The sequence below is a fragment of the Brachyhypopomus gauderio genome, chromosome 3 (assembly GCF_052324685.1).
Source record: "Brachyhypopomus gauderio isolate BG-103 chromosome 3, BGAUD_0.2, whole genome shotgun sequence".
NCBI lineage: Eukaryota > Metazoa > Chordata > Actinopteri > Gymnotiformes > Hypopomidae > Brachyhypopomus > Brachyhypopomus gauderio.
This window is the reverse complement of record NC_135213.1, coordinates 9,699,659-9,769,795: the sequence shown is the minus strand read 5'-3', so window position 1 is coordinate 9,769,795 and position 70,137 is coordinate 9,699,659. Positions and strand designations below refer to the sequence as shown.

General features: G+C 44.3%; 4 protein-coding genes, 1 long non-coding RNA gene and 1 other non-coding gene across 10 annotated transcripts; 5 read left to right on the top strand and 1 right to left on the bottom strand.

Annotated features, from left to right (window-relative positions):
• Positions 1 to 5,958: 5,958 nt before the first annotated feature.
• On the top strand, positions 5,959 to 7,376 carry LOC143509717 (uncharacterized). Its single transcript, XR_013129748.1, has 2 exons — positions 5,959 to 5,999; positions 7,041 to 7,376. It is a non-coding gene; the product is annotated as an uncharacterized LOC143509717 (long non-coding RNA).
• Positions 7,377 to 21,212: 13,836 nt separating this feature from the next.
• Positions 21,213 to 26,754, top strand: LOC143510238 (uncharacterized). Of its 5 annotated transcripts, none has more exons than XM_076999366.1 (17): positions 21,267 to 21,321; positions 21,483 to 21,568; positions 22,020 to 22,196; positions 22,494 to 22,569; positions 23,277 to 23,433; positions 23,530 to 23,575; positions 23,672 to 23,730; positions 23,969 to 24,004; positions 24,096 to 24,148; positions 24,357 to 24,489; positions 24,775 to 24,986; positions 25,112 to 25,157; positions 25,364 to 25,429; positions 25,575 to 25,634; positions 25,715 to 25,800; positions 26,309 to 26,403; positions 26,486 to 26,754. In XM_076999366.1, the coding sequence occupies exons 2-17, from the start codon at positions 21,532 to 21,534 to the stop codon at positions 26,518 to 26,520; spliced, it is 1,374 nt and encodes a 457-aa protein (XP_076855481.1). In that variant the 5' UTR covers positions 21,267 to 21,321; positions 21,483 to 21,531; the 3' UTR covers positions 26,521 to 26,754. The 5 variants fall into 5 exon arrangements, with proteins under 5 accessions (XP_076855484.1, XP_076855480.1, XP_076855485.1 ...); XM_076999367.1 differs by having other exon boundaries at positions 21,303 to 21,321; positions 21,509 to 21,568; XM_076999365.1 differs by having other exon boundaries at positions 21,215 to 21,568.
• Positions 26,755 to 27,077: 323 nt separating this feature from the next.
• On the top strand, positions 27,078 to 40,247 carry unk (unk zinc finger). Its single transcript, XM_076999364.1, has 15 exons — positions 27,078 to 27,329; positions 27,913 to 28,122; positions 28,723 to 28,899; positions 29,087 to 29,217; positions 29,350 to 29,485; positions 29,671 to 29,788; positions 33,021 to 33,105; positions 33,325 to 33,536; positions 33,828 to 33,893; positions 35,372 to 35,540; positions 35,934 to 36,032; positions 36,308 to 36,493; positions 36,655 to 36,839; positions 37,206 to 37,466; positions 37,565 to 40,247. Exons 1-15 carry the CDS (start codon positions 27,181 to 27,183, stop codon positions 37,697 to 37,699), a joined length of 2,319 nt encoding a protein of 772 aa, XP_076855479.1. The 5' UTR covers positions 27,078 to 27,180; the 3' UTR covers positions 37,700 to 40,247.
• A 10-nt stretch (positions 40,248 to 40,257) lies between these two features.
• unc13d (unc-13 homolog D (C. elegans)) lies at positions 40,258 to 52,772 on the bottom strand. Its single transcript, XM_076999362.1, has 34 exons — positions 52,405 to 52,772; positions 51,578 to 51,622; positions 51,290 to 51,340; positions 50,942 to 50,995; positions 50,741 to 50,848; positions 50,501 to 50,560; positions 50,345 to 50,411; positions 49,951 to 50,131; positions 49,176 to 49,220; positions 48,988 to 49,059; positions 48,804 to 48,873; positions 48,622 to 48,726; positions 48,414 to 48,506; positions 47,951 to 48,051; positions 47,617 to 47,734; positions 47,016 to 47,137; positions 46,720 to 46,810; positions 46,505 to 46,561; positions 46,322 to 46,419; positions 46,183 to 46,234; positions 45,911 to 46,041; positions 45,390 to 45,510; positions 45,066 to 45,218; positions 44,211 to 44,306; positions 43,875 to 44,081; positions 43,384 to 43,458; positions 43,210 to 43,289; positions 42,925 to 43,030; positions 42,222 to 42,293; positions 41,986 to 42,069; positions 41,672 to 41,792; positions 41,418 to 41,541; positions 40,857 to 41,059; positions 40,258 to 40,610 (listed from the first exon to the last, which is right to left on the bottom strand). Exons 1-34 carry the CDS (start codon positions 52,459 to 52,461, stop codon positions 40,468 to 40,470), a joined length of 3,363 nt encoding a protein of 1,120 aa, XP_076855477.1. The 5' UTR covers positions 52,462 to 52,772; the 3' UTR covers positions 40,258 to 40,467.
• A 1,054-nt stretch (positions 52,773 to 53,826) lies between these two features.
• trnag-ccc (transfer RNA glycine (anticodon CCC)) lies at positions 53,827 to 53,897 on the top strand. Its single transcript has one exon. It is a non-coding gene; the product is annotated as a tRNA-Gly (tRNA).
• Positions 53,898 to 54,092: 195 nt separating this feature from the next.
• fbxw10 (F-box and WD repeat domain containing 10) lies at positions 54,093 to 65,306 on the top strand. Its single transcript, XM_076999363.1, has 12 exons — positions 54,093 to 54,714; positions 55,422 to 55,610; positions 56,673 to 56,800; positions 59,056 to 59,172; positions 59,336 to 59,445; positions 59,813 to 60,016; positions 60,382 to 60,503; positions 60,720 to 60,874; positions 62,310 to 62,452; positions 62,639 to 62,797; positions 63,120 to 63,379; positions 63,775 to 65,306. Exons 1-12 carry the CDS (start codon positions 54,183 to 54,185, stop codon positions 64,629 to 64,631), a joined length of 2,976 nt encoding a protein of 991 aa, XP_076855478.1. The 5' UTR covers positions 54,093 to 54,182; the 3' UTR covers positions 64,632 to 65,306.
• Positions 65,307 to 70,137: the final 4,831 nt, after the last annotated feature.

Genomic DNA, 70,137 nt, shown 5'->3' with positions numbered 1-70,137 from the left:
AACCTCCAAAGGAGCTTCAGTACCATCGGGCAACTCTTGTATGCCCTGTAAGGCACACCATACGGGCCAGGAGCTGACGCAGATCTTGCTTTGTCCACCACCTGCCTAATCTCTATCCACCTTGGTGGTGTTGTATCGAACTGAGATTCAGGCTCAGCAGGGCGGGGTACATATCCTGCTGAACCAAGAGGGATATTCCTCTCAGGATCACCTAGCTGGCTTTTCAACTAGGTGATCCTGAGAGGAATACCCCTCTTGGTTCACCAGGATATGTACCCCGCCCTGCTGAGCCTGAATCTTAGTTCGATACAACAGTCTTTCCTGGATGACAACTGCCCTGTTCGCGGTGGTCACTGGTAATCCAGCAAAACTAGTTGGAAGCACAGGTAAGGTCTACCTGCATGGCGTTTCCGCCTGAAGCACCTCCGACGGTGCCAACGGGGTAACTGCAGGGTCATCAGCCGGGAGCCACCCTTCATTGATGTTTCGCTACATTAATCCCGGAACATCTCACGGTGGTGGAGCAACGGCAGGGATGTCTCCCTGCCGCCCCCTGCAGCCACCCCCATGACCTGTCCTTCCTACGTAACCACAACCAAAAGCTGGCTTTTTCCGCCTCTTCTGCCAGGTCCCTAGATGCCCTCTTCAGCCTTGTTCCAGCCACTCCAACTTTCCTGAGGAGGCACTGGATGGATGTTCCAACAAAACCCCTGCAGCCAACCTCCACAGGGTAGATGGTTATAAACCATCTGGCCTCCCGGCACTTGGCTACCAGCTCGGTGTATTTGGTCCTTTCAAAGGCAGTCTCCATAGAAAAATACTTCCATTCGCCGCATGTCAAGGACTTCTGCCAGCTTCCGATGAACTGATAGCACCAGACTTTGAGCTTCCCTGGGAGGTGACACTTATCAATTCTCTCCAGCACATCCGTTAGCTGCTACATAATGGTGGCAGGCATATGAGTATCAGACAACTCAGCTGTATACAGCCTTCCCAGGCTTCGGACTGGTTGTTCAGCCAAGAGTGCAATTTTTTTTCCATCCACTGAGAAAGAGATGAGGTCATTCCTGGCTCCCTTCCGAATCGACAGACTGCGGGACTTTGAAGGTTTGGTCCTCATTCTCACCCATCTGAGGAGTTCTTCAAACCTCCTTAGGAGTCTGGCAGTACATGTTGCTGTTTGCAGTAGGCTTGTTACATCATCCATGTAACTCCACAGGGCTGGTAGTCGTCCTGCCTGTGTTCTTATTCCTCGCCCCATTGTCCTACTGCCAATCAGAATCACCTCGAAGGCGATCGTAAAGATGATGGGAGAGATTGCACAGCCCATTGCAATGCCTTTTTCAAGCTGTTGCCAGCTGGTTGTATTGGCCTGTGTGGCGTAGCAAACTTGCAAGCTCTTAAAATAGTTGGATACCAGCTTCTGGAAGCAGGTTGGGATGTAGAAAAACTCCAAAGCAAAAGTGATGAGCTGATGGGGGACCGAACCTTACGCACTTTCCAGATCCAGCCAGACATTTATATTTACATTTATGGCATTTGGCAGATGCCCTTATCCAGAGCGACTTACTTTATTATCTCATTTTTATAAAAGTGAGCAATTGAGGGTTAGAGTCTTGCTCAGGGGCACCTCAGTCATGGCCTCAGGTCTGGGAATGGAACCTGCGACCCTCCGGTCACAAGACCAGTTCCCTAACTGCCCGGCCATGAATGCCCACAGACAACATGCAGATCTGACTTCTCACGCTTGGCTGACTGAATCTGGTTCCAAATCATGGTTGAATGCTCCACACAGCCTGGGAATCCTGGAATGCTGGCCTTTGGCAGCTGGTGTCAATGTAGTTGTTTTCTAGGAGATAGCTGGTCACTCTCTTCGCCACTACTGAGAAGAAAATCTTCCCTTCCACATTCAATAAGGAAATTCCTCTGAACTGGTTGATCTTACAGGAATCCAGTTCTTTTGGGATGAAGATTGTTATTGCCTTGGTCCACTCAGATGGGATGGCTTGAGTGTTCCAGGCGGCTCTCATCAACCTCCAAAGGAGCTTCAGTACCATCGGGCAACTCTTGTATGCCCTGTAAGGCACACCATACGGGCCAGGAGCTGACGCAGATCTTGCTTTGTCCACCACCTGCCTAATCTCTATCCACCTTGGTGGTGTTGTATCGAACTGAGATTCAGGCTCAGCAGGGCGGGGTACATATCCTGCTGAACCAAGAGGGATATTCCTCTCAGGATCACCTAGCTGGCTTTTCAACTAGGTGATCCTGAGAGGAATACCCCTCTTGGTTCACCAGGATATGTACCCCGCCCTGCTGAGCCTGAATCTTAGTTCGATACAACAGTCTTTCCTGGATGACAACTGCCCTGTTCGCGGTGGTCACTGGTAATCCAGCAAAACTAGTTGGAAGCACAGGTAAGGTCTACCTGCATGGCGTGTCCGCCTGAAGCACCTCCGACGGTGCCAACGGGGTAACTGCAGGGTCATCAGCCGGGAGCCACCCTTCATTGATGTTTCGCTACATTAATCCCGGAACATCTCACGGTGGTGGAGCAACGGCAGGGATGTCTCCCTGCCGCCCCCTGCAGCCACCCCCATGACCTGTCCTTCCTACGTAACCACAACCAAAAGCTGGCTTTTTCCGCCTCTTCTGCCAGGTCCCTAGATGCCCTCTTCAGCCTTGTTCCAGCCACTCCAACTTTCCTGAGGAGGCACTGGATGGATGTTCCAACAAAACCCCTGCAGCCAACCTCCACAGGGTAGATGGTTATAAACCATCTGGCCTCCCGGCACTTGGCTACCAGCTCGGTGTATTTGGTCCTTTCAAAGGCAGTCTCCATAGAAAAATACTTCCATTCGCCGCATGTCAAGGACTTCTGCCAGCTTCCGATGAACTGATAGCACCAGACTTTGAGCTTCCCTGGGAGGTGACACTTATCAATTCTCTCCAGCACATCCGTTAGCTGCTACATAATGGCGGCAGGCATATGAGTATCAGACAACTCAGCTGTATACAGCCTTCCCAGGCTTCGGACTGGTTGTTCAGCCAAGAGTGCAATTTTTTTTCCATCCACTGAGAAAGAGATGAGGTCATTCCTGGCTCCCTTCCGAATCGACAGACTGCGGGACTTTGAAGGTTTGGTCCTCATTCTCACCCATCTGAGGAGTTCTTCAAACCTCCTTAGGAGTCTGGCAGTACATGTCGCTGTTTGCAGTAGGCTTGTTACATCATCCATGTAACTCCACAGGGCTGGTAGTCGTCCTGCCTGTGTTCTTATTCCTCGCCCCATTGTCCTACTGCCAATCAGAATCACCTCGAAGGCGATCGTAAAGATGATGGGAGAGATTGCACAGCCCATTGCAATGCCTTTTTCAAGCTGTTGCCAGCTGGTTGTATTGGCCTGTGTGGCGTAGCAAACTTGCAAGCTCTTAAAATAGTTGGATACCAGCTTCTGGATGCAGATCCTTACCTGTAATTTACAGCCTACATCAACCAACAGCTTCCAATCTCTTGCATCAGCCCACTTACCACCAACTTTTGAAGACTGTGCCGGCCCCTTGCTATGCTGCCCCTCACACACATTACTCTATTGGAACTAGCAACTGGCATGCCATTAACTTCCAATTGCTTCTTATCCAGTGCACCTGCCAATGATTTAAGTACCTGATTATGCCTCCATGTGTAACGTCCCTGTGACAAACTCATCTTACATGCCAACAGGATGTGCTTCAATGTACCACTGCCTGCACATAGCTTACAACTTGGATCCTCACTTAACCACTGCCCAAGGTTTTGTGGAGTTGGAAGCACATCATAGGTAGCTCCCACAATAAATTTTATACGGCTTGCATCCAATGCCCATAACTCTCGCCAGGTGATTTTCCTCTTCTCCACACTTTCCCATTTCATCCACTGTCCCTGCTTACTCTGTCCTGCAGCTTTTGCCCGTCTTACTTCCTCCTCCTGCTCTTGAATAAAACCAGTCACCATTCGCCTTCTCTCAGGTGATGTGGCCTTGCTGAATGCCCTCTATGTATCACCTGACCTTAGTCCTGCCCTCCCATTTTGCACCTGCCCTACAACATCTCTATGCTCCAATGCCCTCTTTGCTGCCTGATTTGCCTCCTGGGAATTCCACTTTCTTCCTGTATGTCACTGGTGCCACTGCTCGGCCTACCTTGGCACATTTAAACTCCTCAACTTAGCTTGTTAGTGGTAGTTCTAGCACTCCTCTCCCAAACCATGCCACACTACTAAGACAATGTGGAACCCCAAGCCATTTTCTTACAGCCTTATTAACAATCCTATCTAGCCTCTCAACTTCAGTCCTCGGAATATCATACTCTGTCAGTGGCCACCTTAGATGAGGCAACAATCCAAACTGCAAACACCACAACTTTAATTTACCTGGCAAAAAGGACTTAACTGCTTTAGCCCACTTGCCATCTGATCCAGGAGAGTTAGATAGTCTAACCGACTGCTTAGAGAATACCTACAGATCACCTCTAGATACAGTAGCTCCACTCAAATATAAAAAGGCTAGATCCAAAAAGCTCACTCCATGGTACACTGACCAAACTAGAACCTTGAAACAATTATCACGTAAATTAGAGCAGAAATGGCGATCTACTAAGTTGGAAGTATTCCACTGTGCCTGGAAGGATAGCATTGTTGAATACAAACGGGCACTCACTAAAGCATGCTCAGCATACTTAGCCTCACTGATAGAGAAAAATAAAAACAATCCTAGTTTTCTTTTCAATACTATTTCTAAACTTACAAAAAATCAAGCAGGCGCAGAACCTCAGATTCCAGTAAACCTCACTAGTAATGCATTTATAGATTTCTTTGAAAATAAAATAGAAAATATTAGACAAAATATAAAAACTTTTATTAGCAATACAACTGGTATGTCATCTGGTTTGGTTGATATTGATTTAAATTGCATACTGGGAGAAAAAACTTGACGCTTTTCATCCACTCCCACAATCAGAATTAGAGAAAATAATTTCTTCCTTAAATTGTACTAACTGCACACTAGACTCGGTTCCCTCAAAGTTATTAAAAGAGGTATTACCAGCCGTTACTGAACCTCTTCTAACTATAGTTAAGTCATCCATTACAATAGGTCACATGCCCAAATCATGTAAATTAGCAGTTATTAAACCTCTGATCAAGAAACCAAATCTTGATCCGACTGTGCTATCTAATTATAGACCCATTTCAAACACATTATTTATATCTATCTAATATCATAGAAAAAGCTGTTGCCCAGCATTTATGCCTATATCTGCATAGGAATCACATATTTGAAAAGTTCCAATCCGGTTTTAGGGCCCCATCACAGTACTGAAACAGTATTGTGAAAGTAACAAATGATCTCCTCCTTGCTTCAAATCAAGGCTATGTATCACTGTTAGTGCTTCTTGATCTTAGTGCAGCTTTCGACACAATTGATCATAGGATCTTGCTAAAGCGGTTAGAATGCTGGGTTGGAGTCTCAGGCACAGCCCTTTCATGGTTTTACTCTTATTTAACAAATCGCTATCAGTTTGTAGAGCTCAATAATATTCCATCCAAACGTACAAAAGTTAAATATGGGGTCCCGCAAGGCTCCATTTTAGGAACACTATTATTTACATTATATATGCTACCATTGGGCACAGTTATAAACAAACATGGTGTCAATTTTCACTGCTATGCAGATGACACTCAACTTTACGGGTCTGTCTCAAAACCTAGTGAGCTCTCTACATAGACAGCATTTTACGTCATAGGATGCGCGTTCCCGAGAAGTAGGCTGTCTCAATTCTTAGATACCTTAAAATGCTGTCTACTAAGATATCTTAATCTGATCCTGTAATAAGTCAGCATTAGACCCGTCCTCAGCCGGTAAGGCAATCCCATGATGCAACGCGGGGCAGCACGGCGCAGAAAAACTTTTTTCATCATGGCGGACGGAAGAAGGACGGCCAGCGGCGAAGTCATTTTCAAATGTAAGTTATTTAAGTTTTATAGCGTAAGTGTGGTATTTTATGGGTTTTCTTGGCATAACAGAACACAAATTAGCGATTTATTGGGTTAGTCGGTGGCCTTTTTCCAGTTTTTTATATATCGATGCGTTAGCATTTATGCTAGCGGGTTTTGAAGCGTCAGAGCACTGTTTTAGATGGGCTGATGCGAACAGCTGATGCTAACAGCCCATCTAAAAGCGTTTTTTATCAGTCACTGTAATATTTTATTAGTTATCTTAGTTATTCCTTTCTTGTATAGTTTGTTAGCCCTGCTGGGTTAATAAGACATGTATGTGGGCTTTTTAACGTGATAGCCAGTGTTCAGATATACAAATGATTTCCACTCTTTTAGGGACCAGATCAGCAATCGAAGCCTTTATAAAGGCTAGAATAGAAAGAGAGAGGCTCTTCACCGGGCAGAAAAACTCTGCTCTCTCAGCTTGGAAGTAGGAGCTTATTTTAGCCAAACTAGTTAGTTATTAAACGATAATATATTCTTATTCTGTTCCATCTTAAATGATGCAGCTGTTACACTTTGATACACTAAACTAGCTAGCTAACTGGTTCTGATTACAATAATAAAATGATAGGTTTGTGGCAAATAAGTTGATAGAAAACCTGCTTTAGAAAACTAAATAGTTAATATGTAACTAATGCATTGTCAGTTACAGTATAAGCTAATATTAAGCTAATAATTGCTTAATATTCATGCATTTAGACATCTTTCTAAACTATTTAAAATTAGGTAGATATTGCAAAATGTTTGATTACACTCGAAGCGTTTGTGTAGAACACTGAGGTTAAAATGTTGTATTTTCCTGAATTATAAAGCATCTTAATGCTGGCAGTGCAAATGTATAACATTAATGAAAACAAAACTGATTTATTTGTTACTGGTTTAATAAAATCACTGGACACCAGCAATGTTGGCACAAAGTTGCTCCCGTAATTGGTGGCCACTGACAGCTGTAATGTCGTCATCTTCCTGCATATCAGCTTCATCTTCATCTGCTTCCTCCTCAGGCTGAACAACATCTCCTGCTCCCATGCAGATGTTGTGCAGAGTGACACCGGCAGGGGCTTTGATTCGCACATGGCACCCATCTATTGCACCAACTACAGAGTGGAAAGCTCCATGGTTTCCCAGCCTCACAAAGCCATCAGAGATGCTCTGCAGTTCTTCTGGTTTTGGGTGCCGGATAACTTTCAGAAGGATTCGCCGCATTTCATTGGCCACTCTGTGAATTACATGGTGCACTGTAGAACGGGGCATAGAAAAATCACGGGATACAATGCGGTATGATGTGCCACAGGCCAACCAAAAAAGAAACCAACACTTCGATGGCTCCCCCCCAACCATGGGTGCTCTCATGGTTGATGAGTTGTAAAAGCACTTTCAGGGATTCACGGTTCAGGCAAAAGTCAGGCTTGGTGTCTTGGGTGTTTTGGCTTGCTCATTAGGGTTCTGGACCCATAGTATTGTTAACCTTTTAAATCCTGTAAAGCGCTTTGTGACGTGTGTTGTGAAAAGCGCTATACAAATAAACTTTGATTTGATTTGGGTGTCGTCCAGTAATATTCTCAGAAGTGGTACACTTGTGTTCAGAGCACAGTATCTTGTAGGTCTTTCTCCCTGCAAGAAATGGAAAAATAACTTTTGTGTGTGTGTGTGTGAAGTTATTTTCCGAAACAGAAAAGTGATTTACTTCGTGTTTAAAGAATATCACTTATCTGTTTTGTAAATAAACTGTTCACGCAGGTTCTAATTTGATCGATCTATTTATTTATTTATTTAAAATGAATTGTCTACATATGTATATTTGTATCACTTTGCATAAAATAAAATGTATAAAATGCGTATTTGCAGATGAGTTTTATCCTTTAAAAACATACCTTTTATGCTTAAAAGACAGCATTATAATAGGGGGGGATTAATTGTTGAAATCAAGTACAGGAGGAAAGTTTTTACCTCCGAGAAAATCTGAGCAGATCTTACCTGTTCAAGGACAGAAATCAGCGTTCGTCTTCTTAAATTTCGGCGTCTGGCTGCAGCACGTCGGCTTTCACGTCTCCGTCGCTCTTCCTCCAGCGCAAAAACAATTAAAATTGCAATAAAAACTGCAACAGGTTCGTCCATAATGCCGGTATAGCGATTACCCGAGGTGTTTACCGCAGTTGAGGTGAGTAAATAGCGGGCGCGTGCTGTGGGCGGGGCCAAGTCGTGACGCAGTCGCTGTCTAACTAGAGCGTCCCAATAATGTGCCTTATGAGGCTGGATGGCGGTTAGAACGTTGTCTAGTTAGACAGCTCTCTACATAGTCAATGCCTACGTAGAGAGCTCACTAGGTTTTGAGACAGACCCAACATAACAGCCTAACCTGATGACAAACTCAGTTTAGGAAAAATTGAGGCCTGTGTAAGAGATATTAAATGCTGGATGTCTCTAAACTTCCTCCAAATTAATGAGGACAAAGCAGAAGTTCTCCTGGGCCCTAAGGCCTCAAGACAGAAAATTCCAGATCTAATGCTTAATCTTGCAGACTACCCCATTACACCTGGCACAGTAGCCAAAAACCTAGGTCGGAGTCGAGCATGACGCCTATCATTTGATAAATACATAGATAATACTACTAGGATAGCTTTTCTACATCTCCGCAACATTGCCAAGTTAAGAAATGCATTATCACAGGATGATGCAGAAAAATTGATGCACGCCTTTGTTAGCTCCAGATTAGATTACTGTAACTCACTACTGTCATGATGTTCAAATAGGAATCTAAATAAACTTAAAATAGTTCAAAATGCCGCAGCCAGAGTTCTGACCAGAACTAGAAAATTTCAGCATATCAGACTAGTCCTATTAGACCTGCATTGGCTCCCAGTTAAATTCTGTATTGATTTTAAAATTCTTTTATTATCTTATAAAGCACTGCACGGGCTTGCTCCTGAATACCTCCAGGAACTTGTTTCCTATTGCCTATGTGCAACTACACTAAATAATATTTTACCCTCCACATTAAGCAAGCTTATGGGACGAAACTGCTCTATGGCTACAGAATCCTTCTCTTTCGGAATAACACCACCTGCCCTGTAATTCTTAGTATCGTGACAATCCTACATGAGAGAACGTGAAGACGTTAAGATTGGGCGTTTTGAAAATAAACCATTAAATAATGTGATAAAAAAGCAAATAATTTTGAGTATATGTATAAATATTTAACTTAAGTTTAACGTGCTGGGAAATATTGAAATGGACCTTGAAAGTGAAGTACAAGTGCTTGAATTCCACCTTGTTAAGGTGTATGAACCTTGCAAACATGACTTTGTTCATTGCACTGCGGCAGGTGCACAACCTCGCGAATCGACAGCGTGCAAGGCCACCGTGATTACGTCATTTTCACCAAGCGTCAAGTATATTAATAAACCAGGCTTTAGCGCCCTTCGTTGAAATGTTCCGAAAGCACTGCTTGCCAACCGTCTTGTTCATGTCCTTCGGTTTTCCATCTGTATCTGCTTCGAATCCAAAGTATTTCCACACAGCACTTCCGCTGCTTTCCTTGCTTATTAAGACGGGCTGTGAACACACTGCGTTTGCTTTAGCTGCCATTTTAGCATTACAAACTGTTCTGTGCATTACGGAAGCTTGGGTGGGTCAAACGAAAGCGCATTTTATGTAAAAAGAATTGATACTTGGAGAAACGAGTATTGTACCATTTCAGAATGTTCAGTATAGATACATATCGATATATTGATTTTTTTGACAACACTCCTCTCATGTTTCGTCCTGGAATTACAAGAGGCTCGTATTTGTTAACGTAATACAAGATAACTGTTCAGTCAGATAGCCATTTGTTGTGAAATGAAGTTACAATTTCAAGCATTTTCAAGTACTTTAGTCTAAATTCCAGCACTTTTCAAACTTGAAACAAAAAGCAACATTAAGGGGTGTTTCTTTATACTACCACATATCGTTTTGGACAACACTGCAAAGAATGTGACGCGGCCGGTATAAATGGCTCTGCCGTTCGCACACGGTCACGCGTGGTGTGCGGAGTCGCGTGCTTTGGTCACTCGCGAAAGTATAAACCTAGCTTAACACAACGAATCTGGCCAAACACCTGAAGGACCGGCATGCAGATTTGTACAAAGAATTCCAAAAGGTTGGTGATTATTCCCATTTGTAGTATTACTACAGCAAATGTTTGTCATATTCTTGGTTTAAGAGCCGTAAGTGCGACAGCATACAGGGAGAAGAGGAAAATAAATTTAAAAAATAAAAGAATGATCGTACTACAATGGATCAATCACCTATGAATACTGAATACTCTAATACTGAGGTTTTAACTTTAAGTCTAAGTAAAGTTACTTAAAGTTGTTTAAAGAATACTTAAAATACACTTCTGTGCATTACGGCAGCTTGGGTGGGTCAAACGAAAGCACATTTTATGTAAAAAAATAAAATAAAAATAAATAAATAAAAAGATACTTAGAGAAACGAGTAATATACTGTTTTAGAATGGTCAGTACCAATAGTTTCTATTATCATCTATTCTGAATCAATAAACTCAACCTAGAAAACTACGTTAGAACAATGATATGAGATATTTACCCAAACTGATTCGGCAGTGTACCATCACCAGATGAAATGGTCATGTCAGTCAGTAGAGGTCCAGCAGGCACGTATTCCTCAAATCTCATGTAGCTTGGTTTGTTCCCCAAGTGGCCAATGAACACAGGGCCACTATCTCTACTTGAGGGAGACATCACCTGTTCCTTCGAGCTGCAGCCAGAGAGTGTCCTTGCTGTTTATGTTAGGTGAGGACACGTGCGCACGTACAACCACGTTGAATTCGGCGGTACGCGAACGAAGAAGGGTAATGCTGCAGGCCGGAGCCCCAGTGGGCGTGGGTAAAGGGCGGAGCATGTGTCAATCATTTCCGAATGCAGCCAATCAGATACTAGACTTTCGTTGTCAATCAATTTTTATTAAGCCAATTATCAGCCAGAGTTAGCTGTCAATCATTTTTTACTGCAGCCAATCATCTTAACAGATCTGCCAAAAGAAGGCGGAAACTGCACGGAGAAGCTCTTTAAACAGAAGTATATGCCATTCTTGCACAAAAGTAGCTGAATAAAACCATTAGAAGAGCCATGACTTGACATTTTTAAATCAAAGTTTAAAATACTTCTCACTTATTTTTCTGAAACGGCTTTAATGTTTTTTTCTCCCTTTATTGCACCATTTACATCATATAAGTGTAAATTGTTAGCGGAGGGGAGGACACAAATTAAGTATTATATCGCGATCGATCGCCATGTATAAGCGCCTCCACCGAGCAGAGCGTTGAGGAGCGATTTCGATTGGAGGATCGTGCTCTATTTTTTATTATTAATTTTTTGCTGATGCTGGTCCAGCGTGTCGCGTGCCACTGATTATGCCTCAGCGTGCCAACGGTGGCCCGCGTGCCATAGGTTGCCGACCCCTGCTGTAGAGCCTTTGAATATTAAAACCATTGTAGAAATTAAGCTCAGCAAGTAAAGTAAAAGAAGGACGCGATCACACAGTCTCATTGAAAATGTAGGAGTTAATGAATAAAGTGCACCAATGCAAAACCCGTGACATAATCCAAATAAAGTTTGAAGACCAGTATTGTTTTGCACCGTTGGCACGCCGAGGCATAATCAGTGGCACGCGACACGCTGGACCAGCATCAGCAAAAAATTAATAATAAAAAATAGAGCACGATCCTCCAATCGAAATCGCTCCTCAACGCTCTGCTCGGTGGAGGCGCTTATACATGGCGATCGATCGCGATATAATACTTAATTTGTGTCCTCCCCTCCGCTAACAATTTACACTTATATGATGTAAATGGTGCAATAAAGGGAGAAAAAAACATTAAAGCCGTTTCAGAAAAATAAGTGAGAAGTATTTTAAACTTTGATTTAAAAATGTCTAAAGTCATGGCTCTTCTAATGTTTTTTATTCAGCTACTTTTGTGCAAGAATGGCATATATTTCTGTTTAAAGAGCTTCTCCGTGCAGTTTCCGCCTTCTTTTGGCAGATCTGTTAAGATGATTGGCTGCAGTAAAAAATGATTGACCGCTAATTCTGGCTGATAATTGGCTTAATAAAAATTGATTGACAACGAAAGTCTAGTATCTGATTGGCTGCATTCAAAAATGATTGACACATGCTCCGCCCTTTACCCACGCCCACCGGGGCTCCGGCCTGCAGCATTACATATATGTGGCGCGAACGCGCATACACCGCGGAGGCTGAACTAAACCCAAACGCCAAAACGCTCGCGGGAGAATAGAAAAGGAAAACGTCTTCGTGAAAGGCAGCACGAAAGAAAAAAAAAAAAAAAAAAAAAAAACAGAAGAAAGACCAAAAACAAAGACGCGGAATATACTCAACGCGAGGAACAGTAGCCTGCAAAACACAGCGCGCAAAATAAAAACGGAGAAAGCAACGTGGGGTAAGTAGTCTATCCAAAAACACAGCGCGCAAAAATAAAGAACGCGGAATGACCTCAATGCGAAAAAAGGAAATAAACAAAACGGTAACAAAAACCGCCGGGGAAAGGACCGGCTACCCAAAACTGGAAGGCAAAACAAAGAACTTCCCAAAAACGATAAGAGAAGGATCAGAGAAAATACAGCGGGGGGGGGGGGTGAATTTGAGATGGACCCAAAAGGGCGCAGAAGCGTAAACACTTGAAAAACACAGCTCGAGAAAGAGAGAGGCAAAAGACAACGGGAGAATACCAAGATAAACGTTACCGGCTGGCTGCTCGAGAAAGAACAAACAACTCAGCGAAGATGAGAAGTCAACGGCCTCCCTAAGTAGGGAGCGAATCAGCTGATTCTCATCTTCGCTGATCACGTCTGTTAGATGTAGACCTTGAGCGCCCTGTAGTGGTCATAGGCGGGGCAGTGCTGGGGCCTGCCCTGACAGTTCATGGACGTTCCTGAGGAGTTCCAGGTTCTTGAAGAAGTCTGAGCTCTTTTTGACTCAGACTTGCAGATCTCGAGACTGTCTTGAAATCTTGCATGTCTTCCATGTCTAGACTCCTTCCGTTTGAGTTTTGTGTAACCACAGCACACCAGCCACATTAAAAATGTTGAGGCGAGAGAACACTTTTCTTGAGGCTTTCGTCTTCAAAATACGCAGTTCAAATGAACAGTTAACGCCGGTCAGAAGTTTATATAAGGAGCGCGTTGTCATGACTACATAAACACAACGCTATATCTGTGACGTAATATCTGCCGTCATAGACCTGCGTAGCTAGTGCTATTTAGTCATGGCATACATTTCTTCATCATGACACCTTATATTAAAGATGAGGTGTTTCTTTTAGTGATCTATTAACTAAATAGCCAGTAAATCATTTCACGAGTGAATTAAGGAAAATGCTAATGGAAACCACTGGGTAAAATTAAAATGCGCTTAAACTAAGATGTGTTATCATTATAGCTTGCTACATCCATAGCGAAATTCTGTTCAAAACGCTACTGCATGTTCTCGTTTCGCAAACGGCGTCGATAACAAAACAGTAAACTAACCTGGCTAACTAGGTTCGAGCTGTGTTAATTGGTCTAGGTAACTACATTTTACAATAACGTTAATAGTACAGTGTCATGGTTACTTTTCAAGTCAAAATGCTTGTAAATACATGGTTTCGGAAGTCCCTGCTCTAAGTGAAACGGCAAACCCCTGACTTTTCCGACTAGCTAAGTTAGCAGCTAAAACGCTTAATTTCCATGACAGACTTTGTTAACAGGCTGCATCTAAACCGTCGTGGGACACTCAAGTAATCCCAACAACGCAAAGTGGGAAACACGTGAAAATATCGCTAACTGGATAACATTTTGATACATGGAAATTACGAACAAAAATTCCTGATATTTCAGTGCTGTTGTAATAGGGCCCCTCCTCAAGTTCACTAAGCATAGGCTACCGTTAATAATCCTGAAATCCAATGAAATGTCTGTAGGTTACATGTCAGGGGTTCTCAACTGGTCTCAGCCCGGGACCCACATTTTCTCACTGTAATTAAGTCGCGACCCAGTTTTATACAGTACAAATGTTATAACAGATTAAAAGGGTAAACAACTGGTGGTTACCAAGGCAACAAGATTGGTTCGCATGCTGGGCTCCAGACAGAAAAATTACTCAAGGAGCCAGTAGGTCCTAAAAGGAAAAAATCAGGCGACAATAACTTTTTCTAGGCGCCATAATAATATACAAACAGATAAGCATTGCAACACTCACATCAGGCTAGCTGTCATTTAGGATCTGTCGTCCAACATGCCTGATGTCTCTCTTGTAACTGTGGTCAAGTTGGTTTCATGTTCGCATATTCGGAATTAGACATGTTATTTTAAATGTACTACTATCTCCGTCTATAAATTACCGTAACATGGACGAAAGTGGCGGTCGTAGAGCACCGCACACTGTTTTTCTGCAAAAATGTTAACAGTTTTTTAAACGATCCTTCATAAGATAAAAATAAGTTGTATAGCTACATATTAAGTGCACCCTAAACATCTACAAATTCTTGAATGGCTCTTTGTGGTGGTCAGTTTTTTTTTCAATAGCTTTTAAACAGTCCATCATAAAACCATAAAATAAGGTCTATTACACAAAGTGCATCCTAAATAACAATGTATAGTTATTTTGTTAACAAATAAAGATGACATTTTTTTTCAAATATTTCAATAGCTTTTAAAATATAAGAGCACAAAACAAGTTATATTAGCCTACATTAAGTACAAATGTGCCCCGCGAGAGTAAAAAGCCTAATTGTCCAAAAGAAAGTCAAACGTGCAGAGACTAAAAACTACATTTGCCACAATTATGTTATCCGCGAAGTGACGGTGATGTGTTTACATATCGATGCGATTTTGGACGAGTGTTTCAAGAAAGATGGGAAAGCGAATACATGTTTGTGCTTCAAACCGGCATGTCTTTTGTGCTATTATGAAGCGGTGGCGGTTGTCAAAAAGTAGATTCTACGTCGACATTTTGAGACCAAACACGGAGCTAAGTATGCCTAAATTAGGCATCAAGAAAAACAACAAATTGCCAAAGAATTAAAAGGCAAACTGCGATCGCAACAGAATATGTTCACAACCACAAACAATGCAGCAGTAATTGTGGCTGAATAAATCGCAAAATAATCAGAAAGAGCGTTTTTGAAGCAAAATTGCTATTTTTCAGTTATTTGATATTTCAGGTTTTGAACAAAGTAAATGTGATATCTTTGATGTTATTTTTCTTTATTCACTTGGATAGTTTGATCGTTGATTGATGGAGTAATGTGGGTTTCATAACATAACAAATTAAAAGGATTTATTTTATAATAACAGCGCAACAAGCAAACTTTTTCTACATCTATGCAAATATATATGTAACTTGCATAAGTAATAAAATCAGAGTTATTTAACATAAAGAAGTAGTTACATTTATAAGTTACATATGGCCATCTGTGGGCAATAATTATGCTGATATGGCCCACGGAGAAAATGAGTTTGACACCCCTGTGATAGACTGACAGCCCCACAACAGGACATTGAACCTCCAGATTCCTGCTGCAGGTTTTCAGTGCTCAGGAGAGGGCTGTCACACTTTCAGCTCACACACATAGTCATCTTTTACTGAATGTTTACCCTGCAGCAAATACACTGCCTACACTACTTGAGCTACTACACTACAGTCCTGGTTTCAAACTAAGATGGTCAACTAATAGTCAGCCCACATATGAGAATTCAGGTCTCAGAATATGAATATGAAGGATATGGTGTACATCAAGAGCATTGAGGGGAGGTGTTTAACAAGGTGACAACAGGACGCCCCCTCACGTCTAGGGCCTCCTGTGCTACACATTGGCTTTCTGAGGTTTATCCACTGCTAATCAGATTCCTGGAAACACAGAACAGGAGGAGATCTCAGTAGTGGTTATGGAGTCTGGAGACAGAAGGCACAAGCTGAGTGGCCCTGCAGAAGTGTACTAGTGTATGAGCCCTGAGGGGGTGGCAACCTTACTCCATATTATTATCAGGACGCATGGAAATCACTCTGACACTGGCCCCAGGGCAGTGGTAATAGTACACTTTTAGAGCATCTCAATAAATTAGCATTTATTAGCATTATTATTTATTAGTTAAATTGTTTCAGTAATTCAATACAAAAAGTGAAACACATATATTACATAGATTCATGACAAACAGAATTATCTACTGCAAGTGTTTATTTATATTAATGTTGATGATTATGGCTTACAGCCAATGAAAATCCAAAACCTAAAAAGTTCTTACAAGTATATACAGTAAATGGACTCAATACTTGGTCTGATCTCCTTTTGCACAAGTTACTGCATCAATGCAACGTGGCATGGAGGCGATCAGACTGTGGCACTGCTAAGGTGTAATGGAAGCCCAAGTTGCTTTGATTGCAGCCTTCAGCTCATCTGCATTGTTGGATCTGGTATCTCTCATCTTCCTCTTGACAATATCCCATAGATTCTCTATGGGGTTCAGGTCAGGCCAGTTTGCAGGCCAGTCAAGCACAGTGATACTGTGGTTATTTTCATCTTCAAAAAGCATGTCGGCAGAGGGAAGCGCTGTGCTTGATCACTGTGCTTGAATTATTGAAATAGGTTAACTTTTTGATGATTTTCTAATTTATTGAGATGCACCTATAAGTCATTATTCTGATTGTAAGGTTTTACTTAAAACTGCAGTATTAACATCTTGTATTAACAGACCCATTTACTCCAAACCCAAACATGTAAACCCAAACCCTTACATGAAAGGTTTTTTTAGTATAATGTACTTGTAGCCTTTTGTAGAGTATTGATTAAACAGGTAATCATTTTGATTGCTTCTGCTGTGTTTACCAAGCCTTAACAGAAGCTCCTTCATCTGCACGTGGGCAGACCATTCAGCACGAGGACAGCCTGACCCTCACCTGATGAACCGAATCAAGTTGTGATATAAAAGACACGAATGCATGCCCTGCCCGGCGATGGGGCGCCGTCTCAAAGACCCCCTGTAGAGCTCAGCCTCTCTGCTAAAGTGGGTCAGACGAGCGTTAACACAGACCCCGTCTCTATCCCCTCCCGCCGCACGACCTGCAAAATCTCCTGTGAAAAATGACCTTCTAAAGAGGTCACTCTGTCCAGAGCACAATCACTTTTTGTGCTGTGTTCCTTGCAATCCACTGATCAAAAGCCGCAAATTTAAAATGTTGCTATGCCCTGGAGCAAATGCACTGCAACCTGTGTTTTCAGCATTTCTGGGACATGCTGACTCACACATGCCTCTGTATGTGAGCGCAGCTGATCTGGGCATGAACAAGAATGAGCTGCACTTCAGTTTCAGTGTGGGCTATCGGCTAATAATGTTCTTCACTATATACCCAAGATAAGCACATACATCATACTATCTGGGAATAATATCGTTATAGGGCATAATAAAAATTCACTAAAGTGAGTTAGTCATGAATTTGGTCAGATATGTGCTGAGAGTGATATTGGCCTAAGTATTGAAAACATTAGTTTGACAAGTATTCTTCTCTTAAATAGTGCAACCACATGCTAGCTTATAATATGGCATAAATAATACCAATACCAATAATAGCTGATACCAACTACCGGTGGCTTTTTTGGCACAGAAAGCCAGGTGAAACACAAGAAACTCTGGGCAGTGTCTGACTCGTTGGTGAAACTACACACAATCCAGCAGTTTCAATGAATCCAAACACAAACACGCATTATTCTACCACGTGTTGACGTAGACCTGTGTAAATCTGTCTTTTTGATGTTCTTAGCTCTGGGCCAACACGATTGTGCCTCATGGCTCATTGATAGAACAGTGTTGAACGTGCGCACAGCACTTGTTTATATGACGAGCCGGCCCCAATGCTCACCAAAGACTGCTAGGAGATGTACTCAGATTAAAAACATGATACAATAATAATGTCATTCCAAAATGCAACTTGTTGGCTTTCAGAAACACTAAAAGAAATTTAAAAAAATTGTGGAATCAAAGTAAATGTTACTTTTATTGAGCAAGCCCAGGGAAAAAAAATGAAATCACTCAATTCTGAGGAAAAAAAATGGAATCACTCAAATTGGAGGTAGAAAATAAGGACACACCAAGTCAATTTCCTTTCCCTAAATGGACATCTGCCTCAAATTAGATCTGCTCGTTAGTCTGCAGTTAAAACACCTACTGTCATAACACCTTGGAGTGCTGCTGGACGAAGTGGAGTAGCAAGAACCATGGCTCCAATGAGAAATGTGTCTCGAAACAAAAGATTTGTGATGTTTAGTTAGCGATCATGTCGTGTACTGCTCCACAGCGACATCTGGTGGCGCCGGGACTCACCAGCCAGTGGAGACGCCCCTGCTAGATACAGATAAATGTATATAGCGCAGACACCGGTGTACCGTTCATAAGCAGGCAGAGAGTGGGATGTGTGCTCGGTTAAGAGTGTGTAAAGAGTAAGACACGAAGGCCAAGCCGAAGATCAAATTAGAAGGATTAATCCCTGTGAATACACTGGTTATTCCCATTAAATGGTTTGTAGCAAATGTCTCTCAAGGCTTCAAAACAAAAAAAGTCTGCAAATCCGCCCTCTAAAATAGTTAAATACTAACAGAAGTGCAGATAGACAGCTCTAAAAAAAAAACGAATTCAGTTACGCACCCTGAGTCATTTTGAAGTTTAGGAATAACATGTATGGCAGGCCGTTTTATCATAAAATGGGCTTCACCCCACTTACATTCCAGATATCTGTAACTACATTACAGATATCTGTATATTTAATTTAAGATATCTCTAATTATATTTTAACTAGGCAAAATGTCAATTTGAGATATCTCCAATTACATTCTGACTAGTATAAATTACGTCATATTCACCATTGATTTGTATGGAGGCTCAAGTTCAAGATATCTGCAAATAATTACTGACTATCTGAAATGTACATTTAAGATATCTACAATTAAATTATGACTAGTCAAAAAGTCAATTACAGATATCTCGTTTTTTGTTCTGACTAGTCATTATTCTAATGAAAGATATCTTAAACATACTCATTATTTAAGATATCTTAAAAATATTTTTAGATATCTGAAACTAAGATTTGACTAGTGCAAATTAAATATCAGATATCTTGAAAGTAAGTAATGACTAGGCAAAACAAAGTTAGGCATATCCAGAACTGTATTTTTGACTAGTCAAAAGTCATTTAAAGATATCTACAAATAAATTGCAGATATCTTGAACATTTTTTATCTAGACGTTTTTTTTTTTTTCTGTTATCTTGAATAATTATTCTGACTAGTCGGAATGTGTTTGTAGATATCTTCAATAATCATTTTGTCTAGTCAATACGTCCCAGATTTACGTAGCATTTTGGCGCCAAGCTTGGCACTCTTTGTATTTGCTAATCTAGGGTGACCAGATTTGGGTTTCTGAAAAGGAGGACACATTTTTTGCCGGGGTCATCGGTGTATCGGTGTTTGATATGACACAAATGACATAGTGTCTGTGTAAAAATTGCATTTATTGAACAGCACAAAACAACATAGTACCTGCCGTACGCATCAAGCACTCTGCCTCATACGGATCACGACCCTGGCGAAAGCACAGGAATTTTTTCTTTAACGCTGTAAACGTTCACTTTCGTTTCGGCTTTGCCGCAGAACCGGCGCACACACGTGCTTTCGCTTCGGGGGTAGACTGGCAGGCCCACGCTTTCTTCTTCACACACACACACACACAATGTAAAGTAGATAGATTTGAGGAGAAGTACGTGACTAATTTGCGCTACAGAGAAACCTGGAATGAAGTGGAATGGAACGGAGTGGCAATTCTAATCACAATGCACTGTACATGTATTATGATTGAGGAAGTCGAACAAAATCCCGGACGATTTTGAAATTCCCCCCGGACATTTTTTAGGTCTCAAAAGTAGGACATGTCCGGGAAAAAGAGGACATCTGGTCACCCTAGCTAATCAGTGGTCTGTACGCGATGTCAGGACAGTCGAACTCGCATTCTCGTGTTTTTAATACGATTTTTAGTGCCGCATAATCCATACTGTTGAGATCTTTCAAGATTGTGCCATTTTTCACGACGCTGAAGTTGGTTACTTATTCGCAGTTTGAGATTCGTTTGGTTACTTATTCGGCGGCTTAAGTGGTTCCTTATTCAAAAAGGGTGTGTTCACGATGCGTGTTTGCAGCCCGCTTTGTTTAAAAGCGATAGATTAAACAAACGAGCGTAGGAGCAAACATTTAAGAGGTTATTGTTTCCCATACTGATTTTGTGAATGTAGAAAAAAAATAAAAATTTAATGAAAGCATTCCTTTTGTAAATGGTTTCTATTTCAAGTTGTTCCAATTGTACCCGATTTGTACATGATGATTGAATTCGCCAGCATTTCTAACGTAAGGAAACATGTGGGCATAGGTTAACGGATTTAAAGGGGCAGTTTCAGAGGCTTATTGAAGCCCTTATTGATGGCGGGCCAGAGAAATAACAAATGCATCATGAAGAACAGGTCACTCTAAGAGGAACATGATTTTAGCCTGATCCAACATCATTTAATACCTCAAATCTATCTGGAAACACGGCATATTTAGTAGTTAAGCACACAGAAAGCGCACTGAAATGATTCTTTTCAAGAACAGCTAACGCCATTTTAGCCACCCAAAATTCCACAGGCAGCAGTTTCGACGACTCAGCGACATTGCAAAAGGGGCGTAATGCACGCACTTCTTTAATTCAGATATCTAAAAATGTCATTTTGACTAGTCATAATTACGTTAGAGATATCTTAAATAAGAATTACGGATGTGTGACTCATAAAATGACGAATCCAGTGACGTCATTTTAGATATCTTAAAAGCCGTTTTGATCCGTCAAATTGAAATTGCAGATATCTTGAATTGTTCTTCTTACTAGGTAGAATGCAAATGTAGATATCTTGAATTGTTATTCCGGATAGTCAAATTGTAATTGTTACTAGTCAAAACTAATATTTAGATATCCAGAATGTAATTACAGATAATCAGACGAAGCCCATTTTATGATAAAACGGCCTGCCATATAACATGTGCCTTAAGAGGGCGCAATTGAGACATATAACTAAATAAGGGGGCAGTGCCGTCTGAATTTGCTACCGATAAGTTCTGGTTGTAGAAGCGGGGACGCGCATAATGCAAATGTATTAGAGTAAAAGAGTGACGTCTTTAATCTCGAACATTTACATATAAGCCCTATTCAGGTACCATCGATATAAACGTAGTTTTGAAAGTACTGCGTTTATTTCTCGTGGTTGATCTAAAATTCATATTGTCATCGTTATATTTCGGGATAAATGTGGCGGTATTTCTCAGGTTCGTTTGTGGTGATGTGCGTTCGTTCTTCCATTTTTTGCACATCAAGCTTATCGGACTGTTGTGGTCTTATAGAAAATAAGCTTTAAATCGGGAGAATGCCAGGTAAACACCCGCTAATTGAGACGCTGAAAGGTAAGATTTCATACGTTACTTTGCCAGCATTTGATTGTTTATTAGAGTGTGTATATAGCGCATAATGTCACCATGTAGTGTCTGTAAATTTTGGTTACTTGCAAGTCTATATTTGTAATCAAAATCTAAGGAATACACTAAATCCACTGAAGCGTTCCTCTGCATTTATAGCTGGACATCCGTGAGCGTTATTTGTCGGGCAGCAGTTCAAAAGTACAAGAGATCAATATTTATTGTTAAACTAAACCATTATATTATGATTATGTAGTTGACGTAGTTGCAGGGCTTTGTAATAGAAAACCAGCCTGAACCGATGTCCCTAAGAGTATCTGCGAGCCAATAAACAAGTAATGATGTAATGATGTTGCGTGTGATCTGCAGGCAAACTGTGAGTCACCGCAGCTCTAAACACCCCGTGTCTGTAAAAGTGTCTGAACTGGTTTGTCTTCAGTATGCATTCTACAGCTTCAGGAGGAAGGCCCGGTGACCGACTCCAGCCCCGGCCCGGTGACCGACTCCAGCCCCGGCCCGGTGACCGACTCCAGCCCCGGCCCGGTGACCGACTCCAGCCCTCGCCTGGTGTCCTGCTGTGAACTGTTGGAGCGGATCTTGCGCAAGGGTCTACAAAGTCAGCACTGAACATCACGAGTACCTACACACACACTAGTGCATTACCCACACACACACACACAAACACACACACACACACAAACCGTGTAACACATGTCAATGTGTGTTACAATGTGTTGTAAAAGATTGTACCTATGCTAATTGTAAAGCAACCTTGGGCACCTTGAGAGGGGCTATATAAAGATTCATTCATTCATACACATCATAGTCTGTATGAAAATATATATTTGTACACTGAAATGCCTATGTATTGATGTCCTCTTAATGTAACCCAAGTCGTGGTTTATATCTGCAGATCCGTTGTTGCGCTGGACACACAGGGACTACTGGCACTGTTTTGAGCAGCTGCCTCAGCAGGACACATGTGGCAGGTCAGTCTCACGTCACAACAGGCTGCACGAGCACATGAAGCTGTGCAACCTGCAATCTGTCTATTCGTGGGGGAAAAAGAACAATAAATTCAGCTCTCTCTCAGTTTGGAAACGGATCCATCAAATCTGAGGTTGATTCTGCTGCCTGTGCTCTGAGAAACATGGGAAATACTATATCTTGAGTTTGGTGACTTCAGAAGGGTGGTGTGGTGTGGTGGTTAGCACCGTCACCTCACAGCATGGCGGTCTGGGTTTGATTCCGGTTAGGTCCGGTCTGGTCTTCCTGTGCCTGTGTGGGTTTTCTCTGTATACTCCGGTATCCTCCCACAGTCCAAAGACATGTTAGATTGATAGGTCACTCTAAATTACCTGTGAGTGTGTGTGTGTTGGCCATGTGGTGGACTGGTGACCTGTCCTTGGTGTACCCTGCCTTTGCCTCATGATGCTGGGATTGGCTCCAGTGCCCCTGTGACCCTGAATAGTGGGATTAAATGGTAAAACTGAAGGCCAAATATGAATACACTTTTAAATTATCCTCTTTAAGCTTTGCAATAAATTTCAATATTCTTTTGACTCTCAGTTGACATCCGTATTTTGTGGGCAATAAACCTAAACCATGTTTGGTAAAAACATCCAGAAATGTTTCTTGAGAGGACAAGAACAAGGTTGTCTTGGGACTGATGATTCATGCTGGTCTCTGTTTGCAGGCTGGGTACAGTCTCTCTGGCAGTCCAACAGACCACAGCTTGCCCCAAGCTCCTGAGTGCCCAGGGCCGAGGACGCTTCTTCATCCGGCTCATGCTGAACAGAAGGATTCTGGGAAATGTAGTCAAGCATCTATTACATTCAAGCAGAATCATGGAGGTCAGGAAAATTTGTTATGATTCTAATTGTACACTTTCTTTCTATGTTTATTATTTTTTTAAAATAAAGGGTTAACCCTCTTTGCTCCTTTTGCAGTGGTATAATCCTGACATTTCGGTACTGAGGAATGAGGAATTTGTAGGTAAAGGTTTTTCGCCGCATAATAAACCTACTGTTGTCTCTTGAGGTCTTTACCATTTGTGCTGGTGCTGTATAGTGTGTGTTTTCTCGCTCACAGAGCCATTTCTCTCCCTCTGTCTGGTTCTCTCTGAAATGGAGTTCAAGCTCAACATAGAGGTGAGCACGTGCTACTCTCACTGCACAAATTCTATGCTAACTGGAGAGCACTACGCAAAGACCGCTAGCAGCACTTCTATGCAAGACTCATGCCATCCCTTGCAAACCGAGGATGTGGGCTGGAAGGCGTCTCCCCAGCTCAGCTGCCCCACCTGCCCTATGAAGCTGTTCTAATACCCTCTCCCTTCTCATGTTTGTTTTCTCAATGGATGGGGTGGTGCTACATGTGCCACTCCAGAACTGCAGCTTCCTGGACGAGAGCTGGTTGCTGCCGGTAAGCCCGCAGCCATCATCATCATCATCATCACCGCGATATGGTGGGACATGCACGTGAAGCGCATGCTGATTGCCTGCTTGTGTTTTAGGTGTGTGACACCTATGAGGCTGTGCCGTGTCGTGAGTTGGGGATGGTTCTCAGGTTAGCATGCATTCGCTAGTATGCCTTTCCCAGCGTCCATCTGGGTTACAGCACAGAAGGTTGCTTTTGCACCAATCACATCACGGTTGCTGTTTGGCTTCATTGTGCAACAGGATAGCCACTGTGTGTGTTGCAGTGGTGTATGCGTTCTGGGAGAGGTTGTGTCATCCGTCTTCCTCAGTGTTTTTTGTCTTGCTGTCCTTATCAGGTACTTGGATGGCCGTGTGTTTGTGTTGGAGCTGCTCCATGGCAAGATGGCTCAGGCAGACAGGTTTGCGGAGCCTGGTGACATCATCGATGAAATCAATGGGATATCGCTGCGGAACTCCGCCAATGGGCAGGTCTGGACTCCCACAGGCCGTTTCTCTTCACCACATGCTCTGTCTGGAACTGTGCAGACGTGTGGCCTCTGGTGATCAGTGTTTAAAACGGGATTCGAAGAATTACGAGGCAATGACAGTTGTGGTCATTTGGCTCACTGTTTGGGAAGGTAGACATGACCTAATTAGTGTCTAGTAACATGGATGTGATCTCTTCTAATACAAGTCTAATAATGTTGACATGATCTATCCAGAGTCTGGTAGCATAGACGTGGTCTAACCAGAGCAGCCTGCTATTGTGTACAGGCAGGTGAGGTGCTGTCTCGTCTGAGGGGCCGGCCCTTGAGACTGCGTCTTCTGCGCTGGCGAGGCAAGGACGGGTCCGTCTATCGTCCACTGGTGACACTCCTGCAGCGCCTCCAGCAGGAGAACCCTTCTCTTCAGTTCAGCCCCAGCCCGGCCCAACCTCAGGCTCATCCCACGAGCCAGCGCCAGAGCCAGTGTGTGAAAGATGGCCGGTACGTGTGTCTGATTGTGTGCCTGTTTTCATAGACATGCATGTCTTTTGAAGTGTATTTATGGTTTTATTACCTTCAAATACCATAACATCACCTAGCTGTGTTTTTCTCGCTCTTGTTAACAGGATCCTGTACTCTGTACGGCTCTTGGGAAAGACAAACGCAGGAATGGTACTGCAGATACATGTGTAAACATTAACTCTCAATTAACTCATATGTTTACTCTGTGGTTTCATGTACTGGCATAAATTCAAAATCCAGTAAATAACACAAATTCTAAGTTTCTATAACAATCAAATGAATATCAGCATAACTGATGGCTTTTTGTTACTGATTGATTTGGGAAGGGTGAAGTGAGTTGTATGTGTTTGTGTTAGTATGGAGGGAAGGAGGTGTTGCAGCGTGTGATTCCCACTGTGCTGCAGAAGAGCCTGGCCACACAGGTACTCTGCAGGACACAGCAGCCACAGTTCTCCCAGTAACACACAGTTGTTGCATCCAATCAGGATGTTCATGGAGTCCTTGTGTACATTATTAATTTGACATGCATAAAAAGTGTGTGGCTGAACACAAGGCGTTTCTGTACAGGAAGTGTTGTTGGATGTGAAGGAGACTCATCTGACCTGCACTGACAAATTCAATAAACAGGTATGTTGGCTGTAGTGCTAGTGCATTTATAAGGGGGATGATGCATCATAATCATAATCACCATTTTGTACTGTAAACAGGAGCTGTTCTACCATCACTTCCCAGAGATCTCGTGTGTGGGGAGGTTTGGTCAACCAGACTTCACCATCTTTGCTTTCTGTGTAGTGTAAGCATTTGGTTTCTTCACTCATTGTATTAATAATTAATATTAATGTTCTGTGTATATTAAGAAGCTCTTGAAGTTTTGAAAAGTGTCAGTCTGTAATAAGACGAATTATGTCATCTTTCATATATGTAGGCCACTTCTGCTGTACAGTCAGTGTAAAATGAATAAGTACAAAGCAATTGACAAGGTTTTGTAAATTAAGTGTTGAGTTCACTTCAACAGAAAAAAGTAGTAGGTTAGTGTCTGTTAGCCTAGTCTCCAGAGGTCTCATTATAGTTCACATATGTTCTCTATCCCAGTACCCAACATCCAGGGAAACAATGAACACTGAATGTAGCTTAGCTGGTGCACTGGTTCCCTACAGAAACAAACAGGAGTGAAAAAGCAGTATATATGCACATTCCACTGGTGTATGGGTGGAACAGAACCATGTAAATTGCATTGTGGTTGTTGAACTCTGACTGGATAAGTTATATCAACATTGACACTCAGCATTTCATCATTACAGAGATCCTTTGGACACTGGACAGCCCCCTGGCTTCTGCTGTGTGGTACTGCAGGCAGAATCCAGCAGTCAGTGTGAGGAGATTGTCCACCGTATAGGTGAGGAATAAAATGCACTAGTATCATCAATGTCCCTCTTTGGTAAGATGTGCTAATTTGGTATTTTGTTTACTTTTCATAGCTGCTGGATTTAAAAACACAGAATGGTTTGTATGAGAACTAAACATTACCAATGTTGGAAGGTTTACATGTTGTTATGAAGGAGATTTACTTTTTAACAACAATACATTGTCTATTTTAAAATGATTTACTGAAAAGCCTAATAGTAATGTAACATGCAACTTTCATATGAGAAATTATATAACAAAGTAAAAAAAAGTATTGTAATATCATTTGTTAAGTCCTCAAACTGTTAAAAACATCGATTAAAGAGCCTGTAGGGTCAAACTCTTTCTGATTACTTATGTCTGATTACTTCATTTTGGCCAAAATCACCAAGGAACACCATGATCTTTATCATCCTCTACTGCTTATGAAATTATTATTAATAATATGGTAAAGTTTTTCACAGATACTATGAACAAAACTACACATGTTGTTGACATGTTTTGTGAATCAATTAAAAATATTTTTGTGAATCCGTTATTTGCGACATGATCAATAAATAACACTTGACTATAGACTCATCTTTTGAAAATACATATATTTTTATTACTTTGCCTGCGTTAAATGTGCCCGACTTTTTTTGTTACATCGTTAACATGGCCCGGAAGTTCTTCCTTAGCAAACTCGCGCATGCGCACATCGAAAAAGAATGCGGACTTCGAAGCTCTCACAATATTAAATAGTTTGATGGCGGTAATTTGGTAAAAAAAAATGTCGAAAGCGTCTGCACAGTCCAGTTCGTCGGTAGCTGCAGCAAACCTCGGACCTTCCTCCTCGTCCTCCTCCTCTCCCTCGGCGTGCGGCTCGGCGTCTCCCGCCAACGTGCTGCACGCTCAACCCGAGAAACCACAACACTACACGTAGGTGCTCCACACACACCCTCACGTCCTCACACACGCCGCCGCACACCTGGCCGTGCTCGCCGGACAAACGGACCACCTCTTGACCATCTGCAGTGAGTTTTGTTCGAATATGTCTACGTGATGCCCGTTTAGCCCCGGTCTTGTTTGCGGAGGCCTACTGAAATGGCAGGTTAGCAGTTCCTGCTCTTGAGCTACGTTTAGAAGATGCTCGCTGTCTTCTCCACCTACTATTTATCTGGCAAATAATATCCAACACATTGATGGTAGGTACTTAAATAACGTCACGACGTTAGTTATACTGGTATCCCCACTGCAGTTTTAATTAATAGACTGAGGAGTAGCTGAATTCATAGGAATGTCAGGTATTGCTGCTGGAGATGCCTCTTAACAGCACAATTACTATTATCATCCAGCAACTATAGCTTAGCCACGTTCATAAACGCCAACATGTCTAATAAATGTGCCTTACAAATCAGGCTTTATCAGTAAACCCACCTTGAAATCTTTTTCACCATTAGCTTTTCATCTCTGGGTCGAACCTCCCCTCACCCCCCTTACCCCCCTCACCCCTTTCTTCCAGATATCTGAAGGAGTTCAGAACGGAACAGTGCCCTCTGTTTGTGCAGCACAAGTGCAGCCAACATCGCCCTTTCACCTGTTTCCACTGGCACTTCCTGAACCAGCGCCGTCGGAGACCCATCCGAAGGCGCGATGGGACCTTCAGCTACAGTCCTGATGTGTACTGTGTCAAGTATGACGAGGGCACCGGCACATGTCCCGATGGAGATGAGTAAGAAGAGATCCTCGGTTATGTGCGCACACGAGCAAAACCTACCCGAGACTGTCAAGAAGGGTGGAGGTGTTGAACTCCTAGTATAGCCAAAAGGGTGGAGCCGATGAGCTCCAGCCTACCTACGAGTGGTGTGATTCACATTGTATTAATGTTCATAATGCAACAAATCTACCCCATCCTTTTCCTGTCATCACAATTTATCTACTTTCAAGGTTAGGGGATGGTTCATTGTTTGAGAGGAGAGACATCTGTATTAATAGTACCCCAAATCTCTCAACTCATCATGCATCTTTTCTAGAGTGTTGGCTGTTGGAGTGTTTAAAGGAACACACTGCCAAGTTATGTTGGTTTTGTGTTATGATGCACATTTGGGGAAATCCCCGTGTGTGTGTGTGTGAGAGAGAATTGCTTTTCTTGAGGTTACAAAATACCAATCGTTATTTGCATAACATTACTCTCAGCATCCTTCTAATACCTGGACAAACCAGACATGCTGGGCACAGATATTCAGATAAACCAGCTGCTTCGGTAAGAAGCAGGCACTGAAGTTTTCTTTATACGGCAGTGATTGTGTTATTGTTGTCGATGTTGTTTTAGGTGTCCGTTCCTGCATCGGACAGCGGGGGACACAGAGCGGCGGTACCACCTGCGCTACTATAAGACGGGCTCCTGTATTCATGAGACGGATGCCAAAGGTCACTGCAGTAAAAACGGACCCCACTGTGCTTTCGCTCATGGCTCTCATGACCTTCGTTCTCCGGTGTTTGACATCAGGTACGTCTCATGGCTGCAGGCGTGTGAACCCCGGGCCGGGTCGTGTTTTCAGGCAGCGGCCTTTTATGGTTGGTGCCTGGCAGTCGTTTGTTGAATTGTAGCAAGAATGACTGGTGAAAAGGAACACAGCCATTGACCACTGTCTACACCACCCCAGTCATCCAGCATGTTGGTGTCCGTCACACAGGGAGGTACAGGTTCTGGAAGCTCAGTCTGGTTGTGGATTGGCTGAGACTGGAGCAGGGGAGGGACAATCTGGCTTAGTGGCAAGCACAGCTCTCATAGAAAAAACTCTGACTGAGGAACCACGTTGGCAAGGTGAGAATAAAAGTTATACACTTTAATATTAATCATTTTATATTAGAATTTTATATGTAGTCAAAATATACAAAAAATCTCTTTCTCTCTCTCTCTCTCTCTCTCTCTCTCTCTCTCTCTCTCTCTCTCGAGATAACGGCTACGTGCTCTCTCACTACAAGACGGAGCTCTGCAAAAAGCCCCCCCGCCTGTGTCGCCAAGGTTACGCCTGCCCTTACTATCACAACAGCAAAGACCGCAGACGCTGCCCTCACAAGCACAAATACAGGTTCACATCCACACGGCGAGACACCAGCCAGAGAGCTTCAGGGCAGAAACACGTCTAAATTTAGTTCTTGCAGGAGCAAAACATTTTGTTTCTCTGTGTGTGTGTGTGTGTGTGTGCGTGTGTGTGTGCGCGCGCGTGCGCGCGTGTGTGTGTGTGTGTGTGTGTGTGTGTGTGTGTGTGTGTAGAGCCTTGCCGTGTCCGTCGGTGAAGCACAGTGATGAGTGGGGTGACCCCAGTAAGTGTGAGAGTGGAGAGAGCTGCCAGTACTGCCACACTCGCACGGAGCAGCAGTTCCACCCAGAGGTACCACACACACACACACACACACGTAGCAGTTCCACCCAGAGGTACCACACACACACACACACACACACGTAGCAGTTCCACCCAGAGGTACCACACACACACACACACACGTAGCAGTTCCACCCAGAGGTACCACACACACACACACACACGTAGCAGTTCCACCCAGAGGTACCACACACACACACACGTAGCAGTTCCACCCAGAGGTACCACACACACACACACACACGTAGCAGTTCCACCCAGAGGTACCACACACACACACACACACGTAGCAGTTCCACCCAGAGGTACCACACACACACACACACGTGTAGCAGTTCCACCCAGAGGTACCACACACACACACACACACGTAGCAGTTCCACCCAGAGGTACCACACACACACACACACGTAGCAGTTCCACCCAGAGGTACCACACACACACACACACACACACACACGTAGCAGTTCCACCCAGAGGTACCACACACACACACACACACACACACACACACACACGTAGCAGTTCCACCCAGAGGTACCACACACACACACACACACACACGTAGCAGTTCCACCCAGAGGTACCACACACACACACACACACGTAGCAGTTCCACCCAGAGGTACCACACACACACACACACACGTAGCAGTTCCACCCAGAGGTACCACACACACACACACACACGTAGCAGTTCCACCCAGAGGTACCACACACACACACACACACACACACACACACACACACACACGTAGCAGTTCCACCCAGAGGTACCACACACACACACACACACGTAGCAGTTCCACCCAGAGGTACCACACACACACACACGTAGCAGTTCCACCCAGAGGTACCACACACACACACACGTAGCAGTTCCACCCAGAGGTACCACACACACACACACACACGTAGCAGTTCCACCCAGAGGTACCACACACACACACACACACACGTAGCAGTTCCACCCAGAGGTACCACACACACACACACACACACACACACACACACACACACACACGTAGCAGTTCCACCCAGAGGTACCACACACACACACACACACGTAGCAGTTCCACCCAGAGGTACCACACACACACACACACGTAGCAGTTCCACCCAGAGGTACCACACACACACACACACACACGTAGCAGTTCCACCCAGAGGTACCACACACACACACACACACACACACACACACACACGTAGCAGTTCCACCCAGAGGTACCACACACACACACACACACACACGTAGCAGTTCCACCCAGAGGTACCACACACACACACACACACACACGTAGCAGTTCCACCCAGAGGTACCACACACACACACACACACACACGTAGCAGTTCCACCCAGAGGTACCACACACACACACACACACGTAGCAGTTCCACCCAGAGGTACCACACACACACACACACACGTAGCAGTTCCACCCAGAGGTACCACACACACACACACACACACACGTAGCAGTTCCACCCAGAGGTACCACACACACACACACACACACACACACACGTAGCAGTTCCACCCAGAGGTACCACACACACACACACACACACACACACACACACACGTAGCAGTTCCACCCAGAGGTACCACACACACACACACGTAGCAGTTCCACCCAGAGGTACCACACACACACACACACACACGTAGCAGTTCCACCCAGAGGTACCACACACACACACACGTAGCAGTTCCACCCAGAGGTACCACACACACACACACACACACGTAGCAGTTCCACCCAGAGGTACCACACACACACACACACACGTAGCAGTTCCACCCAGAGGTACCACACACACACACACACACACACACACACACACACACGTAGCAGTTCCACCCAGAGGTACCACACACACACACACACACGTAGCAGTTCCACCCAGAGGTACCACACACACACACACACGTAGCAGTTCCACCCAGAGGTACCACACACACACACACACACACACACGTAGCAGTTCCACCCAGAGGTACCACACACACACACACACACACACACGTAGCAGTTCCACCCAGAGGTACCACACACACACACACACACACACACGTAGCAGTTCCACCCAGAGGTACCACACACACACACACACACACACACACACACACACGTAGCAGTTCCACCCAGAGGTACCACACACACACACACACACACACGTAGCAGTTCCACCCAGAGGTACCACACACACACACACACACGTAGCAGTTCCACCCAGAGGTACCACACACACACACACACGTAGCAGTTCCACCCAGAGGTACCACACACACACACACACACACACACGTAGCAGTTCCACCCAGAGGTACCACACACACACACACACACACACACGTAGCAGTTCCACCCAGAGGTACCACACACACACGTAGCAGTTCCACCCAGAGGTACCACACACACACACACACGTAGCAGTTCCACCCAGAGGTACCACACACACACACACACACACGTAGCAGTTCCACCCAGAGGTACCACACACACACACGTAGCAGTTCCACCCAGAGGTACCACACACACACACACACACGTAGCAGTTCCACCCAGAGGTACCACACACACACACACACACACACACACACACACACACGTAGCAGTTCCACCCAGAGGTACCACACACACACACGTAGCAGTTCCACCCAGAGGTACCACACACACACACACACACGTAGCAGTTCCACCCAGAGGTACCACACACACACGTAGCAGTTCCACCCAGAGGTACCACACACACACACACACACACACACACACACACACGTAGCAGTTCCACCCAGAGGTACCACACACACACACACACACACACACACACACACACACGTAGCAGTTCCACCCAGAGGTACCACACACACACACACACACACACACACACACACACACGTAGCAGTTCCACCCAGAGGTACCACACACACACACACACACGTAGCAGTTCCACCCAGAGGTACCACACACACACACACACGTAGCAGTTCCACCCAGAGGTACCACACACACACACGTGCCCTCTCCTCACACCCCTGCACCCCCACAGGTGTTCAACCCCACGCTGCACAGAAAAGGGCTGTTTAAAGTGCAGTTAGTTTCAACAGCAAATATGGAGTATCTGAAACCACACAGAATTAATTGTTGTGGCACCCCTGTAAATCTATGCATTCATGTGCAGTTTTGTGTTTGTTTTTGAGAATCCCTCTCTCTCTTTTTGTGGCTCTCTGCAGATCTATAAATCCACCAAATGTAATGACATGCAGCAGAGCGGGAGCTGCCCCAGAGGGCCCTTCTGTGCATTCGCCCACCTGGACAGTAAGAGCTGCTTAACCACGATTGTTTTTGGGTCATCTAGTGTACGATCTAGTACAGTCATCCTCAGAACACCATATTTTACTTGGGGGGGGGGGTTGTCAGTGTAATATTTCTTGGCAGTAGCTGAAATAGCTTGAAACCAGCCCTTAAAATGCTGCTTGGTAAAATATGTGTTGCTAAAGTGAAGTGTGGATAAAGTGTTTTGTGTTTCTCCCCCAGAAGCAAGTGTGAGTGAGGACCGCCCTTTCCCAGAACTTAACTCCTCTCCCCCAGCAGTGCCCTGCTCAATACTGACAGACAGTATCACCTCAGAGCAAGGCCTTCTGGGAACGGTTCTGTATGAGGAGTCCACCAGCCTGGATGTGTCTCACTCTCTCTGGGCAGGAGAGGGGGGTTATGGGAAAGCGCCGGGGTTTGAGAGAGAGGACCAGGTGCATATAAAACACATTTTGATATTTTGCTAGTGTTTCACTTACAATTTTTTACAAATGAACAACTGCTGTAATTGTTTATGCTATTTTTGGTAATGGAAAATTTAGACTAGATGGAATTTTTTTTTGTCATGTAGTCTGTGTGGCAGTTTTGTAACATGAGCTGCTGAGGTGTTCAGTGTGACAGGATGGACCAGATTTCCAAGGTTGTTGACTCGGTCATGGTGAACTGCCCCAAACGTTGTCTGTGGAATTGTGACAATCATCCATTTTGTTTGTGTTTTCATTCAGGCCAAACAAAAGACATTTTCAATGGAACCTCGCTGTAAGGAAATGTCCACTATGCACAGCAAGCAGGTACCAACCTGCTCTTTCTGCCATCTTGTATAATGCGTTGCACAACTTCTCAAATTGGATTTGTCAGCATGACACTTTTTTCCCTGAAGTTTGTTTTTACTTTTGATTGTTTTATTGTGTTTGGGGGGATGAACTTTGGTGAGCAGTGCTGTGTGTTCTGTAAGACTCAGTTGTGCTGCTATAGTGTTTTCTGTAAGTCTTTCGTGTGCTGCTATAGTGTGTTCTGTAAGTCTCTGTTGTGCGCTGCTGAAGTGTGTTCTGTAAGACTCTGGTGCGCTGCTGTAGTGTGGTCTGTAAGTCTCTCTGGTGTGCTGCTGTAGTGTGGTCTGTAAGACTCTGTTGTGTGCTGCTGTAGTGTGTTCTGTAAGACTCTGGTACGCTGCTGTAGTGTGTTCTGTAAGACTGTTGTGTGCTGCTGTAGTGTGTTCTGTAAGACTGTTGTGTGCTGCTGTAGTGTGTTCTGTAAGACTGTTGTGTGCTGCTGTAGTGTGTTCTGTAAGACTGTTGTGTGCTGCTGTAGTGTGTTCTGTAAGACTGTGGTTTGCTGCTGTAGTGTGTTCTGTAAGACTCTGTTGTGCGCTGCTGTAGTGTGTTCTGCAAGTCTCTCTGGTGTGCTGCTGTAGTGTGTTCTGCAAGTCTCTCTGGTGTGCTGCTGTAGTGTGTTCTGTAAGACTCTGGTGTGTGCTGCTGTAGTGTGTTCTGCAAGTCTCTCTGGTGTGCTGCTGTAGTGTGTTCTGTAAGACACTTGTGTGCTGCTGTAGTGTGGTCTGTAAGTCTCTCTGGTGTGCTGCTGTAGTGTGGTCTGTAAGTCTCTCTGGTGTGCTGCTGTAGTGTGTTCTGTAAGTCTCTGGTGCGCTGCTGAAGTGTGTTCTGTAAGACTCTGTTGTGTGCTGCTGTAGTGTGGTCTGTAAGTCTCTCTGGTGTGCTGCTGTAGTGTGTTCTGTAAGTCTCTCTGGTACGCTGCTGTAGTGTGTTCTGTAAGACTCTGTTGTGCGCTGCTGTAGTGTGTTCTGTAAGACTCTGGTACGCTGCTGTAGTGTGTTCTGTAAGACTGTTGTGTGCTGCTGTAGTGTGTTCTGTAAGACTGTTGTGTGCTGCTGTAGTGAGTTCTGTAAGACTCTGTTGTGTGCTGCTGTAGTGTGTTCTGTAAGACTCTGTTGTGTGCTGCTGTAGTGTGTTCTGTAAGTCTCTGGTGCGCTGCTGTAGTGTGTTCTGTAAGACTCTGTGGTGCGCTGCTGTAGTGTGTTCTGTAAGACTCTGTGGTGCGCTGCTGTGGTGTGTTCTGTAAGTCTCTCTGGTACGCTGCTGTAGTGTGTTCTGTAAGACTCTGTTGTGTGCTGCTGAAGTGTGTTCTGTAAGACTCTGGTACGCTGCTGTAGTGTGTTCTGTAAGACTGGTGCGCTGCTGAAGTGTGTTCTGTAAGATTCTGGTGCGCTGCTGAAGTGTGTTCTGTAAGACTCTGTTGTGTGCCGCTGTAGGAACTATCGGTGTTTCTGCCGGTGGGCAGCCCCCTGAGTTTATCCTCCAGTGTACCATCCAGCCTGGCAGCCACGCCCCCCAGCCCCGCCCCTCCCGGCCCCTCCACGGGCATGAACGCCAACGCTCTGCCCTTCTACCCAACCAGTGACACTGTGGAGTCTGTAGTGGGTCAGTTCCCAATTTTAAATTAAAACGGTCATGCCACAGTACATTTAAACTGACAGCAGTATGGGAATATGGAAAATATGTGGAAAATGTCATGACTATGGTAAGCCTAACATTACAAAATAAAAGCATGGGGTAAGACCTTTTAAATATAGGCCCGTTGTGGAGTTGCTGCTGGAGTGTTCATAATAATAATCTTTATTTGTGTAGCACTTTTCATGCATACATGCAACTCACTTCTTTACAGAATAAATACAAGAAAACAAACATAATAATAAAATTATGTAATAAAATTAGAAGAAAAACAAACATAAAATGTAATTAAGTAAAATAATGTGATATTATTATAAGTGCTGGTGATGCACTGTTTCACATGGTTTGTCTGGTGTTGGTCAGAGTCTGCGCTGGATGATCTGGACCTGAGCGCTTTCGGCGTGTCTGCTCTGGAGAAGAGTCTGGAGGACCGGTCCATACCCACCATGGGGCAGATGTTAGGTGAGCAGCGGCACTTACCCCGCCTTGGAGGGGCTTCAGTGTGTGTTGGTTGAAGCATTACTAACAGGCTCATAGTTTTTTTTTTTTTGTGGTAGCTGAGTGCTTGTGGTTGTGTTTGAAAGCCTTTTTAAGCTTTAAGCCTTACCTGTTGATCAACACAAGTTTGGCATTCACACCTGTAAAGATTTCTGACATGCTTTGTATTGTGATAAGGTGCTGGTGCGTTGTTGCTGGTTGAATGTGTTTGGACTGATGAGTGTTGTGTCTCTGAACAGGAGGGAGTCAGCTCCAGAGCTCAGCTCCTGTTAATATCCCTGGATCCCTCAGCAACCCCTCCCCTTTCAGATCTCCCTCACCCTCTCCTCCAATTAGAGCTCATGCTTCTCCTTTTCTGGCAGCCCAGTTGCCACACCCCAGCCAATCAGAGAGCAGCTTTTTGGGAGCTTCCCATAGTTCATTAGGTCTGTAGCCACTGTTCTAGCCGCACTTCCTTCTCCTGCAAGTATTACTTACATGAAACACGTCTGATTCTAATGGCTAGCATAAGCTGTAGCAGCAGTTACATTTGTATGATTAAATTTGTATTTGTGCGCTGACAGCTGTGTGTGTTGTGGTTGTGTAGGTTTGAACGGTATGAGCAGTAGTATCTGGGAACACTTCCCTCCGGGTCAGAGTTCACCTGGCACCCCACCAGCTCTGCTTCCCACGGGGGCCATGTTCGCCGAGGCCTCGCGCCTCAAACAGGAAGTGGAAGAGGCTCACAGGGTACTGAAGCACTGGGACCACAGCTGGAGACAGATGTCTCAGGTGAGGGCGTGTCTGCGAGAGTGGGCGTGTCTGTACAGAAGTGTGCATCCAGATGAGAGGGTGTGTTTACATGTAAGTGTGTGTCTGGGAGTAGTTGTTCAATAATGTGGATGCTTAAATAAACAGTAGTTGCAACTGCAAAGCCGTCTTTTATTCAGTAATAAGAGGTTTGTGATCATGCTGTGTAGATGTTTGATACTATGTGGGCGAAGAGCTTAACTGAGCATAATTAGCTAATTAATCTGTAGTTGCATTAATTAATTGATCAAGACCAGTCCAGATTAGCCCAGGCCCTGGCTGAAGCAGACTTGCTTTGGCTGACTCCCTGTTCTAAACGGTTGCTGGACGTCTCCCCGCCGGTGGCAGTCGTGGGCCGTGTTGAAGGCGGACGCGGAGGAGGCCCGCGGGCTGGCGGGCCGGCTGGCCATGGAGGCCGAGAGGGCGCGTCAGGGAGAGGAGGAGGCTCAGCAGCAGACGGCTGTCCTGGAGGAGGCGCTGGAGAGCCTGCGCAGTGCGGAGAACCCCCGCCTGCAGCTCCACCAGCTCCAGCTGCTGCACCGACTCCCGCTGAGCTCGGTGTGTAGTCTGCAGACGCAAATCTGCACCTGTCTGCGCATGGTGGAGCAGGTACAGCAGCCACGCCCTCTTACTCTTCTAATACTGGGACCATTTTAGTGGAGACTACATTCATTCTCTCTCTCTCTCTCTCTCTCTCTCTCTCTCAGGCTGTGTACAGGAAGCAGAGGCTGTGTTGTGTATCATGTGAAGAGCTGGGCTCAGTTGCATTGCCATGCCAACATGGCGTGTGCTGTGAGCGGTGTGCTGCATCCGCGGAATGTCCAGTGTGTTCGGATCACTAGCAAAACCTGAACATCCTCTCCCCATCCTGGTGACCAGTCCTGAACATCCTCTCCCCATCCTGGAGACCAGTCCTGAACATCCTCTCCCCATCCTGGAGACCAGTCCTGAACATCCTCTCCCCATCCTGGAGACCAGTCCTGAACATCCTCTCCCCATCCTGGTGACCAGTCCTGAACATCCTCTCCCCATCCTGGTGACCAGTCCTGAACATCCTCTCCCCATCCTGGTGACCAGTCCTGAACATCCTCTCCCCATCCTGGAGACCAGTCCTGAACATCCTCTCCCCATCCTGGAGACCAGTCCTGAACATCCTCTCCCCATCCTGGAGACCAGTCCTGAACATCCTCTCCCCATCCTGGTGACCAGTCCTGAACATCCTGAACAGTTACACACATGTCCAACCACCCAGCTGAGCACTTGCTTCTCCCAGATCTCTTGATAACTTCTAGTTCTTGAAGATGGTTGTGGAGGATGAAGGTTCAGACTGGACTTCAGACATTGGATCTCCAGGAGGACAGGTGTGGGAAGCTGAACCTTCATCAGCTGTCATCCACAGACTCCTAAGACCCCAATTAGAAATCTGCATCTGCTGAACAAGTGTTGTAACTTTTATGATACCAATAACAAAAGCCACAATGAACAACATGAATGTTTAATGCACTGTGCTGGACCACTGTCTGGTCTCAGCACAGTAGTTGCACTTACCACCTGTCAAAAACTGCCATTTAAATCTAACCAGTACCTAATCCTATAATCACAGATGAAACCCTAGCTGATTCTTTAAACATAAGATCATCTAACCATTCCAGACAAGATCTTAACCTTGTTTTAGACCCTCCTAGTATAATTTCTTGATTGTTGTTTTCTGGTTGGCTTGGCTTATCAAAGAATTCACTGAGGACCATTATAAGCTGTAATTTAGGAGCATTTGTGGTTTGGAGGAATTAGCCACTCGGATGTTTCACGTGGACGTAATTCTGACCCTAAGTCAGAACTTAATCCTAAATTCTCACCCTGAGCTTGACTGCACCAATAATACTGCACCATCACTCCCATTCTGAAGTCTCCTCTTCTGTTTCCTACCAACACACCCTCACATAGGGCTACTGGCTGGTGCCATCTTGTTAATTTTCACTAGACCCAAGGCAAATAACCAATGGCAAAGCTGTTTTCACTGAATTGTCAGTTTTCTTATTGTCACGAGTTTGTTCACAGGTGGGGGGGTGTAGTTAGTGGACATATGGATTATTATATAAACACTATAATTTCAACTGATACTTTTAGTTTATTTAAAAGTTTTTTTGATGAGAGACAGGACAGGAACTTGGGGAGTTTTGCTGACCCAGTTTAATGAATTTCCAATGGTGATTCATTGAATTGTCTATTTGGGCCAAGGCATGTAGGTTTAGTCATCAGGGGAACTGACCCTTTATGTATTGATCTGGAGTTTGCCAGAATCTGTTTTAAACCTCAGATATCAGAGAAAATAATTTGATTATTTTCTAGTTGTAGATATTCTCTGCCTGTTGAGAATATTCACAGTGAATAGTGGTGATGTGGGACAATCACAGTTTACTGCCTCTGCATTCCAGATGTTTTTGGAATGGTCCAGAATCAGGATTTGTCCAGAATCAGTATTTGTGGCATGCATTTGTCTGCTCAGTTCAGTTCCTGGATTTGTGTGTTATATTTTGAAATTTCTTAAACAAATATAAACAATATATAGCATAACTAAATGCTCAGTATTGCTTTTGCAAAAACCTGTCGGTTTAAATAATTTTCTTAAACATTGTTTAAAATGACTCCCAGCATTTTCTGCAGAGAAACATTGTTATTTCAACAGAGATGGAGAAAACACAGCTCAACACACTCAGGTTTATCTCCACATACGACCACCACGGACTGCAGTGCAGGGATAGGAGAACATGAACATCTGTGGACCGTTCTCTTTTAACATACTGGTTCTGTGTAATCAGTGTCTTTTTTGAAATCTTCTGCCTTTTCCATGAAAGCTTTTGATTAATTTTGACATTTTGTGTGAACAGATGTCAAACAGAAGTTTGTCGAAGCAACCTTTTGTCTGCACTGATTCTAGCTAGCCACTAGAGGGCATATTGTACATGAATATTCTAGGACCATGGAGCAGCTGAGACTGTATAGACTTTTTGAAGAGGTATCGGGCAGGTTGCTTAAGTTTAATATCGGCTCATGGGTAAAGGTTAGGATATGATTGTAGCTGGGCTTTTGGTTAGGGTTAGCTAATAGGATAGTCTGTGTAGACTCGTCCATCAGATCGTAGGCTAGTCAAGTTCCTCGGGTCTGGTGTAGTGAATTATATTTGTGGGTTCACTGGTCTCGAGACTTCAGTCGGAGCAGAGGCGCTAGCATTCAATTCAGTGTGAAGGTGAAGAATTTGACCTCTTTAATATCAGTGCTTCACTGTGAGTTCTGTAATCATCTGCTCAGAACCATTCAGCTACAGTCTTTCAATCTGATTTTGTACAAGAAAATAAATGTATATTTTTGGATGAAAATGTCTCACCTTTGTACTTTTGCATTAGGTATTTTTAATGAAAATGCATACAATTTAATGTAATAAAATACAATGTAGTATAATACAATGTACAATGTAATACAATGTATAATGTTGATAGTTATATCCAAAATATATAACACTTCTAATTGTGCAAAACATTTTTTATAATAATTCTTACATTTTGTTGTATAAAAACAGAATATATGCAGATAAAACAGTGAGCCGAGCCTTCTAGGAGCTCTGCTGTACACCTCGCCTCTGTCCGACGTTCAAGCTTTCCTGAGACTTTTTCTCTCTCTGCCTGCGCTGCTTGACGAAGGCTTGTGCCTCCCTCTCCCCCTTCCTGGCTTCAAGCATCCTGAGGGTGTTTTCACCTGCAACACACAGCAGAGTCTCATGAGGCCCGGGCAGGCCGTGATCACGGGGGTCACGGACTGATTACAGACACGGACAAAACCGTGACGCAATACGGCTCTGAATTTGTGCTATTTACGTTTGTGCATTTATCGGTAACTGGATCGACTGCCGTTTAACTAAGTGCAACAGTGGTTCAGGATGGTGTGTTTATGAGGAAATGCATGTGAAGCAGCTTTAGGTATTAGAGGAACCGAAGACTGTACTGTTTGGCTTGGGGTGCAGCAGGGGAAGCCGGATCTGAGCCGGCTCTGGGGACGGGGAGGCTCCGCCTCCAGCCACTCCTGGCACCGTCTTCAGGGAAAGGAACGCTTCTCCCTCAAAGTCATCGCTTCGGAGGGTGTCGTGGTCCAGCACTGTGACCATCAGGCAAGCTCCTGGTGACTGGCACTGCTCTAATGTCACAAGACTGCCCCCCACAGGGCATGAATGAAATTACCACTATGCACCAACAGTCAGAACATGACAGAGACGTTTAAGTGGAGCTGTTCTTAGTCTTCATGTTCAAGTTTTTAGCCTTGAGGCCTGTGAAATCTTCAACCTTACTGACTCATTTCTTTAATGAGGAAATTATAAACTAAATTATACATTCTACCTTGGTTTGTGCATGTAACCAAATCAGACTATTAATTTATCAATATGTGCACTGTAAAATTGCTATTTAAATTTCACATTATGAACCTACTTTTTAAACTAAATTTAAAATAGTTTTTCATGTTGCCCAATGAAATGTTTATTAGTCTTGAATTTTCATTAGATTTACTCACAACTCAAAGGATTCTTCAAAAAGAGGGTTGAGTTCACAGTTTATGATCTTGGTAGAGCGTGGTTCAACTTGTGGGAAGATGTGCTTTGGCTCCAGAGACAGTTGGACAAATGGATCGCTGGAACCTGCAGAGAAACGAGCCAGAATCACACAATGTCACATTCTCCGTAACCAAGGTCAGAACCTATGGGCGCATGGGCAACCTTTAAATTATTTTTTCAAGAAAGTTGTTCTTGACTTTGGAAGGATGCCCACCGTTAGAGTCGAGGGGGATGAGGTTGACAGCGTTCAGAACCTCTACGTGCAGCTTCTTGTCCGTGCGTTTGTACGAGACGATGAGTGTGACTGCTCCGTACTTCTCACCATGACACACTTTCTGTAATAAACACAAAAAACAAAGCGTTCTCACCCTGAGCACGGGACGACACAAAGTGTCCTCACCAGAGCATAGAAGATTCATGCTAGACCAATCAATCAATCAATCAATCAAATTTTATTTATATAGCGCTTTTTACAACAGTTGTTGTCACAATGAGGACACAAACAAGAATATTTATTCCTGGTCCCACCTGCTCCCAGACCTTCCTCTCAAAAAACTTCTCCATCAGCTGTTGGCAATTCATGGAGTTGAGCATCAAATGGTTTTGCAGAGCCTGGAGTTTGAAATGTGAATAGATGTAGAGAAAGAACAATGAGGCATATTTATGCTTTGGCAGAACACTGCATCTTCCTGTTGTGTAATCAGTGTTGTAGGTAATTATCAGTGAATAAGAAAAAAACAGCCTGAAGACTGAGTAGTTCTGACCTTGTATTCCTCTGTGTGCAGTGTGTTAAGGGGAAGCCCGTTGCCGTCAGCGTGAAAGCACTGCTCCAGACACTGTCAAACACAACACACAAACACATGGAGATAATGGCTCAGCAGTGGAGACTGCAGCTCCTACAAGAATCATCAGGGTCTGATGGGGGGAAAAAAGAGACTGCAAGAGATTTGATTTTATTCATAGCACTTTATTATGAGTTGACCAGAGGCTGATTTTCTAAGTATTTTAATTAACATGATCTAATTAAACTGAATTCACCAGATGATCAGGTTGAACAACCTCGTGTAGTTCAGGTGAGTCTTAAACACTTGCCACCTTTCATAGCTCCAACAGCTGAAAATGCTTCTAAGGACTCTAATCCTGTGATGTATTTCTGCCCAGACTCAGCTCTGTATAAAGTGCTGTTGTGAAGAAGAAACCCCTGCAACCCTGATGACTAAAGTTGGAAAAGATGATGCATGATGGGATAGAGACGGCAACGGTAAAGTCACCCCCACGTTTCCTCTGTCTGAAGACCTTGTGGTGGTGTACCTGTTTGTAGTTCAGAAATGAATGCCGTGTGTGAACAGTGTACTTGAACTCAGGTTGTGTGGCAGGCCACCGGTGCAGGAGAAGCAGGTGTGTGTGTGTGTGTGTGTGTGTGTGTGTGTGTGTGTGTGTGTGTGTGTGTAGGTAGAGGGAGCAAACCTGCAAGGTGAAGAGCATCCTCTGGAAGTACACCACACTGCTGTCCTCCTGCTGGGACACCTGGTGCAGTATCTTCACCGAGTTCGTCCAGAGTGGAGTCAACAAACTGAGAGCAAGCAAGAGGGGAAAAACAGGGAGGTGAGTATTGTCACCTCTGACCTAATGGTGTCAGGCTTTTGATGACCTTATGATGTAAAAGTCAAAATCTTAAGCCAACATGGCCAACATATAGCATCCTTATATAAGTACTTCTACTGAAAAGTACTACTGAAAAAGAAAGCCTACCTGCTGAAGTTTTCATGTACCAGATTTTCATTCATGAACTTCAGCTCTTTCTCCAGATACTTCATCAGAGGATTCACTGCCTGTGGAGAGAGAGGCAGAGAGAGAGAAAGCTGGAGCTCTAGTGTCCAACATGTTTAGCCCACTCCATTACCCTCAGCAGCGCAGTACGCTTACGTCCTCCGTAGATCGCGAGGGCAGCCTGTGTCGCGTGGCCATCCCGCGGACGTACGTCTCGATGTCCGTGTGCATCTGGGAAGATGGGAGATGGGAAATGGCAACAGTGGGTATTGACACACCAGGGTGCTCTCATACACACCGGGGTGCTCTCATACACACCGGGGTGCTCTCATACACACCATGGTGCTCTCATACACACCAGGGTGCTCTCATACACTCTCTGTGATTGGCTCCTTTTGGAGTCCAGTTTATGGAAAATAGACTCCTGGAACACTATTTAGTAAGTTGTGTTAATAAGTATAGCAACTGCATCTTTATCTGTTTTATATGATCATTTTAGAAGAGAAGAGATTAGGCTTTGTTATCACTAGCAAAGTAATTTTACACACCTGTTTAAACATGTTTCAAATTAATGTGATAATTAAGGCATGTCATTGACTAACATGTAAAGAAGGGTGTAAAGAAGGTTGTAAAGAAGAGTGTCTTACCTTCTTCCCAAGGGTGTCAACAGCTGAGCGAATCTCGCGGTTCAGGACAGCCTGTGTGTGTTGCAGCTGAGAAGGGAGCGTGTTCTGGAACTGGGTGTCTCCAATCACGCTCCGCGTCCGCTCACGGAGCCCCGCCCAGTTGAGCTGCTGAGGGAGGCGGTTCAGCACCGAGTGCAGATGCTCCAGGTCATTGACCACCACACACAGCTGGAAACCAAAAACAGAGTGATCACTTCCCCCCCCAGAAAACCAGAAAGACTGCACAGCTGGAAATTGGAAGTATAGTGGTGAGTCTGAGTGGAGACTCTCCCCCTCCGTGTCACGTCTTCAGCTCACCATGTTGACAGCGCTGCCAGGGTCAGACTTCTCCGATAGCTTCTTCACCCGAAACTTCAGTAAACGGCAGTATGTGGAAGCAATCTTACAGATGTCCTAACAGAGACGTCAGAACACAGGGCAGCATGAACATGTGGTCAGTGATCCATCATGTGACCAAATCTGAGCACAAAAGAGTCAGACTGGGATGCCGTTGTGTGTAGTTATCTTCTGACTTTGGGATTTCTTCATTGGTGGCTTTTTTAAATCCTTGAACTTTAACCACGGCCAGGACTGCTAGGGCCTGTAACCATTGTAGGACGTGTGTGTGGGTGGGACGCTTGTCTGGCTGTGACATGTGTTTGGCTCTGGGTTTTCCCTCAGTGTCACAGATACCAAGGCCAGTGATTTTAGTGAGTTTATGAGTGTGTGAAAATATGTGGGTGTAGGAGTGTGTGGAGGTTGGTGTGTGTATGTGTGAAGAATAGCATGTGTGTGAAAGTTGGTGTGTGTATGAGTGTGCAAAGGTTGGTGTGTGTGTATGAAAGTTGGTGTGTATGAGTGTGCGAAGGTTGGTGAGTGTATGAAGGTTGGTGTGTGTATGAGTGTGCGAAGGTTGGTGAGTGTATGAAGGTTGGTGTGTGTATGAGTGTGCAAAGGTTGGTGAGTGTATGAAGGTTGGTGTGTGTATGAGTGTGCAAAGGTTGGTGAGTGTATGAAGGTTGGTGTGTGTATGAGTGTGCGAAGGTTGGTGTGTGTGTATGAAGGTTGGTGTGTGTATGAGTGTGCGAAGGTTGGTGAGTGTATGAGGGTTGGTGTGTGTATGTGAGTAGGACCCAGACAGGAGTTCCTACCAGCAGGTGTATGCCTGCCCACCTCTGTGAGCTTGACCATGAGCATGAATCCCTCCTCCGAGTCGGGCCAGCCCAGCTGCTCCCACAGCTGCCAGAGGGGCTGTAGGCAGGCGGCGAGGTCCACGGCTGAGGAGCTGTGCTTCACCGCCACGGCTCCTGTCTGGAGGGGCTGCAGCTGTACGCGTACACACACGGGAGGAGAGCCCCTTTACATCAGCCACGTACAGAGCACATTCACCAAACAGCGCTCTCATTTGACACAGGCCAGAATGGTGTGTGTGTGTGTGTGTGTGTGTGTGTGTGTGTGTGTGTAATTTACTCCCTCAGAAAGGGCGTCGATACCCACCTGATCCACCTCCACTGCCTTCTCCACCCGCTCAAGGGTGGTGCTGAACGCTTTATTCAGCCAATAAGGAAGAGCCTCCCGGAAGTCCTCCTGGAAGCTGGTGAGCTGCAGATGCTTCGCCCTAAATGAGACATTACACAGACCATCCACCACAGGAACACACCACACCAGGCAGGAGGGGAGTGTTCACATAACGTAGAGATGTTGGGAATTGATACTGGGGTATGGGGAATTGATATTGGGAATTGATTACAACGCCACTAAAACTCTTTGTGGCAGACCTATATCCATCATTATTTCATCAGTATACAATTCCACAACTTTTAAAAAACTTTTCAAATACATGTACAGTATACTAACTAATATACAGTATACTATTTACTATCTAAAGTTTTTTGAAGGCTTTGAAGGCCACTGATAGTGTACAGTCATGTGTAAATGTGATAAAGTGTACAGTCATGTGTAAATAACACCACAGAGCTGCTGCCTTTTGTTGCTGTCTGCGCGTGACCGTGTCACACCTCTTCTGGAGATACGCTTTGTCTTTGTGGATGGCTTGCAGACTCAGGTACACAGGGAAGAGACCATTAGCCAGAGATTGGTCCATGTGATCCTCTAACTGAGACAGTGTGGCTCGAACGTCTATCGCCAACTACACACACACACACACACACACACACATTTGAATCAGCAACAAAGTCTTACTAATATAAACCACTGAAGTACTACTGAAGAAGACCTTCGTCTCATCATGTCAAAAGCTGTTTTATCCCAGCTGAGGGAAAGTCCTCACCAGAGCATCCAACTTCTGGTACACTATTGTAAACACATCTAACTGCACAGCACTAGGAAGACACAAAAAGAGAGGATTATAATAATATTACATTTTATGGGTGGATATATGGTCAGTATTTACTTGCATGGTAAAGTACCTGACAAAGACTCTGTTCCACACATCCTTGTTGAGACGAATGTCCTCCTGCACTTCCCCAATCAAGCGAGAGAGGGCGCTAACACTCTCCATCAGATCCTGTAAGGGTAGGCATCAACATTTATGAAAACCTTTAATGAAAAAGTAAAAAATCCAAAAATATTGTTTTTGGATCGCACTTTACCTTGGTCATTGGCTGATGTAGGCCCTTTTTAATGTTAAACCATTCCTCTGTACCACTCTATTAAAAAAAAAAAAACAATAATATTCCTATTTGAACTTTCAAACTTTACAAAAATATAGTTATAGGCAGCTAGAGTACCATTAATTATAAATAAAATAGATTAATGTTAGACTTGTTAATTAGAAAATCATGTTCTGTTGATATCTGGTTCTTACCATCACAGCATCAATGACCTCATCATGTAGGTCAACATGAGCAGGGTTGAGCTTTTGGAAGGCCCGAGTTTTACAGATCTGGACCAGAACCCTACACACACCACATTACAACACTTACTACACACTACACATGAACAATGAGTTTCTCCAGCAAGAACCATCAGCAGAGAGAGAGAGAGAGAGAGAGAGAGAGAGAGAGAGAGAGAGAGAGAAAGAGAGCACATATAGACATCTGAGTAATTTCAGTCTGCAGATCACACAGTGCAAGATCTCAGAATCAAAGCCCACTGTTTTACCTGAGCAGTGTGTGTAGCCGTGGCGTGGTTTGGGGTGTCGGGGGAAATATGTCCCTGTATTTGGAGACTAAACACAGACCGTACTTCAGAAAGCCATGCAAAGAATCTCCTAGCTCTTGTTTCTGTTGGCAAACATACCCACACACACCAAAAATAAAATGAAATGATCTCATACTTGAAAATAATGGTGTCATTCACAACACTTAAAACATTTTTAAAAATGGTGAACTGTTTGAATGGAGTTTATCTCCTACATGCCTTTTTCAAATCCTAGCAGATTACAGAATGCTGTGAAATGGTGACTGTTAGTGGGTACTTAACACACCCACTAACACATCTTCTCATACACTAGCAAGACTAGCAAGGCTTCAGGACTAAAATTTGTAGCACAGTACTTGTTGTTCTTAGTTTTGGCAAAGTATTGTCATGGAGCAAATGTGATGTGTCATCAATTCCAGTATTCCCAAAATGTTATATGGCCCTATTAGTAAACAAATAAATAAATAATCTATTCTGTCAATCAGTTAACAGGTAAGAGCTTTCTTGATGAGTGAAAGTATGAAGAATGAAGATCTGCCAAACAGCAGGACACTCCTCAGACCTGCTGGTAGGGGAGCTCCTGCTGGTCCCAGTGGTATTCTATGCTGGTCAGTTGCTGAAACAACACTGTGGAATCCACCTCCAGACTCTGGTAGAGCTTACTGTAAGCCACCCATTTCCTGCACACACATACACATATGACATCTCACTGTTGATCCCACAACTCTTTGCCAACAGACTAACATTTAAGAATGTAGGACAAATCTCATGCTACATACACCACAAACACACACAAATTATTTTAATTGAGTATTGCCAATCTTCCACTGTGGATGCGAAGTCTGTTTAAGCAGAAGAAAGTTTCTAGAATATGAGCAGCTCAGGTGGACACCCACGCTAGGTCTTGCAGAAACGGGGAAATGTCATTCTGGGTAGCGTAGTGCTCCAGCAGGGTAGTGCCTTCTCCACAGGTCTCACCCTTCCAGGGCTTGCTGTCCTGAGGACAGACAGGAACAGAGAGGTTACCGGGGGAATGAGACAGAATAACAACCAAAACCCTGCAGCCCAGGTCATGCTGGGGTAGATTAGAAACAGCTGCAGTGTATCTGTTGCGTGTTTCTGTTCTAGCAGAACTACCCTGGTGTAATTAGCTGACTTCCACACTTGAGCGCTCATTAATAAAGCTTCAGGACGTAAGAATGCAGCATCCTTTAAGAAATGCTAGTTTGGTTAATGCTCAGAATACAAGTGGCCCAAAAACATTTGACTTAAATGATGATATCAGTGAAGCACCGCTGTGTCTCCCCTCCTCACACTGCAGGTGTATACGGAGGCGCCTTCATTCCGTGTTTATCCTACCTGCTGTTTAGAGATGTGTGCGTGAACAAGCTGCTGTAATATTCCACTGTAGTTCACGTACGGACTTCGGCCCGCACTCAATGTTTCGTCTCTCTGCCAGACACAGAAGTGACCGATTAAAACGTTTTTCTAAGGCGCTGTCCTGCTACTAGACGTCTGGGTTCTGCTCCCTCTGATTGGTCAGACAGGCTAAGCGTGCTGTTCCCACCTCTTTGTGGATGAGTTTGAGCTGCAGATGACACTTGCCCCGGTCTGGATACGTCTCCGTCCGAGGTTCGAGATTGTACCATCTGTCCTCTGTGCAGTGGAGGTCCTGTCATCCATATAGACCAAGATATTACACTCATTTGTCATTTTATGTTTTGTTTTATGAGCATAGCTGCACCTCACCTGCAGTTTGAGGACAATATTTCCCAGGAAATCATCCTGTCCCTTCTCCTTTTTTGCATCTTTTAGCATCCTATAATGGGACAATATTGAACAACAAATCAACAATGTTACTGTTATGCAACTGAATGTGCATGTGCGTGTGTGCGTGTGCATGTGTCTAACACAGATGACTAAGCAGTGTGACCTTTTTAGCCCGTAGAAGTTTGTCCGGAACTCGTCGAGTTTTTGAGCAAGTGAAACCTCTTCGTCTTTATCCCTGATATGCAGAAAGAGGTTCAGCAAGACCACTACCAACCTCCTGCGACCACACTGACTCAGCTAAAACGAAACTGACACACTCGCCCACCGTGCAGGGGAAAGCATTTTACTCACCACATCTCTATGTGGAAATTGGCGCTGGTTATGTTTTCAAACGCCCTAATCAAAAGAATCAGAGAGTGAAACGCTGTTTCACAAATCATCACATTTACAGTTTCATTTATGGCATTCAGCATACACATATACACAGAGTAACAGAAAAGTCTACTGAGTATATCCTAGCCAATACAGTAGAGCCCAAGATACCAATGAGCTAAAATACTGTTAAATACAGGAGTATTTAGTACCTAGAAGGAATCTCAAAATGAGCATATCATCACATGCCATGTCTGCTCATTCTCCGGATTCACATTTGTCTCACAGGAGTGATTATGTAGAGGACAGCCAAGCCCACAGCTGCAGACCACACACTTTCCCTGAGCTCCCCATACACGTCACACCCCATACATAACGTCATTATCATAACTAAAATGACAGCTGATCCACAGGAAACAGAGGATTACATTATGATCCTCATGGTTTAAAATCCAGACAACAAAATCTAAACGATGAACCTTTATGGTGAGACATTGGTTTATTTGTGTACTCTAGTTTGTTTATGATTGATGAAGCTCGTTTGAGCCTGACAGTCATCCTGTGTTTTCTGTAGTTTTGTGCAGTGGTGAACATGCCAGCCCATGAAAAGCTGCTCTCACAGTTACTTTACACCCCGCACAATGGCAGGACATCTAGAATCTTTTACATTTTGACAGATCTGTCTGCATTATGCTACTTTCTGAAAACCGCTACACAAGGAAAACCATTGGAGTTGACTTTTCTGTACACTCACAGTGTAAATGTTTCATCCCAGATTGGATTGAGTGTCTGTTTCTTAATGGCTGTTTCGAAGATTTCACCGTGTTGGGCCAAATCCTTCACCACAGCTTTCTGTGGCTTGGCCAGTGTCCCTGTGGAGGGACAGTCCTGACTCTTTTGCAGAATACTCAGTAGGCAGTAGGGGTCACTGAAGCCTTCCAAACAGAAGAGAAGAAACACATTACTTAGACACCTTATGAAAATAGTTCAGAAGAGGAAGTCTTTCTCTTGTGATCATGATCTAACTTCCTGATTTGGTATTTGTGGAAGGATGAATACAGGTTTGTTATCAGCGTGCTGTGTGTGATGATGAGAGGGTGCTCATTTTAGAACAAGAGACATTCGTTTTGGGGACAGATGACCCATACCACTAACGTCTTTCCCCAGAATCCCTTTGGCTTCTTTCACTGTGACCTTCAGAGCATAAACTGGACGCTGTAAAAGGTTAAAGTGAGAAATGGCATTATCCTCGTGGATCCTGCTCAGATCAGTGGACTGGCAGAGCTGTCCACAAACTGCCTCACCTCTGCACTCTTCACCTTCTCATAGAGGCTCTCATGTTCATCATCTGACATGCCAAACGCCTTTAAGAATAGGAAATAAGAACATTTCATGTGCGTTAGTATTTAGATACAGCAACACAAGATGAAGAACTCAAAGTCTAAAGAGAAGTCTGTATTTTTGTGTGTTTTTTAAACAAGCACGTTAATGCATTGGTGGTGCACACCTCGTGTTGTGGACGTTCATCTATGTGGTGTTCTCACCTCTTTCACGTAGGCCAGTAGCTGTGCAGCAGTGTACTCCACCTTGCCTGTCGGTTTGCCGAGTCTGTGCACTATGGTGTACAGGAGCTCCTTGTATAAGGGCTTGAGCTGCAGAGAGTTCCAGGCAGTATTTATTATTAGGTTCATTATTTGATTCATCCATGGAGGTTCTGTGCAGGTGTTCTGTGCAGGCGGCCTCACCTGCTCTTTGTGTCTCCTCTGCCTCTCCTCAGGGTCCTCAGGTTCCTTGAAATCCTGCAGTGATGAGGCAGGTCAGTTTCAGATTCTTTCAGTGCATCCCCCACTTCTTAAAGATGATTGGCTACTTTTGGAAGGCTCCCAGTATTCTATTCTATTCTATAGCAGTAGTCAATGGTATCTTTGGTACTCTAATGGTACTCAATGGTACTCTAACCTATTGCACTGGCTAGGATACATTCTACGAGTAAACGTTGCCTGGCCACACCCCAGACATGCAGTGCCATGCAGTGGTGGGGAAGCCCAAGTCTGGAGTTTGACATGTGCAACCTTTAGGAAGTATAACACTACCTTTCTGTCCTTCTGTCTCCTCGTCGTGCCCAACTTCCGCGCAGGAGACCCCTGTGGCACACCACAGAAAGGCATTTTGATTAACTTCAACCTTTGATCAACATGTAACATGCTACTGTTGCAGGCTCTCCACTGATCACAGTAATCCTGAAAGGATTAGTGACCTAATAATTCAGCGATCTGTTACACAAGTTTAAATGTGCTGAAACATGGTGAAGGATTAGGAACATGTGAGCATATAGGATGTGGTTTGAGGTGGGCAGCGTCCTGTCCAGATGGCCACAGCACCTGTCTCGTCCTGCCGCGGGGCGATCCTGGACGTGATTGCATGGACTGCACAGACACAGGAGAAAAGAGAAAAGTGTGAAATCCGTTATTTCATAGGACACGAAACAGTATAATGTACTTATTGTTTGATTAAACAAGAGAATTAATAAGATTAATGAATAAATTAATCAATAAATAGTTTTTAAAAAGCTATCCACTGAGACTAGAAAACTTAAGGTCAGTCTCAGTTCAATTTGAGGTTTAATGAAACAGAGTTTGATTAAACGTCTTTTATCATGCTGAAACTTGTGGTCATCATACACTTGCAAAACATCTTGGTGCATGAGTGAGCTGTAAAATGACCTGCAGTCCTCAAAAAAGCCTCCTCGTTTGATACATTGAGGACATTTGGAATGATGTCTACATGTATGGTTTTTACTTCACTTTTAGAATCCGGCCTCTGAAGAGGTTCAGTGCAAACCAGTTCCAGCCCATAATAATCCTCTTTGTACTGCACCCTTGCTGCATCACAGCAAACAATCTCCAGTTACAGTGTGACGTAGCTGGAAATAAGACTTACCACCATAAGTGGAGGTTCATGTAGCCTATTGCTCTAAAAAACCCAAACTATACTACATATAGACATACTTTCTAAATTTTGGCTGGAAAGTAGTACTAGATATTATGTGTTAAAATATTTAAGGTCATAAAATTAAACTGAGTTAGAGGCATTAGCAGGAGGCCACAGCGTATCCACCCTTTTCCTCTCTTTTCATGTGTAATGAACTTTGTTAAGCATCAAGTGTGTTAAGCATCACAAAGTGTGTGTGAATGTTTCAGGCACTTGCCTCTTGTGGTGGAACAAGCAGTCTGTCTGTTGCTGGACCATCCTGGACTGGGACCATGCTTTCAGTAGGCACAGAGACAGGCACAAGCTCTGACGGTCTTCTCTATAACACGACTAGACAAAGTCCTCTAGAGGAGTGTGTCTCCACTGCCAAACATTCAGCTAATCCAACACCAGCCACATTCAAATTATCCACCAAGATGATGATGGGCTCAACAGAACATCCAGCTTAAAGCTTTAAAGACATTGCACATCTTTCAGGAGAGCGGCTTTAAGCATGTTGCGGAAGCTACCATTTCCTGTTTAAGGTTGGTCCTGTGACCGTTTCTTCATCAGGTTCTTACAGCAGAGTGTGTTATCTCACTGCCTCTCAGTTCTCTCTCTCTCTCTCTCTCTCTCTCTCTCTCTCTCTCTCTCTCTCCACATCTTCCTTCCTCTCTCACCACATGCCTCTCTTTGCTGGTCTTCTCTCTGCTCTGTCACTGATGATCCAGAGGTTGATGACAGTTGACAGAGTTGCAAGAGCAGCTTTATGTTGTGAACTAGACGCTTTGGCAGTTGTACTCTCCATCTCTGTCTTCAGTAACACATCACACTCCCATGCTGCTGTATCTGCTCCTTCAATGGGCAATATGCACAGCTCATACATCATCTCTGGAAAGAAAAGAAACCTCTAAATTAATAACCCAGTTTATTTACATTGGATGAATGTTTGGAATAGCTACATGTGTTGTGTACTGCTAGAAACCACCCAGAGTTAAGACATTTTTTTCTCGTGAATATTTCAGACTGATATTTTTTCACAACATAACCAAGATTATACTACTTTATGGTTGTCTGTTGGTGTATTAAAGACAGAAATAACTAGAAAAAGAAGGACATATATATTTTATTTCTGCAGAGTGTCAAATACGGAAAAGAGAAACAGAAACACAGGAGTGTTTTGCCCAACCCAACCCTTCTTCCGACAGCGTTTTAACGACATATACATGTTATAATACCACTCTCGTCCTTTCCGCTAGCTACTTACACTGCTCCCCACTCTCGTTTGCTTTACGTGTAGCGACACTGTGTGGCCAATCATGTAACTGCACTTGAAACATTTTTACAGCGCCGCTTGCTAGCTGACTAGATATATAATTCTGCCATCCCCCTAACTAGCTCTGTCAGACAGAAACAAGGTTACCTAGGTAGCTAGTTAGCTAATTAACTAATTAACTCTTGTAGATAGCTACATCACACATACATGTTAACTGTTAATGTTAAGTTGTTAGTACTTATCTTAAATTTAACATCAAAATGTTATCTTGACAAAAAAAAGCTATGTAGCCTTTTTGTACTATGCAAATATTTTGTAACTAGTTAGTTTAGCTGGCATCATAAGACCCTCTAGTAGCAGGTCTCTAATATCAGCTTTCTAACAGCGCCGCTGGTGTAGTGGTATCATGCAAGATTCCCATTCTTGCGACCCGGGTTCGATTCCCGGGCGGCGCACAATTGTTTTGGCGTTTCAAAATCACCTCTACTGAAGTATTTTACCACGCAGTCCCCTTACAGACCTTGTACACTTTGGCCCATTGTACACCTTAACCAAAAGCGCAGATGAAATCTAACTAACCGGTTAATTCAAGTGCGCTGCGTCTGTTGTCGCTTGGCAACTCAATGAGGAAGTACTGTAAAATATTTAAACACACGGACAGTCTTAGTCATAGTTTGCGAATAAATACTAAATATTTACTACACGACTGATATCTGACATTGCTCAACCGTAATATAGAGATGCATCATCTGAGCAGCGAGATGAGCGAGTGGAGCGTTGACAGTACGGCGCGGTTTAGCTGTAAGAAAGACAACAGAGAGTTCAACATGTGCGACGACTGCCAGTCATGTCTCTTCACCACCAAGTTGAACGACTCAACAGAATGGCTCCTAAGAGCTGACCAAACATCAAAACGGAGGTTCATTACCGGGATACTAGTTCGCTGTAAGAGTGTTGAGATTCTGGAAAATATCCTACACGTTTTGCAGGTCACGCTGGGGAAAGATTTCACGTATGCCAGGACGCGCGTGAAAGCGTACACCCCTAGGGACGTGAAGATCTGGAGGTCGGATAAGATACTCCATCCAGATCTACTCAGAATGAGCGAGACGGACACCTGGGAATGGTTTACTAACAGCCCGACCTGGACCAAGTCGAAATATTTAATGGGAATCTTGTGCCTGTGTGACCCCGAACTCCTGCATATGTTGGGGAATCTAGTTCGCGTGCTCATCGCTGGAGAGAAACTGGAGCTGCTAAAGTTCAATACAGGTAAAGGGAACAAAGGGGCAATCTCAGATGCAAAGTAGTTCTGCGTAGCCTACTACGTTCAAGCGATGGAGTTAACTTTGTATAAAAAGTGTCCTACACAAACATATCTGTAGATATGTTGTTAGTTATTCAGTAATGCAATGTGTTCACTGCTTCAGCGTGTCCTAAGGAAGAAAGCAGCTCTGTCATTGGATCAAATCACTCCTTCCATACTGGCGATGATCTGGAGCTGGGCCCTCTGAAATCTTGTCAGTTTTACTCAGAAAATCCAAGATCACAGTGCATTTTGAACACTAAGTGTCTGTTCAATGAGGATACAGATCTGACCTCACATGACAAAGATGAACATCACACATTTTCTACCCACACCTGTGAATGCAGTATTTTGAATGGAGTATTTTCTACCCACACCTGTGAATGCAGTATTTTGAATGGAGTATTTTCTACCCACACCTGTGAATGCAGTATTTTGAATGGAGTATTTTCTACCCACACCTGTGAATGCAGTATTTTGAATGGAGTATTTTCTACCCAAAGCTGTGAATGCAGTATTTTGAATGGAGTATTTTCTACCCACACCTGTGAATGCAGTATTTTGAATGGAGTATTTTCTACCCACACCTGTGAATGCAGTATTTTGAATGGAGTATGCTGCAGTGTGTTGCCATTCAACTCCCACATTTTTATTTCTCTGTTTGTTTTCACAGCAAAGAAAGACGGCTGGACTGAGCTGGACAAGGTGGCCGTCAGGAACCAGAGGAAGAGTAGCAGCGTTGTGGACTCCGAGGATCCTGCTGTCATGGTGGTACCAAGGTCCTCTACGTCCATGTCTGGGGTGAGCCTTCATCGAGACTTCATGCGAGGACTTCCCGTCGATATTGCTAAGAGGATTTTAGGTGAGAACTGAAATATTATTTTACATGGTGAAGATAAAACTCTTAATCCCTTACACTCTACAGACCCGGTCATGGGTACACATTCTCATTATTCATTTTCATCACCACACATCTTTCACATTAGTTTCAATATAGGTACAGAATAATTCAGAATAGATACTGAAATAAATGAATTGAATGTAATGTGAGCACAACATCCGGTTTCACTCCCTGTACTGACTCAAATGGTACTTGATATGCCCTGTGGCCCTGTCCCCCATCATGCACCTGTGTTGATATAGACAGGGTTCTCAGGTCTGTCCCTGAACATGTGTTCCAACCGTGAGCTAGCACTGAATCATCTTAATTAGTGATTCACAAGATTCACATGATCTAGCACTGAATCACTTTAATGTTACACAAGCTCACAAAACAGCTACCTAAATTATGTAATCAATTTAACATACTGACATATGTGAGACAAACACACCAACAATAGACATGTGTCAGACAGACAGCTCAGCCCCAGAGCCCAAACCCTGGCCTCCACAAACAGAGAGGAGACTGTGTTCTTTGAGCCCAAAGGTTTTAGAACAGATGTTTATTAGATGCATGCTTAGTAGGTTATTTTATTGCACATTTACTACTACCATTTTTTGGAAGGTTGTTATGTAATCACAGTAGTAACCATAGAGAACTAGAATAATGTCCTGAGGATGAAGGGTCCTTTATTCATTGCAGATATATGAACATGTGTTAGCAAAGGTTTATATAAATATGTCTTATATAAGTCTTCTTCCTATTGCATCAATAGCAGCTAGAAAGACCAACCTAAAACAGAACTGATTTTCTTAATTCAACACATCAAAATATGCTCCGTCTAATGACCACATGAAAGGGAACACATGATCACTAATGTTTCATGCAGTGACCAGAGACTCCTACTGACATGAATGTGCCCTGTTGTATGTATAAAGGAAGATGATCACCCAGAAGATGATGGTTTTGGAGGTTCTTGTCGTGTCGTAGGTTCCCTGCTGGCACTCAGTCCTTTCTGTCTGTGGGTGTGTGGTCTCACTCCAGGGCTGTTGGACACGTCCAGCCTGCAGAGCTGTAGACAGGTGTCCCCACACTGGCAGTACCTAACAGAGGAGATCCTAACTGAGCTCAGGGTGAAGAAGATGGTGGAAGACCAGGCTATGGTCATGCAGGTAATGCTACCTTCATGATTTCATACTGACACAAAAATCAAACATTTAGTGTTTGTTAATATAATTAGGCAAATACAAGCATTACAGGGTTCCCGCGGGGTCTTAAAAAGTCTTAAAATGTCTGAAATTCAAAACTTTAAATTTAAGGCCTTAAAAGACTTAAAAAACAGCCAAATTTTCATCCAAGGTCTTAAATTTAATTTAGTCAGGTCTTAAAATTTTACCTTAGTTAATTTTAGAAAAGTGTAGTTTAATCGAAACGTCCGGAAGTCAGTTCTGTGTTGTCTGTGTTTGTGCGGGGCTACAGGTGTTGGTACGTGTTAATTAATTAAACTACAAAACCCATAATAACCGCAGGCAGGAAACGGCCCTTGTCACGAAAAGCCTTCACGCAATTTTGTGCCTCATCCCCGCCGTCTTCGCTATCGTCAGTGCCGGGTCCCGCCGGACTCCACCGCAGTATCACTAGTGCTTCGGCTAATGATATTCGGGCTACATTAGGATAGAGTGACGGCAATGTTCCCTGGTTCGAATATCGCGAAAAAGTTTTCGTGTGGACTAAACAAATCGCATATATAGCTAGATTTGGCTTGGCAGACTTCATCAAGAGAGAGTTGATACGCTCTTACCGGGCCGTATGTGTTTAATGTTCGATGAAAGCTTTAATTCAACCACAAAATCCAAACGGCTGGATCTTCATGTTCGGTTCTGGAGCAATGGATATGTGCAATCGAGGTACATGGGCTCTCATTTCATGGGCCATGAAACAGCGCAGGATCTACCAAAACTTATCAAAGTAAGTGATCCTTACTTATGCTCCACAGTCTTCTTTTCAATGTGTTAACCATTTTATACAATTGGGCTACAATACAAAAACATCTCAGAACCATGTACTGTCCATGGCATTGAGTTAGAGAAATGTTTCAATGCATGCTAAATCCCAGCTAGAGGAAATAAAAATATATTTACTGTGTTAAATCATGTAAAATTAAAAAAAAAAAACAACTATGCCCTGTAGATGGGTTATGTCATGTTTTGAAACATGTTCCACTGTCCCATGCTCTGTTTCATGGATTGCACATGGTTTTATTTACATTGTACTGATGTATTGCCTTTTAGTGGGCATATATACATAGGGTAAAAACAGGTAGTGTGTCCCAACGTTTTCAATGTTAACATTCAAATTCATATTCAGCATGGCTAGACAAAGTAAGTTGGTTTCATCGGGATAATAAATAGAAAAGAAGGTAGGGGGTTAAAAAAGTTTTGTGTTAAGATACAGATGGCCTGGGGAAAGAAAATTCTGAGCCTTTATTTAATTAGTTAATTTTATAATTTCATTTATTTCAGTAATTTAACCAAAATGTAACATTTAATAAATTTTATCAGCTGCAGGGTGTGAGGATTTTGGTCAAACCATGCCTTAGACATACTTGAAGATAGGCTGAGTCTACATGTTGTTAAATGTATAATGTGTGTATGATTATTATTTAATTTGATGGTGTACGTCTATCTTTTTATTTCTTATTTTCCAACAAGGAGGTGGAGGCAGAAAACATGCAAGAGGACACAACTGGCACACACAGACTCATATGTGACTGTCACAATGCATGGAGGGGTCACAGGTTCCCCTCACCAAGGAACTCTTAGCATCTGTGGGTGCAGCACGGTCAAAATACTGACTCTTTCTGGATCAGGAATGTATCAGGAAAGAAAAGGAATCCCAGAGCCAGAAAAGAGAGCTGACTGAGCAGTCTTTAGAGGACCTTAAGAAAAAGAAGAAAAGCTTGGAAGACGTGTCCACCTGTCTTGCTAGAGTGGCAGATTCTCTTGCAGAAGAAGCTGAGGGCAAGGCTGGATCCAAGATGGCTTCTTTCCAAGTCAAATGCTGAGATTGGTACTGAAAAGGAAGAACTCAGAGATATGTAGGGTGAGGTTGTATGTAGATATACTAGTGTTGTGTTGGTAAGGTTGCTTGGGTTGAGAATGTTACTATTTTGATTATCTGTTTTAATACTGAATTAATGTAATCCTGTCACTAAATTAATCAAAATAAAATGTTTTAAGAGTTTCTGGGATCATTGGATTGTTGTGGTAATATGTTGTGTTGGTCTTAAATTTCACTGAGAATGGTCTTAAAAGGTCTTAAAAAAGTCTTAAATTTAACTCACTGAAACCTGCAAGAACCCTGCATTATCTATCTGTCTCTTTAGGTGACTCTTTAGGTCTGTCTGATAGTCTGTGTTGTCTCATAGGGTAGCTCCTGCTCGGGAGCAAACCCCGCCTATGCCAAGATCCGTGAGGTCCTAGTGCCCTTCAGAGAAGATGACAAGTACATTCACCCCACCCAGCTTTTTTGTAAATATAAGAAGGTAATTAACATAATTAATGAAGTCTTGTTATTTTCACATAAATGACTACAGTATATCAGATAAACCACAGATTTGTAGGGGTGTGGATTACTAGCCAGAGTGAAAGAGGGAAGCTGTGTTGGTGCTGTTTGACCTTCTCAAAGCATCCTGTATATTTTCCCAGGATTCCAGGGGCTTTGAGTCAGTCTATATGGATGTTAAAACCAAGGCAGTGGAAATGGAGGAGCGTAATGTGTACTGTGGCGTGTTTAACATCCTGGTACTTCTGGACAGGTACTTCAGACTTCAAGGTCCATTTCATTACAGAGTTTAATGATAGTCATGTCATTTTAAACAAATCCTATTAATGACACATGAAAAGAGTAATCACAGGTTTAATTTGAACAGTACTAATTCACCTTGTAAAGAGACTTAACTCTTTAAAGATTATTAACATTGTGCTCACTAAAACAAACATATTTTTGTTTTAGGAGTTAGGCCTGGCTCCTAGAGTGCAGAAAGTGTTCTGATCTGGGATCAGTTTTCACCTTTTAAACCGTGCTTACAATTGTTTCAACACATCTGACCCTGGATCAGCTGCTCTCCAGTGAAATGGTATAGTCTGTAGTGTTTTAGTCTGCCTCCTGCTCCATCCTGGCAGGGAGGACCCCAGCAGGGTGGCCCACTACAGTGGAGGCCGCGTGGTGGCGCTGGGTTCCAGGGATCGCATGGTGCATTTGCTAGACATCCCGCTGCTGAAGGAGGTGCCGTCACGGTTGCAGGGCCATGTGGGCAGCGTGCGGGCGGTGCTGGTCTGCGAGGAGAGGTCTCTGGTCATCAGTGCCAGCTACGATCTCACCATCAGGTCTGAGCACTGCAGCCACACAGACTGAGACACGCCAGACGTGACAGAGAAAACACAGACAGAGACACACAGATGTGTCATACAGCCTAATCAGTCAGCTGTGGTTACTTCCCTACTAAATTAGCCTGTGCTATATACAATAAACTAGATGCAGTATACTTCAGATTCATATCCAACCGAATAACATGGTGAAGTGCTGTCTTAGGTTAACTCTGAGAAAAGGCCTTGCTGATTGGCTGGTTTGTTAATACTTTGCAAATCGTACCACTTTTGCACATCAGGCATAAACGTAAGGGCTACATGTGTTTTCTTTAAACATATGAGCAGCTTCACAAACTAAGAAATGGTCTTGACCTCTTTGGAAGGTGCTGGAACCTAAATACAGGCACATGTACCCTGCTGTTGACTGGACACACAGGCACCATTAACTGTCTGGATCTGCACGGACACATTCTTGTCTCCGGGGCCAGAGACTGCAAGGTCAAAGGTAACAGTTCTGAGCTCACATTCAATATTTCTTAATCTGAGTCATGGTTGCTAAAAACATTTGTCTGTAAGCATTGTAAGTTTGTTCAAAGTAATAATCCCTGTGCTTTAATGAGCATGGGAAACCCACTCAAGTTGGGAATATTGTAAAGTTTGTGCACTTTGTGCAGTGGTTTCTTCCTGTCACGCTGTGATGTGCTGTGGTGTGATGTGTCAGTGTGGAGTCTTCTGAGTGGCCATTGCTTGACGAGACTGAAGTTCGGTCACCGTAAGCCTGTGCAGTGTGTGAAGATCCACACACCAGTGGTGTTCAGCGGCTGTGAAGGGGGCCTGGTCAAGATGTGGGACACAGAGGTGGCGACATTGCTAAAGGTGTGAACACAAAGCCCAGCTGAAGCAGGAGGAAGAGAGTTCTGACTCCTCCCATGCAACAGTGCAGTTCTGGACTTATAAGGGTGACCAATATCAATTCTCTTGAGTGTTGCCCTGTAGGTAACAGTAATGCTGGCTAGTCATTTTTAAATAAGTTCCTTGCTATACATTACATAAATATCTAACATCTGAGCATTTAAGTTATATATCATTTAGCATATGTACAATCCAATTTGAGAATGTATATATACACTATATTGCCAAAAGTATAGACTCGCCTTCCTTGACTCACATAGGACACCCTTTGCAGCTAGAACAGCTTCAACTCTACTGGGAAGGCTGTCCACAAGGTTTAGAAGTGTGTTTATGGGGATTTTTGGCCATTATTCCAGAAGGAATTCTTGGACGAGAAGGCCTGGCTCTCTGTCTCTGCTCTAATTAATCCCAAAGGTGTTCTATCAGGTTGAGGTCAGGACTCTGTGCAGGCCAGTCAAGTTCATCCACACCAGACTCTGCCATCCATGTTTTTATAAACGTTGTTTTGTGCACTGGTGCACAGTCATGTTGGAAGAAGAAGGGGCCAGCTCCAAACTCTTCCCACAAAGTTGATAGCATGCAATTGTCCAAAATGTCTTGGTATGCTGAAGCATTCAAAGTTACTTTCACTGGAACTAAGTGGCCAAGCCCAGTTCCTGAAAAACAACCCCACACCATAATCCCCCTCCAACAAACTTTACACTTGGCACAATGCAGTCAGACAAGTACCATTCTCCTGGCAACCACCAAACCCAGACACGTCCATCAAATTGCCAGATGGAGAAGCACGATTCGTCACTCCAGAGACACCTCCACTGCTCTAGAGTCCAGTGGTGGCGTGCTTTACACCACTGCATCCGACTGCATTATACTTGGTGATGTATGGTTTAGATGCAGCTGGTCGACCATGGAAACCCATTCCATGAAGCTCTCTGTGCACTGTTCTTGAGCTAATCTGAAGCTCACATGAAGTTTGGATGACTGTAGTGATTGACTGCAGAAAATTGGCGACCTCTTCACACTATGCGCTTCAGCATCCGCTGACCCCACTCCATCAGTTTACGTGGCCTACCACTGAGTTGCTGTCGTTCCCAAACACTTCAATGTTCTTATAATACAGATGACAGTTTAATGTGGAATATTTAGGAGCCAGGAAATTTCACGACTGGAAGTGTATCCTATCAGTTCCATGGTGGAATTCACTGAGCTCCTGAGAGCGACCCATTCTTGCACAAATGTTTAGGCATGTCTGCATGCCTAGGTGCTTAATTTTATACACCTGTGGCCATGGAAGTGATTAGAACACCTGATTACGATTATATATACATACATATTTTTCACAGCCATTTCCAGCAGCTGTAACTGCTTCTCTTCTATGTGTGGGCGTGAACATCTCTAGGTCATGGATGGTCACCATGGTTGCGTGAGGTGCCTTTTCTTTGACCAGTGGCACGTGTTGTCTGGGGGATCTGATGGACAGGTTCTAGCCTGGAGTACTAACAGTGCCTTTAAAAAGAGCCTGATGAACTTCCCACACCCAAGGTCTGTGTAGCCAAAGCAGTTTTTTTAATAGTAAAAACTTTTCACTGCTAACATGGCAGGAAAAGAAATGTTCTGGTTCACTCTGATGATTAGCACCATTATGAGTCTGTCTGCCTGTCTGCCTGTCTGCCTGTCTGCCTGTCTGTCTGTCTGTCTCTTTTTTAAGGCTCATTTGTATTTCTGTAGGGAAGTGTCCACACTGTCTTTCCTCTTCCTGCGAGTCATCACCGGGTGTGCAGACGGAAAGATCCGTATCTTTAACTTCCTCAGTGGGGACTGCCTTAGAGTCATCAAGATTAGCACCCATCAGAGTACTGTTCTCTCCCTACATGCACATCATAACAAGTTAGTTAGCCTTGAGGAACAAGTATGCCACCCATACATACACAAACACAAAAGATCACACACACACACACACACACACACACACACACACACACACACACACACACACACACACACAGAGGCTTCCAATTTCTAGTATGAACTTGCCATCTCCGTTATATACTGTCTCTCTGCCCTCCCTGTCTCTCCCCCTCTGTCTCTCTCACCGCTCCCTGTCTCTGTTCTCCGTCTCTCTCACCCCCTCCCTGTCGCTCTGTTCTCCATGTCTCTCTCTTCCCCTCCATGTCTCTCTCTCCCCTGCTTCTGTCTATCTGCGTCTCAGCATCCTGGTGAACAGCAGCAGTCGTGTTCTGCTGCTGCAGTTTGCTCAGGAGTGCTGGGACTACACAGCGAAGGCAGAGAGGACGCTGGGTGGTGCAGGCGTCCTCACTCCACCCCAAGACCCGCCCCTCTGCAAGCTGCTCCACACTGCCAGCATGTGTCCTGCAGCTCCAGGAGCCAGGCAAGCAAGAGGGGCAAGGATGGCTCCCTCCCACCACGCCCGGAGCAGCTCAGCTCCCAGCATGCAATGGCATGCACGCGGTGGGTACCAGCCTAACTCCTGCATCTATCAGACTGTTCTATGTTTAACTCCTGGATATATCAGACTGGAATATAGTTGAGAGAACGCATTATCAATATGATAAAGGAGGTGCGAGTCACTTCCTGTTCCACTTCACCCCAAATAACATCTAACACTCAAAGCCTGTCTGGTGAGCAGTGACACCCTTGCCTTAAACTGCATCTAGTAATCTCAGATAGACTTGCTTATGTGCAGCTTCCAAACCAGATAGCTTGACTTTAAAGCAAATAATCATATAAATGCTGACACTACAAACAATAAATTATGTCACTTTTAGCATTTTGCTAATGAAATCATGCTGCGTGAAACAAAACACCATGGAGATGGATTTTTGCACCTGCACTGTATTTCACAGAAAATCCTCCTGTGACCTCAAAGTGTGTGATGACCTTGAGTGAGAGAGCAGTTGGAGAGCGTGTGAGAAAGAGAGGCCTCCATCACCCCGTGACCCCTGCCCAGGTGCTCTTAAAGGTTGGCAGTCCCAGCCAGCAACCACACAGCTGTGACCTGGCCTCCTCCAACATGAAGCTCAATGCTGGGGTTCGGGATGCCTGGGGGCCCCTTCCGCCTGACCCAAACAAACAGCAGCAATCCGGAGGGTCCCATCCTCCACCCCCTCACCCCCTCCACCCCTCCCCTCCTCTACCCTGCAAGACTCCAAAACGGCCTCATTCAGCCCCAGGGCTGTCACAGTCCTCTTTCAAAGGTATGGTTAAAATCTACACGCCACTCAGAACCCACACGGTGAACCTGCACCTCCGGGATTCCCTACACTCGGGGCAGATCCGCTCCAGCATCCCATCCCCGATGCTGGTCCAGCCCCGTTCGGGACGGGGCATCTACGAGCAGCCTTCTTATCCCGAACGGCAGCAGAGTGTCAGCAGGGCGCGGAGGGTTGGAGCTCTCACCACCGTAGGGGAGGTAGACGTTCGGCTTGCTCGCCCCGAGTTCAGGAGGAGTGCCGGAAAGCCCCCGGGCCGGCGAGTAGACATGGAGACGTCAGACATTAAGCCCATGAAAGCCCACAACCCCCTGGATCCCTTCAGAGAACACGGAGGGTTTCAGCTGAAGACGGACACAGAGGTGGAGGAATTCATCCAAGCCCAATCAGATCTGCATCGCCCCACCACACATGCAAAAGTGACTGAGAAACAGTGCAGGACAGCCTGGAAACTGAAAATCAGAGGAGTTTCAGCCCGCGGTTACACCTGAGATGACCAGGTGTATGACACAGAGCTGGGAAAGGAGACGTATGTCTGAGGCATGCAAGAGATGTGTACAATACCCTACAACAGTAGTTCTCCAGACCATGTGCAAGGAAACTCACTCAAATATGTTTTTTTAAATAGTTTGATATATTGTTAAATATACTGAACATATAAGTCAGAGATAGATGTTGAATATATTTAATAATATTTTGAATATTTGGGAAAAATATGCCTACATTTCCTTTATTATTCTTTACTTTTGCAAATGTCAGTGGTCAATATTTTTCTTTCTTTTTCCCTGTCAAACACCTGAACTTGGTTTGGTGCATTGTCACAGTAAGAATTCCTAAGCTGTGAGTCAGAGCGGAGAAAAGCCAGAAAAACTGAGAAAGGTTGCCAGATATATCAGAAAGCACAGCTGACTAATGACAGCTATGGCAGCATAACCCAAACCATCGGCTCATTTCACTTTTATACCCCGTCTATTATATAGCAATCTCAGACACAACATTAGTGTCTTTATTATCTTTATTATTTATGGATCTCTTATATTTTAACGGACAGCACACCAGTGTGAACTGATAAATAAATGTTCTATAAAGCCATGCAGTTTCTCTGTCATGAGTTCATACTCCCACTGGAGGGCACCACCTACCCTCTGAGCACAGGTAGAGTCAAAGATTTAGTAATGTGCTAAAAAATTAAGGTTTTTGTCTTTTTTAAAACAAACTACAAACGGCTACTATGATGTGTTTTGTCTTCTTTTAAACTAATTCCCATGCAGACAGACACAAAATGGAGCAAAAGTGTTAATTTACCACGTTAGATAATAAATACAGTGAACATTTGAGGTCGGTTTCTACTCCATCACCCTTATTAGTGAGAAATACTTTTTTACATTTTCATGTAGATTTCACAGATGTTTCGACACTGATCTACTGTGCATTAGTCCGTAGAACATGGCACATCACAGCAGTTTCAACTAATGTCCTTTTCACAAACCCAGTGTCTGTGAGGAGGTCTTCTGACATCCATGGCCCTAGACCGCTACTAATACTTGGATTGGTTTCAATAGCAGTGGGGCTTAGTAGTCCAGTGGTTCTTCTCTAGCAATGCTATTTTGCTCTTTGAGGTGAAGCCCACACAGCCTGCATTTTAAATGCAAGGTTAGCCTTACACTCACCGGCCACTTTATTATGTACACGTGTCCAACTGTTCATTAACGCAAATGTCGAATCAGCCAATCACATGGCAACAACTCAATGCATTTAGGCATGTACACATGGCCAAGACAATCTGCTACAGTTTAAACCAAGCATCAGAATGGGGAAGAAAGGTGATTTAAGTAACTTTGAATGTGGCATGGTTGTTGAACGTGGCAAACGGGCTGGTCTGAATGTTTCAGATACTGTTGATTTACTGGGATTTTCAAGCACAACCATCTCTAGGATTTACAGAGAATGGTTCAAAAAAGAGAAAATATCCAGTGAGTGGCAGTTCTGTGGACACAAATGCCTTGTTGATGCCAGAAGTCAGGAGAACGGCAAGGCTGGGTCGAGCTGATGGAACAGCAACAGTCGTTACAACCAAGGCATGCAGAAGAGCATCTCTGAACGCACAACATGTCGAAACTTGACCTCACCAGGTGCCACTCCTTTCAGCTAAGAACAGGAAACTGAGGCTACAATTCACGCAGGTTCTGTTACACAGTGAAAATCGAACACGAATTCGCAGCGAGGGTTTTAGGACAGTAGAACCCAAAAGCGTAGCCACAAAAACCAAACGGACTAAGAATTCTGCCAAAACCAAAAAGCCACCTTCAAACGGAGCACGGGGAATAAACGGGGAGAAAAACAATAAATGACGGCAGAACACTCAACGTGGAAAAAATTAAAGGAATGCCAGGGGAAGTCGCTGGCTCACTAAACACAATGGTAAGTAACAAAAAACTCTTCCCAAAATAACCAAACAACCTACAGATAGGAAAATAACAGGATAAGACAACTTGAGATGGGCCAGAGCAGCGCAGGAGAGTAAATACTCGAAATGGAGAGAAAGAGCAAAAAACACCACAGCAGACCAACGTACCAAACAGAAGAGAGGCTGATGGCATGTGCAGGGAGAAGCGCAACAAACAACTCAGCAGTGACAATCTGTAGTCGCCTTCCTGAAGTAGGGAGAAAGACAGCTGCAGGTCATCACTGCTGATTACAGTTGTCATGGTGAGAGCCAGCTCGCGAGCTCCCTCCTGTGGCAGCAGGCGCGATGACTCTGGAGCCAGCACTTACAGTGCCCCCTCCCCTAGGCCCGAGACCCTGCGGTCCCAGGGCAATAGCCCTGTCACTACAGAAGTTCCGGATAAGGGTGTAGCGACTAATACTCACAGCGAATTCCCTAACGGACAGGGACTCAGAAGGGGCAGTCATGGCCTGGTGGTAGGGAACTGGTCTTGTGACCGGAGGGTCGTGGGTTCGATTCCCAGACCTGAGGCCATGACTGAGGTACCCTTGAGCAAGGCACCTAACCCCAACTGCTCCCCGGGCACCAGGCTAGGGCTGCCCACCGCTCTGGGCACGTGTGATCCACAGCCCCCTAGTAATCACTAGTGTGTGTGTGTTCTAACTGCACAGATGGGTTAAGTAGTTTCTGCCTCGGTTCCTGAACCCGCTTCAAGGGCAGGATCCAAAATGTGCAAAGCGGGTGCCCATACCCCTCCCAGTCAACCAGGAACTGTTGCCGACCTCGGACACGACGGACGTCAAGGAGGTGACGAACCATGTAGGCTGGAGCCCCATCAATGATACGGGGAGCGGGCAGTGCCGGAGCATGAGGCAGACCGCACAGAACAGGACGGAGTTGTGACGCATGAAATACCAGATGAAGACGGAGTGAAGGAGGACACCGGGTTTATTCGTCGCACAACTTTAGATGCGTCCAGATAGCGCGGAGCCAGTTTCTTGGTACCCCCACGGACCAGCAGGTTTTTGGCCGACAGCCAGACTCTCCATCCCGGACGACGGTGCCGAGAGCCTGTGCATGTCAACGTTACGGCTCTGAATGGCTGAGGCTGCCAACAAGGCCCTGCGAGCCCTCTTCCACACCAGGTGGGAGCACCTGACCAGAGCCTCTGCACCAGGCACTCTGACCTTCTCCTCCTGTTTGGCGAACATGGGCGGAGCATACCCATTGAGACACTCAAAAGGGTACATTCACAGGGATGAGTGCCACAGAATATTGTGGGCATACTCCACCCAAATCATATGGTCCAACAAGGAAGAAGGATTAGCGGAGGCCAGACAGGGAAGGGGCTGCTCAAGGTCCTGGTTGACCCTTTCGGTTTGGCCATTAGTTTGTGGGTGAAAGCCCGAAGAGAGGCTGGTCCTGGCCCCCAGGAGGTTAAGGAAGGCCACCCAGAACCGGCTAGCGAATTGAGGGTCCCTGTCGGACACCACATCAATAGAAAACCCATGCGCACATATAACGTGCTCCAAAAACAAACAAGCGAACTTGGCCGCCTTAGAGAACCGGTCCACAATAACAAGGATAACTGTGTGACCATGGGAAGAAGGCAGGCTGCTAACAAAGTCCATGGACACGTGGGTCCAAGGACGGGAGGGCACCTGGAGTGGGTGCAGTAGGCCTATGTGCTTAGTCTGGGAGACCTTGCTATGTGAGCACACTGTACAGGCAGCCACAAACTCCCCTATAGCTTTGTTCATACTGGGCCATCAGAACCATCTGCGTATAAGCTTTATAGAGAAGGTAAAGTCAAACCGACCAAAAAACATAGACCATCTCGCCTATCTGGGGTTTAGCCGTTTGGCCTGTTGGAGATAAGTTAAGATTTTATGGTCTGTCCAGACCATTTACATTTACATTTACATTTACATTTATGGCATTTAGCAGACGCTCTTATCCAGAGCGACTTACAAAAGTGCTAAGTGTTTAGTCAGAATATGCATCTCTATCTAGTATAAACAGGTTTAAGTCCAAACTACTCGAGCTCAAGCACTGCCATAAACAGTTGCCAGTGCTGATACCTAGAAAGAAGACAACAAAATATAAGATTAGACACAGAGCAATACCTAGCAAGACTGAAATACCTACAAGACTACATGCAGTGTGAGTGCAATAATTAGCAAATTATTATCCAGACAGATGCTTAGCCCCTTCCAACCAATGCCTCCACTCTTCTAATGACAGTTCCTTATCCCCAATGTCATAATTACGCTCGACGGGTGTTATTCGGTGAGAATAGTACGTGCAGGGATGAAGCTTAGAGTGTGTCCCGGAGCGTTGCGACAAAACAGGCCAGACTCCCTCATCGGAGGCATCAACCTCCATGATGAACGGGAAGTTGGGGTCTGGTATGCGGAGGACAGGTGCTGAAACAAAGTGTTCCTTTAGGTCAGGTATTACCAAATGGCGGACCGCGGTCCGGATCCGGACCCGAACGCTGTCCTGTCCGGACCCAATCACATTCCTGATTAACTGGATACGGACCCAAAGACCGCGGAAAGATTTAATTGATTACCCCTGCTTTAGGTTATCAAAGGCTGATTGAGCCTCAGGAGACCAATGGAATGGAACACAGGACTTCTTGGTTGGTGCAGTGAGCGGTGCTGCCAATGCACTGTAATTCTTGAATGAAACAATGATGCAAGTTAGCGAACCTCAGAAATCACTGTACTTGGCGAAGAGAGGTAGGGACTGGCCATTGGCCTACCGCCCGGGTTTTGGTGGGCTCCATGGCCAGCTTATTCTGGGACACTCTGAACCCTAGAAAAGATACTTCCTCTATGTGGAATACAGACTTTTCCAGCTTGACATACAGGTGATTCTCCAATAGTAATTGGAGGACTCGGCGAACATGTTTAGTGTGGTCATGGCAGAACTGACTGTAAATCAAAATATTGTCCAGATAGACGAACATGTAGCGATCTAGAGCTTCACATAACACTTTGTTGATGTACCTCTGGAAGACAGCGGGTGCGTTCATGAGACCGAATGGCATTACCAGGTACTCATAGTGCCCTGAAGGGTTTATGAACGCTGTCTTCAATTCGTCACCCTCCTGTACACGGACCAAGTTGTAAGCGCTACACAGATCTAATTTGGTAAATATGATGGCCTGTTGCAGTGATTCGAACGTAGTGGCCATTAGAGGGAGTGGGTGATGGTCCTTGACGGTTATCTTATTTAACCCCCTGTAGTATATGCATGGCCTGAGGCCTTCGTCTTTCTTCCCGACAAAGAAGACAGGCTCACCAAAATTGGACAATAGAAGATTGGAAAAACGTTGCCTGGCCTCTCTTTGGGCCCATTAGTACCAATTGAGCATTGTGTCAATGCCACAGCCTACCTGAGTATTGTTGCTGACCATGTCCATCCCTTTATGACCACCCATCTTCTGATGGCTACTTCCAGCAGGATAATGCTCCATGTCATAATGCGCAAATTATCTCAGACAATGAGTTCACTGTACTCAAATGGCCAGATCTCAATCCAAT

Excerpts from the sequence above, each read along its gene's own strand:
- LOC143510238 (XM_076999365.1), top strand. The coding sequence starts at position 21,532 with ATGCCAGGTAAACACCCGCTAATTGAGACGCTGAAAG. Across the intron at positions 23,576-23,671 it reads GAGGAATGAGGAATTTGTAG|AGCCATTTCTCTCCCTCTGT; the intron begins GTAAAGGTTTTT and ends TCTCGCTCACAG. Across the intron at positions 25,430-25,574 it reads AGAAGAGCCTGGCCACACAG|GAAGTGTTGTTGGATGTGAA; the intron begins GTACTCTGCAGG and ends GTTTCTGTACAG.
- unk (XM_076999364.1), top strand. The coding sequence starts at position 27,181 with ATGTCGAAAGCGTCTGCACAGTCCAGTTCGTCGGTAGCTGCAGCAAAC. Across the intron at positions 27,330-27,912 it reads GAGAAACCACAACACTACAC|ATATCTGAAGGAGTTCAGAA; the intron begins GTAGGTGCTCCA and ends CCTTTCTTCCAG. Across the intron at positions 29,789-33,020 it reads AGCAGCAGTTCCACCCAGAG|ATCTATAAATCCACCAAATG; the intron begins GTACCACACACA and ends GGCTCTCTGCAG.
- unc13d (XM_076999362.1), bottom strand. The coding sequence starts at position 52,461 with ATGGTCCCAGTCCAGGATGGTCCAGCAACAGACAGACTGCTTGTTCCA. Across the intron at positions 50,996-51,289 it reads GGAGACAGAAGGACAGAAAG|GATTTCAAGGAACCTGAGGA; the intron begins GTAGTGTTATAC and ends TCATCACTGCAG. Across the intron at positions 50,132-50,344 it reads TCTGGGGAAAGACGTTAGTG|GCTTCAGTGACCCCTACTGC; the intron begins GTATGGGTCATC and ends TCTGTTTGGAAG.
- fbxw10 (XM_076999363.1), top strand. The coding sequence starts at position 54,183 with ATGCATCATCTGAGCAGCGAGATGAGCGAGTGGAGCGTTGACAGTACG. Across the intron at positions 60,017-60,381 it reads AGCTACGATCTCACCATCAG|GTGCTGGAACCTAAATACAG; the intron begins GTCTGAGCACTG and ends CCTCTTTGGAAG. Across the intron at positions 62,798-63,119 it reads CTACATGCACATCATAACAA|CATCCTGGTGAACAGCAGCA; the intron begins GTTAGTTAGCCT and ends TCTGCGTCTCAG.